This window comes from Durio zibethinus, chromosome 6 (assembly GCF_047325235.1).
Source record: "Durio zibethinus cultivar Kanyao isolate XHJ-2024 chromosome 6, ASM4732523v1, whole genome shotgun sequence".
In the NCBI taxonomy this organism is placed as follows: Eukaryota; Viridiplantae; Streptophyta; class Magnoliopsida; order Malvales; family Malvaceae; genus Durio; species Durio zibethinus.
The window spans coordinates 6,633,648-6,705,736 of NC_143167.1; the positions used below are offsets into that span (position 1 = coordinate 6,633,648).

The 72,089-nt window shown below is 28.3% G+C and overlaps 1 protein-coding gene and 1 long non-coding RNA gene across 3 annotated transcripts; both read left to right on the top strand.

Annotated features, from left to right (window-relative positions):
• Nucleotides 1–204: 204 nt before the first annotated feature.
• LOC111286652 (uncharacterized) lies at nucleotides 205–6,366 on the top strand. 2 transcript variants are annotated; one of them, XR_016342766.1, is made up of 3 exons: nucleotides 205–600; nucleotides 2,642–3,492; nucleotides 6,003–6,366. It is a non-coding gene; the product is annotated as an uncharacterized LOC111286652 (long non-coding RNA). The 2 variants fall into 2 exon arrangements; XR_016342765.1 differs by having other exon boundaries at nucleotides 212–600; nucleotides 2,814–3,492.
• Nucleotides 6,367–10,439: 4,073 nt separating this feature from the next.
• LOC111285395 (LOB domain-containing protein 1) lies at nucleotides 10,440–12,249 on the top strand. Its single transcript, XM_022874823.2, has 2 exons — nucleotides 10,440–10,787; nucleotides 11,767–12,249. The coding sequence occupies exons 1-2, from the start codon at nucleotides 10,503–10,505 to the stop codon at nucleotides 12,112–12,114; spliced, it is 633 nt and encodes a 210-aa protein (XP_022730558.1). The 5' UTR covers nucleotides 10,440–10,502; the 3' UTR covers nucleotides 12,115–12,249.
• Nucleotides 12,250–72,089: the final 59,840 nt, after the last annotated feature.

Genomic DNA, 72,089 nt, shown 5'->3' on the forward strand with positions numbered 1-72,089 from the left:
AAAAATTCAATATTTAAAATATGTATCTAACTTGAATATAAAATCACACAAAATTCAGTATTTAGCAAAATAACATTACTTTTAGCATGCTCAAAAATAAAAAGCCTGCTATATGAGAAACTCAAAAAATAACATGTAAGACAAAAAAAATGACGAGCCCAAGTTTAATATAAACCATAAAAACTCAATATTTAATAAATATGGATAACGTTACTCTCGTGACCTCTACGGATGTCGGCGGTCTTGACTTCAAAACCGCCCTCCCTGGCCATGCTTACCCCTAGCCATGCATGCTCGAAGAGCTGGCTTGCCCGAACCAAAATAGGAAACAGAGAGAGGATTCCTGACTTGGGTTGGAGGCCAATGAGATTGGGGAGTTTTCTTTGCTTGATTTACTCTTGGGAGCACTGGAGGTGGGTTTGTGGAGCAGTAGAATTAAGGAGTGTAGGCCATTAGAAAGGTGGGGATAGGGATAGCAAGGGTTTTTGTTTGGCTTCCAAAGCTACTGGTGTTTTCGCACGGGCAAAAATGGCTGCTGAGTTGTCGGTTGGATATTCCGTGGTTCATGTTCTGAATGATATCTACTCTGTGGTAACTAAGGTAAAAACTTCTTTAGTTCTTTATGTTCCTTTGATTGTTTGTTTGGTTATTTTGTTCGCCTTTTCGATCTTCAGTTCACATCCTTTAGAGCAATTGCTTTCCAACTATATATGATAATGTATTGAGTCTGAACATTGTTCTCTGTGGTTACTCCATTCTATGTTCGTAAACATACATTTGCAACATTGTTCTGTGACCATTTATTCGGTGGTTCAGTTTCCCTTTTCATTTCTAGAAGTTCTGATCGTGCTTAAGAATAATGTGCTTGTTGTTGTCGTTCGTCCTCGTCATCGTCGTATTCCTACGCATTGTGTAACATGTGCTAATAATTTATACAGGCCTTCTGCATATGCAAGCATATAAGAGTATGCAGTTAAAACCAGGAGGGAAAGAGAGAAAGAGGGAGAAAAATTAGGAAACTAAACTTTACTCGAGTTTTATTTTTTTTATATTAGTATATAATATAGATATCTGAAGAACAGTCTGATCACTGTGAATTCATGGTGTGAGTTCAAATCCCAGGGTTTTTATTTGAGAAATTCCCTTGTTCTCAGCCAATGTTGACAAATCAAATGAAATCCATTGGTGTACACGAAAAAAGAAATCAATGACTTTAAGCTAAAATTTTCATGAATCTTTTCAGAAAAAGTTAGTTGCATATGGCTACTCTTGATGAGTTGTGCACAGGTTAAGGAAATTAGGAGTATGAGATCTTGGAAGTGGGTTTTATTTTGGGTGGAAGACTTCAATCGATTGGCGAAAGAATTGAGTTTAGCTACTGTTACTACCAATAAAAATTTTCTCTTTCATGTTTATGTTACCTTCTTCCTCTTTCTGCTTCTTTCATGAGGGGGAATAATTTCATCATTTGAAGCTGGATTAGTTTGTCATAATTATAAATATCTTTTAGATTATTCACTTTCTAGTGCTGACTGCTAACTAATTGGGTTAACTCTCTAAAGCTGATATTCATGAGCAATATTGAGTTATTAGTTCCTTATATATATGAAAAATCTTGTTATGTATGTCCTTGACTGCATGTTTATATGAGGTTAATCAAAGGATCATTAGTCATATGTGCTGAAATAGATGATAGAAGGATGGACATTTAGAAAATTTCATCAACATATTATGTATGCTTTCAATTATTTTTAATTAGATTGAGTAGCAGATGATTTGAATCACCAGATACAATTGTCCTGCAGTCCTGCCTTCATGTCAAATTTGTTTTTTTTGTGCCAAATCTGTAATCGGACAACTAAATATGCCATCCAGAATTTTAGATCTTGTCTGATTGATCCTTTGCTATTCTTCAATATTGAAGTGTGCATTGTGCATATTTTAATGCCTAAGAGATAACCTTCTGATTTGTAGCTTGATGTTAATTTGAGATATAGGTTAGGAATGTAAATGGCATTGTCAAGAAGCATCATCTTCATTTTAGCTTAAATTTCCTGTTGCCTCCAATCTCTTTTTTAGCCTTCTTCCTTTCTCAGAATGCCAGTATGATAATGAATTTAAATCATGAAATCTGAATCTATGGAGTATGATAAAAATGATTTTCTTTATTTTGAACCCGTTACGGTTGAAAGTGTTCGTAATGTTATTGATTTGGAACTACTCCGTGGCATCTTTATCTAGTTGGAGCTCAAACACTCATGAAGCTGGCTCCTCCTATCCTGCATTATTTGTTTGTTGGACAAGCCTTTATGTTTTGCACATGTAGTCATCTAGGGCACATTTCTGGGTTTAGTAGCTGCAGCAGAAGTTCAATGCCATCCTTAAGGAGTTAAGGATTGAGCAACCAAAAATAGTATGTAGAAAAGAATAAATAAGATGCTCTTGCCATTGCAATAGGCATAAGCTACTCAGATATATTGATTAAAAGCTTGTAGTAGAATGCTACTGAGGTTTACCCAAAACAACCTCAACTGATTAGCAAGTATTCCTCTAATGCTATTCAATTGATGGAGATGCTTCTGATTCACGTGGTAATGTGGTTTTATTTATTTCATTCTTTCTTTCTTTTGGGGAGGGGCAGGGGTAGGGTGATGTAACACATTAAGCAGGCTGAAGTCCATTTTGGTGATCTCATGTATGTCGCTCTTTCTTGCTTAAAGCAAATCGTTCTGTTTCTCATGCTGTACCTTTTGTGTCCATTGCTGTTGGGTGGATTGGTGAAATACGCTGCTGCACTTGTTATGGCTGGTCAGCCGCTGATCCACTCATCTAAGTTTCAGAAAGGAGGCCATGACACAACATGTCAGTCAGGAAAGCTGCCCTTCCTTTTGGAGCACTGCCAAGGCTGCAATGTGTTTCTGGGTCCTGAAATGAACTGCTGAGGCCATGGTATCAATTTTTGGGTTTGCTATGGTGCTTGCCAATGCTCAAATTGCTGCTAGGCAGAAGCCATACCACTGCCCAAGAATGCATTTCTTGGCTAAATGCTTTGACAAATCCCTATCTTCGAATTATTGCAAAGGCTTTCTAATGGATAGGATTCCTGATTTTTCTGACATCTGGGATTGCTGGCTTTCTCAAGCTAAAAGGCTTTCCAGTGGAATGGACATTGAAGATTCATCAACAATGGCCACTTTCCTTTGACTTGGTCGGTAGTGGGCAGATCAAGTTGATGATAATGGCAAGCTCTGATCATGCACTTCATCAGATTGATTGCCAACAATTAAAGAGAATGGCTCTTACTCACAAGGTTCCTTTGATGAAAAAGGTGAACAATGTAGCTTTGGCCAGTGCAGAGGTAAGTAGCAGCTTGAAGTCATACACGATTGACATGTTTGCTCTTCAGGAATTCTTAATGAGGAGCTCAATGCAGCGGGGGAACAAAAGCTTGTTATGTGCCACTTCCTCTCCATGGATTGCTAGGTATTTCTGGTAAGCAATTTATATTTTCCACCCCCTTTTGATGTTTCTTGAACGTGTTTTCATTAGCCCTGCCAAAGAATTTGTTACTGAAAATTTCGTTTCTCACCTTCTTGCTCTTTAATCATTTCTTCTCTAGTGTGAGCTGACATGACAAATTTTGGAATGTAATCTAGGTAATGTTAAGCACTAAGAAATGTAACAAACAATCAAATTACTATGAAACATAATGTGTTGTGATTATCAGGTGGTTGTACAATTTGCAGAATGTTTTCAGTAACCGCCCGATTGCTCTCTTTAAGATAACTGTCTCTGAGGCCTTGCTGAGAAAATAGGCTCTGATTTTACGTTTAATTGATCTGTTTCTTTTGTTCCCCACGTCTAGCCATTTATTTTTTGAAGTTTTATAGGCTTTCTGTAACAAACAGATAGGATATGTTAGAAATGCCCGTAGCAACAAACTACTTTTATAAAGCATGAATGTTTTCAAAGACCTTGTACATCTACTGAGAGTTTTATAAAGGAGTCACTCTTTCGCTCTAAATGAAGAATGTTCATGCTTTATCAAGAGTGCTTTATTGCTTCTTTTTCAAAATAAAGATGTATCACAATTTAGATTTAGGCTAACAGAAAATATTTATCTGCAATTTTATGGAGAATAAAAGAGTCCATACTTCAGGCCAAAAAGGGTGAAGTATAGTTGCATCCATGGTTTTTGTTTGAAAATAATTCATCATTCTAAGCTATTATTTTCTAGTTTCATTTCCCCTTTTAGGAGCTCTTTAAATGCGCAATTATCTTGGTTAATTTCATTTCCATGGCAATTTATTATCAATCAGCAACCCTTGCATTAACATAGTGAATTGCATGCAGGATTGGTATTTAGTATTCACCATTTACAGTGAATAATTCTATATTCTTTCCCCTAAGTCTGCTTGTTGTGATTCAATGCTATGGCTATTGAAGTAGTTGCAGAATTAAAATGTAATCCTGGGTGAAAAGTTCGAACTTTCCATGACAACCTAAACAAATAGCTAAATGAAGACTCCCCCCCACCCCAGTTGATTCTCTTGCTTATAGATGCATCGCTGTCTTATTTTTATAGAAAGCAGTCAAGTCGAACCTAACTCATTTAGCAAAATCAAGACTTTCTAGAGACTAGGACGTGACAATTATTGACCTTAGGCTGTTGAATAGTCTTATAACTGTGTAAAGTTCACCATAAACGTCAATGATCATCATATATTCACAAATTGGAAAAGGACCATGTTCTTCTTGACTACATGCCTCCAGCAACCTGAGCAAAGGATCTAGAAATTGTTGAATTTTATAGGAAATTTATGGAGTTTTATCTCTGTTGTGCTTGTTATCAACCCTGAGTTCACATTGGGAATACAATGATGTCATCATCATTATAAGAATGCAAAGTCTTTTCCCCTTAATTTGGTTTAAAGACCATGGAATTTAATTTGTAGCTTGATCAATTAACTTTTCTAGGACTGGAAATTCCTTGAATAACAATCCTTGGATTTCAACCTGTACTTTAGCTCAATTGGTTCATATAACCATCTTTAGAGATGACATTCAGCAGGTTTGAAATTCAAATTCTAGCACTTACAACCCCTTTCTTTATTCGTAGTTTCCTTTGTAAAAAAAAAAAATCCTTGGACTTCAGGTCAAATGGATAAAAATGTTGAGTGGAATTAGTCTATGTCAGTTGGTAAAAATTTTCAGCTAATTATAAGTAGAAAAATGTTTTATGGAAACAAGATTCAGCAGGGATAACAGAGTAAATCAATAAAAATCATATTAAGTTGTGTATAATTATTATCCTATGATAGAGGGAAGGAACAAGCAATCTACTTTTAGAGTAATTGGAAGTCATTTTCGGAATTTGAAGGCAGTTAAGGTCATAAGTAGGTTGGTTTTTGTCTTCTACCATGGGACATAATCTATGACCTTCCATTTTAAAAAAATTGGTCATAAAAGGATAAGATTGCAAAAGTCTAAGCTCTATAATTTTATATAATGCCCGTCACTAGGGGGTTAGACTTCTCAACTATTTGAGCATACAAAGACACCTACCTAATCTAAAGGATGTGTGAACAACGCACCGAACTGCTTTACTGTTTACTCTTGTGTTCCTACACTCCAAATTCCCTCAACTTGTTCCCCCATTCAATGTTCTCATCTACTCAAATCAGAGTGTTTACATATCTGTGCTTCATATGAACGTTCTTTTTACGGTTGATACAGCTGCGTGAACTGTTAATAGAGTATTTTTCCAGCAGGCCTCTTTAGAGCAGTGTGGCTCTTGACTCTTCATTGATTTGCAGACTAAAGGCATGAAAGAGATTCAAAGTATTGTGTTCTTTTTCTGACATTTTTAAAGTTTAATTAGTAGGAGAACTATTCGTACTTCTAGACCACGGGTTCAAAGTATTTCATTATTATTTTTACTATGAATAATCAATAATCTATGTATCAGTCTTCCACTGACACCGTGTCCGCTGAAATTGCAGTCCCCGAGCCATTGAAATTGAAAAAGGAGCAAAGAATTTTGAGGACATGGAGGTTGCATTTAGCTGTAGTCAAGTGTTTTCAGTGATTGCTAGCGGTCTGAGTGGGAAAACTGGCTGCAACCAAGGACCCTGCTGCCCTAAAACCGTGTGGGCCTTTATCTTTTTAATAAGCTGAATGAACAGCCAAATGCAAAATTCTATACATCTCGTAACCTTTGACAATACTTTCAGTCATGTGCAATGTTATGTCTGACTCATTATACAGATACGTGTATTCGTCATGTTTGTTATGATTTTTTATATAAATTTTGAGAATCATATGCAAAGTGAAAGGGCCGAAACGTGTCAGACATTTAGAATCGAACCATTCGTCTAAGATACAAGTCATGTGAAAAGTCTTATATTAGGTATTATATTCTTTTTTTCAGCATTTTAGTTCAGCTTCCACTAGTTTTTGTTGGTCATGCACGAGATGAATGCACCATTTATTCGGTGCACAAAGCTTAGGTTTATCATCAATGTGGAAAGGAAATGAAAGCTGCGCGCAGCTGGTCAAGTCTAAAAGAACAATGTTGTGTCTTGATCTTGGTCTTAGTTGCATTAATAATTACCCGAGAATGGGGGCACCCCTTCTGAGCCACACGCATTGCCTTACCCTAACCGTTTGATCACGCCTGGCTCGTACACTTTTTGCAATTATTAAGAGCGGAAGGGGCTGCCTTCTTCTAATCATGCATGAACTGGCTTATGGTCTAAACAAAGTACCAATGCCGTATAGCTCAAGTGCACTTAGTTACAAGGTATTAGATTTATCCCCATACGACCATTCCACATTCGATTACGATGTCGTTTTGGTTAAACCCTTCAAATGATATCTCTCTTATCATGTCAAACTTTTACATGTACCAAAAAAGACAATTTGCAGCCGTAAGTTTTGTACGGATCAAAAGATCCCGCAAAGGGAACAAAAAAATATATGGGACACAGCTAGGGTTTAAACTTCAAAACTCAATAACTTATGATATTTTTTACAGATATGAGATTATGTCATTTGTCAACGATTGTATGATTTACTGATAGAATATTAGATTTGTAATTATTAAAATTAAAAATCAATTTTTAATAATTTTAAATATAAAAAAAAAATTATGTCATCTAGATGCCTCATTCAATATGGTCAATATCTACATTTGAACACAAGACCTTGTAATATATACGTCTTTATATCGCCTTCTCCTGCTTTGGTAAAACAGAAAACTAAAGTTTAACATTAAGGCAACACAATCTCAATGCCAACCAAGTAGGTAGACAAGAGACCCACAAAAGAAATATGGTTAAGTGCATTTAATTTTGTTTGTTTATCAAAACATCTTTGTCGCTTTTCGGCAGGATGGATTTAATTTTAGAAGAAACTGTTTGTGTTTACACTTTACTTTGCCTTCTCTCATCAATTTGAACACTACTTACATAAAAATGGCTAAAATTTAATTTGTTCTTAAAGAGTAAACCCAAAAGGAAAGCTGGCTTGAGTTTTTTTTTTTGTTGTTGCTTTTCTTTTAGCCTAAGGTCCACACGCAAAAGACTCATTTGAGACACCAGTGGGAGTAGTGGAGCTGGAATTAATTGCCAAGAATATTGGCAAATGCTAACCACTTCTCCACTGCAAAGTTGAAAGCTTAATTTAAAATTTTTTCCTTTTGCTTTTCTTCTTTCAGGTTGAAATTTTTGGTCACTTAGGATTATTATTTAAATTATAAAGTAATCAGTGATTTCGTTTTTTTCAAAATGATTAAACATATAATTTAACTACTAAGATTAGAGATGTCATTGTCCTTAATGGCAGCTTAATACTTGTTATTGAAAGTTCTTTAACTCATATGTATATAAACCTGTACTAGATTAGACCTGATGAAATCAAACTTGGCTAACCTTCTAAAATTTTTGTTTAAGATTCAGTTTGATCAAGTTCATTAACTCTTTAAGACTTGATTTTTTTAAATATATTAAAATATCAAAAAAATTATTTTTATGTTTTAATATTTTTAATATATTTTAGAATTAAAATTAAATAAAAATCATTTTTATTTATATTTGACTACATTGGGTCGAGCTACCTATTTAACCCTTATATACGGCTATGTGCACATCAAACCAACTAATTTTTACTAATTTTTTTCTTCTTTTTTCTTTAATTGCCTTAATTTTATCTTGCTCACATATACGTTTAAGCATATATATATATATATATAAATATATATGGATAAAATATGAAAAATTTATTCAGGTGATAGAAGTTGTTAGGAATATAATCTTTATTATAAACAAATATCATACAATTATTGATAAAATATGAATTTTTGGAAATGTGAGATATATTTAGTTTGCCCGGCCCATAGATATGAATTGGATTTATGTGAAAATTTTGTAAGAATTAAGTTCTTATTCGTGGGGGAAAAAAAAAAGGAAGGAAAAAAAATATAGTGTCATTCTCATTCTCATTAAGTGGGCAGGTGATTAAGTGGTTGATAAGGGGTTAAAAGGATAGCCTTGTCGTGGAGGTGGCAGCAGCAAGCCCAATAACTCGCCATGGGAACCACCGCTCTCAACAGATTTTCAATTACTCTCAACGTGGCCTTTTGGCTAAGGCTGTGCCATTAAGAAGTAGTTATCAGTGGACCACTTAGAGTTTTGGGTTTATCTTAACGATAAGATTTTGAAGTATATTTTTTTGAAAAGAATACTAATGAAAATGATTAAAAAAAAGTGAATTCATTAGTATAGGTTTGACATTTGTAGTTTTGTTTTTGTTTTTATGTTTGAAATTATAAAAAATTAAACATTAATTATTAAAATTAAAAATTCAGTAAACTTTCAACAATATTTGTAATTTTTAATTCTACCTAAAAACGTTGTAGTCTAATAGTATGTTTGAATTCTTTCTCATTCTCATAAATGTCAAGTAAAAAAAATTAAAAAAAAACAATAAAATAAAAGTAATTAAGATAATGACTTAATTATTCATTTTTGTTTATGAATAATTTACAGCATATGGTGATTAATTACAAAATAAGACTTTTCCATCACATGGTTTGAAATTAATGAATGATTTGAGTCCAAGAAAGTTGGAGAGAGAGAGAGAAAGAGTTAGAAGAAACATTTACTTTCTAGAAAACCATTTTAGTACTCCTCTAAAAGTTAGGCAGTTGGTATAGAATTCTACAAAGAAAATTACAAAACTTTCATTGAGATAATAATTGGGAAGGGCTAGAAGAGAAAGGAGGATATATAGGAAAGAATACGTTTTAGAAATTAAGTTCCCTTTAAAAGAAAAATTAATGTGAAAGGAATGATGCTACGCATTAATAATGATATAAGCTAGTGAAATTATCACCTTTTTTTTTTTTTTTTTTTTTTCTCATTTTAGGTCTATAGTTGGTATATTTGTTCTTTAATTAGTGTATATAGAATGGATTAACTTACACTAATGTAAAATTTTTTAATAATTAATTTCAATAAATTCAAAATATGAAATTAAACTATTTTTTTTTTCTTTTAATTTATATACATATATCAAATTATTGATTCTTAAAATTTATTCTAATATATATTAAAATAATATTAAAATATATTTATTAATTACATAATGTTCAAACTTCAAACCCAATGACCACTCGGATAGTGAGTTATCTTCGGATTTCTGAGTTTTTTTTTTTTTTTTTGGTTATATATAAAGAGTCCATGATAATTAAATTAAATCAACTAGTTTTAATTAATTATTGATGGGTTCTTTGGTCAAATTAAATCAACTAATTTTAATAAATAATAGTAACCTCGATTGAAACGGATCCAAACATGAAAAACATTGCGGATAAAATCGATATCCCGACAGATGAACAAGTCTTCTAGTAACTATTTAAGTTTTTAGATCTTACTATATATAATGCAAAGATGATAAATTCGTTATACACTACAAAAGCCAAGTTGTGGGAAAAATAACATTTATTTTTTTAGATATTTTATGTTATTAATTACATTCATATCGATAGTCTTAGTCCATTGGCCACGTTTAGTGGCTACAAAAGTTTTCCTCAAGTATATCAAAGGGGGATTTTTCTTGGCAAGAAAAAAGAAAAAAAATTATTTACTAGTGAAATGGATAAGGGTAGTTAGTAGATTTGAAAATTCGTATTACTGTATTATATAAAATATTATATTTATATCATATTTTATATGAAAATGTAAAATTATAAATCTAACAGAAATAAAGAATTTTTTATTTTTATTTGGCACGGAGAAAACACAGCAAAGCAGCCAGCCAGCCAGCAATATTCAAAAAAGATTTTGAACAATGATGTCATGTTTCGTACAACATGACCTCACTGTTTAGTTTCATTTCTACTATAAATAATAACCTTTCTATGCAAAAAAAAACCCCGCCACAACATCATCATCCCCTAACTCCTCTTTTAATTCCGATTCTTTCCTAAGAGCCTAAAACCCATGTTTAAGATGGAATATAGTGAAGCAACTCCTGCTACTATATCTTCTCCTCAATCCCTTTCTCCTAATAACTCTTCAAATTCGTCGTCTTCTCCTCCTCCTCCTCCTACTAGTAATACTCCAACTCCACCGGCTGTTATTAGCCCTTGTGCTGCTTGCAAGATTTTGAGGAGAAGGTGTGCTGATAAATGTGTGTTGGCACCTTATTTCCCTCCTACTGAACCAGCCAAATTTACCATTGCTCATCGCGTGTTTGGTGCTAGCAACATAATCAAGTTCTTGCAGGTAGTTTATTTCGTTTGGGGTTAATCTTGATGTCCCCTCACTATTCCTTTGTTATGTCTACACTACTAGTTAAGAGATTTCTCAGAGAGAGAGAGCGAGAAATGGCTACTTTTTCACTAGTGTGAAATGGTAAAAGGGTGCCTTTGGGTTGATCCGTTGACAAATGTGGCAAAAAGATATATACTAATGAAAAAAGTCATTTAGTGCCTAGTGGTTATCATTTTTGGGGTGCATTTTCAAGAACATTGTTAAATTAATATTCCTTGAGAGAGTTGGAGGGCTTTTCTCTTTTAATAACCTGCCTCATCTACATCTACAATTTTGTTTGGTTTCAAAACTTAGATGATATTGGTTTAACTTTATTATTGTTTGTTCTCCAAGTCAGAATTAAGTTCAATAGTAAGGGGATATCTTCACCCACCAAAACAATTTTCAAGAGTCTTTCTTGGAGGGACTTGTGTCGTAGGCTGCAGGCTAAGCTAAAAGAATAAGATAATTAAGTCTAAAAACAATACACAGCTCTCACATTTTTCTAACTTTAAGTCTGTGTTTTACTTCGAACAGCAATTTGAAATGCAAGTTACATGAGGTTTGTTTACACAGGTAGAGAAAGTGCATGTGGAAACGACCCTACTTTCTGCATAAAATGTTGACACTTCCAAACATCCCCTCTCTGACTATGTCAAGAATATTTACTTGACTTCTCCAATACATTACGTTTTCCATATGGAAATGAGGAAATTTATTGTTCCCAAATCTAATTTCCTGTAACTTGAGTGGAATTAGGTTCTCTTGACTAGTAATAGTATTTCACTTTTTCTAGATAGTCATTATTAGACTGTATTAAGGCCTATTCAGTTGTTTACTTTTGGGCATAGTTAACAGATTGATTTGATTTAGTTGTTATGGTGTAGTTGTAGACTCCTATTTTAGTCAATGTCAGAGATGCTAAATGAGTGGTTCTTCCGGTTTTTTTCAGGAACTTCCAGAGTCACAAAGGGCTGATGCGGTAAGCAGCATGGTTTACGAGGCAAGTGCAAGAATCCGTGATCCGGTTTATGGCTGTGCAGGGGCAATTTGCCAGCTGCAAAAGCAAGTTAATGAGCTTCAAGCACAATTAGCCAAAGCTCAAGCCGAAGTAGTCAACATGCAGTTGCAGCAAGCAAACCTTGTAGCCTTACTTTGCATGGAGGTGGCACAGTCTCCTCAACCAAACTCCCAGCAATCAGTCGACACTTTCATCAGCAGCCCGCAAAGCCACCAGAGCAACCCAAGCTTCATGGAAGACAACAACTTAGGGTCATTATGGGAGCCTCTGTGGACATGATAAATGCTTAAGCATAGCTGCTTAATTTGAGAAATTAAGGTCCCATATATGAAACTCCCCTAACTCTAAGCCAATGGCTCCAAAGAAGGAGATCAGTCGAAGGACGTTAATAAATTTAACTTAGTAGTAGGTTATAATGTGAAGATATATGGGGGAAAATGTAAGTTTAAGATCTAATCACTTTGTTAAAGCTAATACGAAGTAGATAGGTCTTTTTCCTCCATGTAATTTGGCATGTAATTTGGAGAGAAAGAAAAATATGTACTCCAATTTTTCTAAAGTTTTTATTTCTGTGCTTGTTATTGGAATTTTAACAACTTTTAGGTCACCTAATATGATTACTTAAATTTGATGTCTCATTTAATTCCTTGTCAAACTAGCTTTTGACCATCTCTTTCCTTTGGTTAATTTTCACTATACCATTTAAGATTATTTTTTTTGCTAATTTTAACATCACTTAATTGTTATTAATAATTTTTAATATTTTTATACTTAAAGTTATCCGGAATTGAATATTCTTTGTGAAACCAGCTTTAGGACACGTATTCACTTTTACTTTTATTCGCTTAGATTGATCAAATTCATGATAATATAAGCTTCTAAAATCATTAGTGCATTTTTCTAAATGATATGGCCATTAAATTGCCAAGACTAATTATTTTCTAATACAATGTGCAAATTGATTACAACATTTAATAGAGAACAATAGCCACCTTCCGTTATCATGTGTTTTTTTTTCAATATTATTTTTCTAAGTTTGACTAAGTTGGATGACTATTTTACCTTTTGGAAGGATCAAGAATTCAAGATTTAAGAGTCCATCTATCTTCAGCACCACAATTTTTCTTTACTTATATTCTGCGTTACCCACTCCTCTTCCTCCTTCCCTTTACTGGATGTGCATGTCATAACTCATAAACTATATATATTGATCAATACAAGTCCTTTTTCTGTAAGTGGAAAATGATATAACGACAGGAGACCAAAGAATGGAATTGTCATGATCCATATGTCCTCATTAGATCTCTCCACGAACCCAGTGTTGAACATAATTTTCTAAGTTTAATTCAGTCAAATATGTCATTTTATTAATAAAAAAATATTTTAAAATATGTTTAAAATATTAAAATTTTAATATATTCTATTTTTAATATGAACATTAGGTTCACAAAAGTCAAAATTTTTTACAATTATAAATGAATATTATAGAATATTAACATAGATACCAATCTTTATAGTATGATAAAGGATAGTGTGGTAATTACTACTAGGCTAGGCTATAGATGCTTTAGTTCAAGAGTAGAGTAAAAATTAAGTCCGAAAGTTTTGGCATCTTCCCCAAATAATAAGTTGTTTCTTCAAATATAAACATGGCTGCAAGACTGGCAGCTAGTACATATATAACTTCAAAACCGTACCGTATAAAGTCATTATTAATTGAGATTAATTCCGCGTTTTAATCATGATTAGATGTCTCCAATTAATCTCTTTCAAACTTTTTAACTTTCATGGAGAAAATGGATATTGGAACCTTTGAAAGAGAGATTAGTACTCTACTCTTGTTTGGAACATCCATTCTCCGGTGCAAAAGAAGGAAATAAACAGCACACGTGCCGATGTTTGATCTTTGATTAACTTTTGTTTCAAAATTAATGATGTTTGCTTTTGGGTTTTTGTCTGTGCTCCCCCTTACCTTAAACGCGGTTTTGGAAGGATAATTGATTAGATCACGGTGCTTCCCACGTGAATTGATATTGAGCAAAGGCTACAACACATTTGTCATTTGTCGGTAACAAGGTTTTTGGAGAGAAGAGGGCAAAAATTCTTCATCCTTTACCCAACATGCCATTATTTTCCATGCTTGGAACGGGAAACATATTGTGTTCCTTTTGACTAAAAAGTGTGTGTGTAGCTCCCTTCTTTTTGTTTTGTCAAGATGGAGTTTCAAAAATGTCAAAGTTAATCCAATGAAACCAACAGTTTCCATATGTACTACAAATGTTATGACAACATGCAACTCTTCAAAATGACTAGTCATTTTGTCATTGTATGCTGATTGAATTGCAACTAACCTAAGAAGATTACAAATGAAAAAAAAAAAAAAAAACAATTGCATGTTGAATCTCTTATATTTATAAGATCATTGGATCTTGTTAGACAATTTTGACAAACAAGTTCTGGTCAAAATTATTTGATTCGATCAAATTCATCATGCGTACTAAAATTGTGTATAGCTTCTACAAAAATGAAAACGAAAACCATTTGTACAAGCCAGTTTGAAAATTATTTTAATGTCCATATAAATATGTTTCCAAAACAATATCATATGCAGTTTGTAATAATCACGTGATATAATTATGAGATTAATTATAGGATCAGTACTCCTATACTAAAGGGGCACTTGACCACTGCATCAAAACCAGTGGTCCAAAGTCATAGATGAAATCTTCTTGTTGTTGTTGGTAATGAGTTATTAGTTTAGTTCAATGGGATAATGCCACATGGATTACCGTGACATTTGATGGAGTCATCGTTTTCTCAATTCTTGGTGAACCGCCCAGCAAGAGCAGCAGCATGTTGCCACTTAGCCTTGCTATATACGACGAAAAATTGGGTAGTTATGGGCGTGTGAGCCCTGCTTACTGGCTATTCCAGGAATTTAAAAGTGCATACCAAAAAGGACATTTCAATTTCATCGGCAGTAAAGTTTTTAAGGCTATTTTCTAACTGGGCTCCAATCTTTAGGTTGAACGAAACCTTTATGTTGGATTAACTTTTGAAAAGCAACTACTTTTATTGGTCTAATTTTCATTAGTTTGGGCGATTACTTTTTAATATTTGATTCAAAACCCCTAATTGATTGAAAACTTAGGTTTTAATTTAGAATTTTCGAATCTTACAAATTATGACTGTCTCTTTAATATGAAAATAAAGTAAGCATAAAGTTTGGATACAATTTAATTTGGTGGCGATTAACTAAAAGTTTGTTTGGTTGATGCTTTTGTTTTTTTTTTTTTAATTAATTTTTGTTTTCAGTTCATTTTTTATTTTGTTTTTTTTTTCATTTTCTATTTAAAAATAAAAAAATTACAACTTTAACTCCAAAACCTTCATTTTAATAATTTAATTAATAGACCGACTCTTTGTCCTATTTTTTCCTTTCACATTGAAATAAAATATAACACGCAGAATATCCTCTTTAGTATTAAAACCTTCCAATTAAAAAAAGTTGTCAATATACAAACTTTCTGCCTTTCTTAAATGATTAATTAACGACAATTTAGAGTAAAAGACTATACATGTTGTCGTCACGATTCGATGCCTGCCCAAATGATTCAGATCATGTGCTTTGTTAATTTGTTCATTCTCTTCTCTGAAATGATAGTCGTGGAGCTCCCTTACCCATTCCATTCGATCCATCACATTCATAAAAATGACAGCCACGTGCCAAAGTTTGGTAGGATCCACTTATTTCATCTTTTATCTTAAAGCAAAATTTGTCACGATTTATCTTGCATCTCTACTAATTACAAAATCTTTATTTGAATTTAGCGTTACGGGTTAAATGATATGAACTCAATTAATAAATTAATAAAAAAATCATCATCTAATAATAAAAAAAAATTAATACGAGTATGTTAATCTTTTTCTTTTCTTGAAAATATGATTTAAGAATCAATTCGTTTTAAACTAAAAGGGTCTATTTTTATTTTTTATTTTAAAAATGTTTTATATGCTCATATTACGATAAAGAACCATTTCTTAGTGGATGTAGATAGATTTACATAATTGATTGTAGTGGCATTGGGTTAAGCATAGTTTACGGCTACGTGTCAACTAATCTAACTGATTCAAAAAGATAAAATAAGATACAGGACAAAAGCCAGGTTTGACTTAGGAAAAGAATATATACAAGACGATAAAATAAGACGTTGTTTTCGAAAGCACATCGTCGGAACGAGAGATTATTTATTAGATAACCATACATAAACTCAATTAATTAATTGATGTATCATTAAAATTCATCATATTAAATTCAATTAATTAATATAATTTTTTTTAGAAATAATAGTTAACAAATTTAAATTTTAAATTTCAATACATATAAATTTTTTTTTTTATTTTCAAGTTACAACGTTTTTTATACCAAAAAAATTTGTCATATCAACATATATTGATCTATCTTTTAATGTAATAAAATTGTTTTTAATAATCTGTGAACCAATGTATATCTACAATTTAATAATTTTTTATAAATAGATCCTAATATGATAATAAAGGAAAGGAGGTCATATATTGAAATTTAAAATTTAAAATTATTAAATATCATTTTATAAAAATGATTACATAAATTAATTTAACAAAATTTTGGATTCATAATATAATAAATTTTGATATCATACTGTTACTTCATCGGTTGAGGGTTGGGTTTATAATTGAAAAAGAATGATTTATTTTAAATATTTTATTGATAAGTATTTTAATAAATATCTTTTAAGATTGTCATTTTTAGAATTTTTTTAATGTATTAAATTTATTATATTAATTAATATAAAAATAAATAATGTGTTAACAAACATTAAAGAGAATCCTAGAAAATCCTAGTACATTTACAGCAAAACTTTTTATTTAATATATTTTTGAGTAAATTATATAAAATTACCTTATAGTTTTAAAATCCAAAAGTTTTCAAGAAATTTAAATCAAAATCCACTAAAAACACCCTTGCTGATAAGTTGTTACGATTGTTACGTAGATCTATAGTTGTTTTGTGGGTTTACTAGAGTGGATAATTTATGGTGGATTTGAGCTTTATAAATTTTTATAGTGGCTATTAGGTTTGTTTTCAGTTTCTTCAAATTTATTTGCTCTGTTGATGGTTGTCATTGGAAATTAGTGTGGTTGTCGAATGAAAATTTCGCTAACCCAAACTCAAATCCTGCACATAATGAATAAATCATACACAATATTTTATAAATTTAAATCCAAAAATAAAAAATATGAATAACTTAATTCTCAGAATCTAAGTAACCAAGGAAAAAAAAATAATTTTTGATAAATTAAAATAATACATAAACAATTTAACACATCTTAACCTAAATTCTTCACGTAATAAAAAAACTCATGCATGATACTTAATAAATCCAAACTCAAAAATTAAACTCAAATTTAAATTAGCAAAAAATCAAAAAGTAAAAATTTAACAAACCTATAATCGAAATATCCAATCATATAGATAACACATAAAAAATAAAAAAAAGGTTTCTTTTTCGGATGCTTTGAATCGGTAGTTAGAAAGTTAATAGAGAGAATTAAATATATAAAAAAAAAGTTGTTGGAGAAGAAGAAAGGAAAAAATTAAAAATAATAAAAAAAATCATGATTTTTGACAAAAAAAATCGTTAAATGTCATATTTTAAACTTTAAAAATCTCTTTAATTTACTTTAAATCATAAAATGATTTTATGTAATTTATTTTTTTTGGGTGAAAACACTCGTAAAATACAATACTACATGCATAGTAATGATTAAGATACCGGCAAAACTTTTGGCTATGATTCTGCTGTTGTAACTTTTGTTTGCTTGCATTTCATTGGCGTTTGTTGCTTTAAGATTTGGGTGTGGAATTTTTCAAGCAAATAGATTATGGCGCAGTCTTTTGAACATCACTTGCTGGTTTGTTTCTCACTGTAATCGATACGAATCATGATCGCAATTAATTTGTTGTGTTGACCATTTAGTGTTCTTATTCGGTTAGCTTTTAAATCTCGTGCGGCTCATCATCGATTGGCCCTTTATTTATGAAACATTTCCCTGAAGTTGGCATCACAAAAATATAAAGTAGTTCGCAACACAACGCGTAAAATTATTTACCATTCATCCACATATTGGACCCACACCGCGCATATATACAACTTTTAACGCGGAAAATTTAATCATTTGGTCCATTTGCTTATCATTTTCACGATTTTTTTTTTTTTTTTTATGTAAAAGAAGACGCGTAATAAAAAATTATAAATATTAAAGTTAAAAATTGTTCATTATTATTTTTTTAAAAATCGTTTCATTAATCAAATAAATTAATAAATTAAAAATTGAATCCATTTTAAGAGTTTTTTTGTTGTATCTTTATTTGGTAAGAAAAAAATTCCAAGAGATTGAGATATTACAATGAAAAATATAAATTTTCGCGTATTATATTTTGAATTCATATTAAATTAAGAAATTACGAGGTCAATTATAAAAAAGGAAAGAAAATATGAGGCCTGACAGAAAAATAAATAAATTAAAATGCTAAACAATATGTGTAAACATATATAAACAATTGGAAGTGAGTCTTCAAAAATGGCTAAACTTAACTTTAAAATTGTTGAATTGTGACATTTCAAGATAAAAAGTCATGCTTGGTATGCCAAGACTTTCACACTACAACATTATATATATATATATATATATAAACTTAATTAAAATTATTACAGAACAAGATGTAAATGTCATTTTTTTTTAGTAATTAATCTAGCAAACTTATCATTATGAAGGATTTGTATATATATTGTTCCCCTCCCCTGCTTTCTAGGGTAATAAAATGTTAGTTATCCGCAAAAAAATTACAATATAATAGTTTTTCATACATGTTCAAGGAGATTTTTTGGCTTCGTTTTTAATATTAACTTATATATCATTGAGTACAGAAGCTTCTACTGTCGCATTCAAGAAAAGAGTGCTGTTGGAAAACCAGTTGTTTACCGTTCTCTGCCTTAATTTGCTTGAAAGGACAATGCTGTTCTGGAAGGGCTTGGGGCCCGATGGGTATATTTCATTGACCTTCCAAATTGGCTATAATAAACTTTTTTAGTTGGATTTTAAAACCTAAGAGCTGTAAATTTGAAAAGAAAACTCATGAAGCTAGCAATTCATTTTGGAAAATAAAGAACAGCAGCAGAAAATTTCAACAAACCAGGTTGATTTTGCACTGAAAATCTTTCATGCAATCATAACCTAATTTATTTATTATTTAACTCCAAAACGGATAAGATTAAATAATAATTTGGTTGATAATCTAATAATAAATCTCACTGCCTTTTGCGATGCTTTATTATATGAACTGCTTTGTTATTGATTTGGCATATCACTTCGGCATGCTTCGTCTTCGAATACGACGAACGAGCAATCAAGATTCAAGAGTCAACTAATTAGGCAGTTTCAAACCTGCAAATTAATGATAAAAATAACACTAATCAACCCCAATGTTGAAAATTTGAAATTACATAAAAATAATATATATCTATTTGATTTTTCAATTTTTTGGCCAATATTCGATTTTTCAATTGAATTATTTCTTTTATCCATACATATTCTGTTTGAAAATTTCAACAATAATCTCACTTTGAAAAAAATGAAAGAAAGTCCTGGAAATTTTAAATAATTAGACTAAAGCGGTCATAGTGTAAAATTAGACCGTGGCTTTAATTTTCAAGCTTTGATTAGTCTTGAATTAATTAAATAATTAATATATATATATATTATTTAATTTTTATAAATGATATTTGTAACCGTCTAAATAATTCTTAAATTTTTTCTATAATGTTTTGTTGTATAAATTTTTTGTAGATGTCTGATAATTTTTGTTATATGTTGGTGACTGTGATTAGTGATTGATTTTGTTAATACAAAATGTTGTTAATTATTGGATTTTATTATATTTTTGAGATTTTATCATCTATGATCTTTTTGCATACCTATTAAATAATACAGAAACCTTGGTTTAAAAAAAAAAAAAAAACAGTGGAAGCCAATAAAACCTACACGTTTTAGAGCTTTTCCTTGATTTTCCTGATTTTCCGACGTTGTTCTAACATATACACCACCGGAACAAAAGTTTGGTCACAAACTCTGCAATATATAACCTAATTAAGGGTCTGAGAATCTAAAAAATAGGGATGAACTAGTCTAAGCAAATGCTTCCACGTGCTGATAACATAAAATCGAAATGTTAGGTGATCGGAGTTAGAAATCCTACACAAATGGACAGGAAAATTTGTTGAACTGACTCTGTAAATTTGATGTAATCCAATGAATTGGACAAGACTTTTATCTTTGAAAAACATGCATGGTTAGCTGACTCCTAGCGGTTTCTTTCTCCAACCAGCAGCAGGTTGGAAACTAGGGTCAGAGGTGGCGGTCTCTGCCAATCAGATAGATAGCTTTCCCGACTATAGAAAAAGAAATTTAACTAACTATACATATATATATATATATTTATTTATATATATTTTAAGTATATATCCTTTCAAAAGGTGATGTTGAAGATGTGTTAATGGCGTTTTCGATAAATGCATCCTTTGAAAACGCTATTACCATATTTTAATTGTTTTTTTTTTTTTAATTTTGTTTAAATGAATTATATGTTTCCAATCTTAATTTGGAAACTTGGTTTTTTATTGTGTTATTGATATTATTGGTGGTTTAGAATATGATATATTCCACATTAGATAAAAAGATTTAATTATTAATGAATAAAATCAATTTTTGTATTAATTTTATTCATCTTTTAAATAATTATGTTTGAATAAAAATAATTATCATATGACAAATAGTCATAATTATTTGAATATAAATAGATTATTATTAATAAAAGTCATGATTATACAGAAGATTATAACTATCTGAATAGAAATTTATATCTGTTCATTCATTATAAATAAATCTTTTAGTATAACCATTTTCATTGCTTTTGATTGAAAAGTTTGAAGTTTTGTTGTATTCTAAAAGTATAATTAGCTTTAAGAAAGTGTTCTTTATACCTCAAAGCCAAAATTCTTTTATGTTATTTCTCTTTTCTTTTTTATTTTTTCTAATAATTTAAAGTCAATTATGAAAAATTTATATTTAGCATGAGAAAGATACAAGGAAAAGAAAATGGCATGATTTGAAGAACAATATTAGAGAAGATTCAAGGTGTCAAAGAATTAATGTTTCTATACAGCAAAATGTTAATTTTCATAAAGACCTTCATTAGAGATATATATTTTATTTTTTGCATAATTAATAGTAAAAAGATTGACTTAATGAGATAAACATGTTAACAATTTATTTTATTAGTGTGTAAAGTCAAAACACAATATGCAAAATATTGATTACATTGCATAAGTTTATGCATATACTGAAATTGACTTCATAATTAGGTTTAATGAATTGTATTATATTTATTTGAAAAATCGATGCTTATAAAGACTAGGATGGGAAATAACCTGAAAACATAAAAAAGAAAGATATGAATTGATTTACGACCAAAAACATTATCACTTGTTATCAGGTAACAAATTAAATTAGGTTCTAATGGAAAGACTGATTGTTTAATTGTTATGTCTTAGTTATATATAGAACAGGCAAATTATCTCATAGTTTCTATGAAAACAATCAGAAATGGGTAAAAGAATTTACTATGAGAAATTATATGCAAGTAAAGAATATATACAAAAAATAAGATTTGCCTACAAGCTTAGTTTTATTATTAAATCATGGCACCAAAATTGAGATAATAAGTTAAGTTATTTGTATGATTCTATCGTTGTTTGTCATTTATAAATTAAATGTTAATATATATTTAAAATTTATTATTGGTTCAAATTTTGACTAGTGTTTAATTTTCATGAAAACCAATTAAAATTAAATTGATATATGTGCACAAGTATTATTAAAATATGGTGTTTCATGGATTAATTAGTGGGTAATAAACCAAATAATGATTATTATCAGAAACATGGGCAGTGTGATATGTATTTTGTCTACTGGGTGTATTACACTAGAAGTGATTTTACAAAATAAAATTTTATTGTGAATAATCAAAAAGTGAAAATCATAAAAAGCCGTCAAAGAGTTAATCAATGGTTACAAAAAAAAGCATTGTTGTTTTTCGTATATATGATGTTGATTAAATGAAAAGGCATGCCATTAAAAAAAATATTGAAGCATTTGTCGATTACTAGCATTTTGAATGATGCTCATCAATGTCTAATTGGGCATGTTTATAAATTAGAAAAGAATATGCAAATTCAATGTTCCAAAGGCACTAATACGTGCATGTGTTTAATTTCATTTTGTGATGGCATGGAGAATATTGGTACAGTTTGCCATATATTATGAAAATGAACTGAATGAGATGAAATTTTCTTTCTTATACATATAAGAAAGATATGGACTATGGAGATAGAATGTCATCATCCAATTGATACATTATTAGTTAAAGAAAATGAAGGTATTTTTGCTTCTTGTACAAAAAAATGGCCTTTTGTAGGTTGTTAAAATAAAAAGTGAATAAGTTTTCGAGGTTTTTAATAGTTTCATGAAAGTGGCAAGGATGTGGTTAATTATATACCATATTAGCATATAAGCTTAGATAATAATATTAGTTTGTAAAAGGCATAAGCCTTAGAGTTAGCCAATCAATGATTTAATCAACGAAAATCCATCACGAATTTTTGCATGAAATATGAGTAGACCTCATATTATAATTATTGTTTATATTATTTTATAAAAATGATTCTTTGGATTCATGTTTCATGACTTACATTGATATGATAATCTAAATATGAATATATTGGTCACAAAATGATTGTGAAAGTATTTGAAATTGGAGTTAAATGTACTATGGACTCTTATTGTATATAGACATATTGGTCCTATGAGTAAAATTTGAATTTATTATATATCCGAAAATGTTTTGACCAATTTAAAGTGGTAAATAATAGGGATATATCAACTACATAATGGTGAAGAAATAAAGTTCTCATAAAAGTTTGAAATCAAGTTTAGAGGTTTCAATAATCATGAACTTGGAATTGGCCATTGGACAATTACTATATGCATTAAAAACTCATGATAACATTTAAGATAGTTGGTTTTATTAAAAGCCATCATTATCAATGAGATAACTTTAATAGCCAAATCTACACGATTTGTAGGCATGAGGTGGATTATTATGGTTGGCTTAGAAGAGCCATAAGCCAATATTGATACCACAATCTTGATCATTTTGTGATAATTTTTTGTTATGTATATGGTCTAATTCATGGATTGTACAAATGATTTATCATCTATAGTTTTATATAGTAAAAATTTCAAAGTATGTTTACTTTGAAAGCCATGAGTGATTCAAAGATCTCGTGAATTTGAAAACTTTTATAATAGCAAAAAGAATGCTATTTGATCCATTTGCGTGATGAAAATGGTTTTGTTCAGGGTAATAAAAAATTATTAACAGTGTCCATGATGAAATAGATTCATATAAATATTTATGAATTGATATAAAAGTCTTAAAAGGAGACTATAAAAGCATGATTATATTTGAAATCTGCTTATTAATGCAAACTCTTATAATAAGTTAAACTATAAAAGTTTTGAAACTTTTATTGAAATATTAAGATATTAGTTAATTATTTTTCACTAATGGTGGATTTGGAGGCCTCTTACTTAAAAAAAAATCACCAAATAGTGAAAAGATAAATGAAATTGCAACTTGATTAAGTATATATGATATCTTGGTAATTGAATGATATATTCTTTAATAAAAGAATACATACTTACACAAGGTGGGGGTGATAAGAATAAAAGAAAATAAAAATTACCACCATAGTATTGTAAGATTTTAGTATAATTTTATGAGCAAATTATATAAGCTAATAAGTTTAACATTTATTAAAGTAAAGTCATAAAAAGGTCTTTAAAAATTTTAAGAGGACTAAAATCGTCTGGTTTATTCATTGAGTTTATCTAATTGTACTAGAAGTATAATTGTATTAAATGTATAAAAGTATAGAAATAGAATGGTTGAAAATAATAAATATAAAATTGTTGTCACAACCAAAACCAATTATTTCTTAAAATGATAAGAATGAGGCAACAATGTCTAGACCATATAAATGATATGCAAAATGAAAAGTTTGGACATATTAGTTTAAAGTGATTATATTGGAGATTTAATCTTAAGTGGGGGTAATTACCATAAAAGAAAATTAAATTTCAAAATATTTGGTTAGTAGTACTACAAGTAGAATGGATTTAAACCCTTACTATTAGACATCAATAATAGAAACCTAACTTTGAATTAGTAACCTTTAATTCTAAAGTTTAATGGGTAAGAACAAGTTATTGTTATGTGCGTGTTAAACACTAGTAAAATTCATTCAAATTTTAGAAACTAGTGTGATTCATTGCATGGGAAGGATAAGCTTTTATACTCTTAATAAAGTTTTAAATGTCTAAAGCAATAGAGACATAATGAAAACTCTTCTTATATAAATAAAGAAGTGGTGCCACTTCAACAAGAAGAATTATGGTCTTTCTTGTAAATGTTTATGAATAGGATAAGCACATGACCATAATAGTGCTAAAAACAGTTATAAACCTTTGACAGAAGAATAAATAAGTATTATGTGTGTTATATCTTCAATTCTAACACTAAGAGTTGAGGTTTAATCTATGGACACTATCAACTTCATTATAATTCTAAGATATATATGCTAATTAAAGGTTTAAATCTAGAGATACTTTATTGTATTCATAATATTTATTGAAAGTGAAAGGTAATTATTATTCATAAAGGTCATGATTATACAGAAGGTCATAATCATATTAATAGAAGTTTATGTTATTTCATTTATTATAAATAAAATTTTCAATATAACCATTTTTACTACTTTTGATTGAATAGTTTGAGGTTTTGTTGTATCATAAAGGCTTAATTGCCTTTAAAAAAGTGTTTTTCACTTCTCAAGGCCAAAATTATTTTTTATTATTTCTCTTCTTTTATTTATTTTTTTCTAACAGATGCTAGACAATCGTGTATCAATCCTTGGTAGAATATTGTTATGATTGCTTAATTTCTAAAAGAAAAAGATAGTGAAGATGAAAACGAGTACTTGGAAATTGAATTTTACAAACAAAAAGTACATGCATTTAAGCCAATGAAGCTTAAGAAGAGCTTATAACAATTTCAAGTTCATATCTATAAGATTATATTATGATTATATTCTTTTTTAATATGAAAAATTCATAATTTGAAAATAAAAGATTATATCATAAATGTATAATTTTGAATTTCAAACTCATTAGATTTACCTTATAAGAATAACTGCATAAATCATTCATTATAGTTATAATTTTCACTTATACATGTAATTGTATAAAAAATGCATTGAATTGGATTGAAACTTGTAAGACAGTTAGATTATAGCTTGAACTTAGAAAATAATTAATTACAAAACTTTACCAACTCAATAATTAATTAAGAGATCAATTAAGTATCAATCAAATCAGAGTATCAATCTAGTTTGAATTTCAATTTGGAAAAAAAATATTCATTTGGTTAGATGAAACCATGGGGTTATTGTTTCAAATCCATTAACAAATCAAAGATCCAACCATTTTTTCACTAATTTTTTTTTTTATTTGAGTTTGTCAGAATTTGAATCTTAACCATTAAAACTATTAATCTAATACTCTATCAATAAGTCATGCTGGATTTTTTTTATGATTATTCAAATATTTAAAACCATACTTAAAATGATACGATACTAGTGTTTAATTATATATTTATAATAATGTAATAATTTATTTATATTAAAATTGTCAAAGTTTGAAGTATGATTAATAAAATTAAAAACTTAATACTTTACTGTATTTCCTACGAGTACTACAGACATTGAATTTTACTTGGATTCTTTGGACTAGGCTCTGATTTTTAATTTTGTTTAATTTTATTAATAAAAAAAATAAAAAGGAGACAATTTAGGTATGGTGTCGTCCATGGCACCAATCTATCCTAACTAACCTTGAGCCCTAACCACCATGATAATCAACTACTCCTATCTTGCACCATACCCTTCCTTCTCCACTCCACCTATGGCCATCCCTGGCAGTGTGGATCACATTAGACAAGTGGGAGAAAACCTTTATTTGGGCCTTATAAATAGAGCTCTTAAGGAGCAAAAAAAAAAAAAAAAGAATCCTTTGTCGAAAATGCTACCTAGAAAAATCTTGTTAAAAAAAAAAACCAGAAAACTTTGCCAAAAAAAAAAAAACCAAAAAGCCACTGTAAAAAAATTTTTTTACAACTAAAAAAAAATCCCAAGCCATAAAAAAAACCAAATAAATAAAAAAGTCCCCTGAGAACATGGAACCCAGTTGTAGACACCTACCTTTCGAATTGGTTTTTCTCAATGAGCTTCAGAAAAGATAATAAAAATAATAATAAGTAAAAACAGAGTTCTAGTCCTAATGAAACTCTAAGATTAGGAGGTTAAATTTTAAAATTGTGATAAAATGCTTTTTTTTTTTCAAAATGAGGATAAACAATAGGGGCATTTTGATTTTTAAATCCTATACATAACCCCTATATAAACCTCCAATGATCACAGAGGGGGATGACAATCAGAGTAGGAAACACATTAGGAACAAATAGAAAAGAAAGATCAGCAAATCTTAACAAATCTCGATAAATCCTTTTACTGAATTTCCATATCCTTACATATTGTCACTAACCCAGCCAACATAGACACTCATAAAAACCAAACAGCCACCTAGTCAAGCCACACCAACTCATTAAACCTAGAAAGTTTGAAACACAAAATACAGCATATTCAAGCATCATTAGCAAATATAATTTGTAGCTGCCAAATACACAAAAAGAAAGAGGTAGCAACCACTGGTAACCTAAATTGACAATTGGCAATAAAAAATCCAGCAAACAAGGGTACAATCGGTAATCACATTCCATCTATAACACACAAAAATAAGACCCAACATCAGATTACGCAGCAAAATTTAAAGGGGAACCAAAAAGAAAGAAAGTAAATCAAAAGCAAAATCCCATCAAGAAAAAAAACTAGTTTTACTTTGCCTAAAACCCTTGAAGATATCATAGCAACTGGACCTTACTCCACCATACCCCATCATCCATCTACCATCAAAATTCACCCATTGCTAGTAAAGCACATCAGTAAAAATCTAATAACAGACAGGGTAAAGTAAAAAACTAAGGGAAAGTTAAAAACCAGGAAACCTTTTTGGGTTTCAAGTAAGTACTCTTACCATAGGTTTTTGGGGACTTCCAAGTTATCGATGAGGTAGCCTAGAAAATGAGAAAGAACATGTTGTGGAACAATGGCCAAAAGAGTAACATCAAGGGAGATTCGAGCATTTGAGTCCGCATTCTCTAAAACCCGTTCTATGGAATTGGATACGTTTTCATGGTAAACTAACTGCACCACATGAAAGAGGAGGCCAAAACAATTTTTTGAGTGAAATTTAGGCTTGAACGGTCATCAGTAATTATGGTTGACGGTAACCAGAGGCGGTAGCGACGGTGGCATTTCACTGAAACCTAGAAACTTGTAAAGTTTCCAACCAATTTTCATCTCTTCTTAGAGAGAAAGAGATCGAGAAGAAATTATAGAGAAAGAAAAAACTTGTAAAATAGAGAAAAAAGTTTAAAAGAAGGCTCTTATAGCTTCGATCAAGCGATGCCATCTTAACTAAAGAAAATGGGTTCCTTTTGACCTGTTTCAAGGATTTATGTGTCAAATACTGGGGGACCCAATTCGGTTGCTTGACCTGATCCTCTGTCCCAATCCAGCTCCGTGCCATTTAAGCTACAAGTCGAGCTATAATGAGTTTTTAAAGCCAAGCTGTGAATTCTTTTAGGTATTCTTTTTTCATTTTTGTTATTTTGCTCTTTATTTATCAATTATTTTTTTTAATGAATAAAAAAGGGTAAATAAATAAAGGAAAATTTTTTGAAAAATATTTTAAGGAAAAGTTAAAAGTATCAATTTTTCTTAAACATAAAACTTTCAAAAAATATTCTTTTGAGGAAAAGTTAAGAGTATCAATTTTCTTTAAAAATAATTTTTTTAAAGAATGAATTTCTGAAGAAACTTTTTTAAAGGAAAGTATCAATTTTTCATGAAAAGAAAAATTTTAAAAAAATATTTTTTTGAGGAAAGTTGAAAGTTTTTCTTATAAATAAAAATTTTGAAAGATGCTTTTGAGGAAAGGTTGAAAGTGTCAATTGTCCTTGAATAAATGCATGAGCTAAAAAAAAAGCAATTGTTGGAATAAGTTGAAGTATTGCTTTTTTTTTTCCTTTTTTGAAAATTTTTAATGTTAAACAGTCTGATAACGGAGCCTCTGCAAGAGAAATAGTAGTTTTCTTATACACTCTTGAGGTGAGAGAAGTTTTTTAATTTTTTTTGTCAAAAATATTGGAGTCAATTAAAAATAGTTTTCAATAATTAACTACTTGACAAAAATTTTTAAGGCTTAATGGATAACACGAAATCGAGCTAGTTCCATCTTTCGATGGGCATTGTGGGGTTGCTATAACATTCCTCATATGTAACCGTACTTTCAAACTTAGTTCTATTTTCGCAGACATTGAATCTACCTTTTAAGGATATCTAAATCAAACTTAAGATTTTTCTTTAAAAATGGACAGATTCAGTTAGGTGGCCAATCGTACCTAAATAAAAAAGATTGGTGGTGACTCTTCAAGTCAATGTCTCGCGATAGATCCATGGATCTAAACATTATGACAGTCTGATGACTCAATTGGGGAAAAATCGAGAGTTAAGCTAGCAAATAAATTCATGTTATCCAAAAAGCCTAATAGAATTGAATTCTTTGTAAGGATTTTTTTTTCTTTCTTTTCCATTCATTTTATTTATTTATATTGCTAACTATGTCATTCATATGCATATGCATATAACATAAGCTCTATACTCGAGCTCTGTCCCTCTGAGAGGGAGTAAAGTACTTATGCTTTTGTAAGGTTTTAATGCTTCCGTAGTAGATAGTGAAATACTCTCACTCAAATTGAACATTTTTTACTTGCAACCTGTAATGGGTGATGATTGGAGTACCTTACTAGTTTGTGATGGATAATGATGTAAGGAGCAATTTGAGAACCTTTAGGCTATCAACCTTAAACCACATATAGTGAGCATAAAGAACCTAACCTATAGTTAGAGCCTTACCTTCCCCTTTCATAGAAAAATCTAACAGCTAAGTTACATTTTTATAATGATTAATTTTTCTTGAGTGGAAATTAACTGTTGTTGTCATGTTGTATGAATTGTCATGATAAGATGAATGTTAGTTGAATTTTTTTCTTTCATCTATTTTTTTTTCATTTAAAGTAAGATAACATTAGGCTGCATATATTTTTGGCATTTATTTCGCATATGTTAACTTGAAATCATATTAAGATTATTTTTATAGTCCCTTTTTCATGACATGAGCATGTAGTAATGCAAACATTTTAATTTGTGGTAACCAAAGGTTCAAGGATAGCTCAACCATTGACAAATTCAAGTCAACTTGCATGTCATCCGTATAATACTCGATCGTGAGCAAGGCATATGGAAAAAGGACAAAGTACCTATATAGACAAGATCGAAAAAGCTTAAGGGGAGATAAAAAAAAGAGTTAGCAACGATGATGGAGATGTTAGAGAAATTAGATAAAGGTAAATAGTAAAAGAGACCTCAAATTTAAATAAGAAATAAGATATTGTGGATCCTCTACACCTTTCTAGGTTTGGCCCAAATCAAGGTCAATCTCTTCAAAATACAAAAGCTCCACGGATGCCATTTTTTAGGGCATATCCTGAAGTGCCATTTCATAGCTACACTAACCTTACCTTTGAGGCAAAGGCATATGATCCAATTAAGGTTCCTAGTTTTGATTATCTTAAAAAGGAAAATAGATTGAAGGTGAAGACTTTTAAAGTAATGGAAGACTCATGCATGCAAAAAATAAACCTTTTGAAAGAGAAAGTGCAAGCTATCGAAGGAATAAATTATTTTGGCTCTATAGATGTAGTTGAACTATGCTTAGTTCTAGATGTGGTAATCCCACCAAAATTTAAAGTCCCTAAATTTAAAAAATATGATTGGAATAAATGTCCAGTAACTCATGTTACTATGTGTTACCGTAAAATGGCCGTCCATGCTCATGATGAAAAACTGTTGATGCATGTATTTTAAGATAATCTTACTGACTCAGCCGCAAGGTGGTATGTCCAGTTAAACTGAACTCGTATCCATTGCTAGAATGATTTGGCAAAGGCATTGATCATCCAATACCAACACATTATAGACTTAGCTTCAGATCATCTATCTCTATAAAGTATAGAAAAAAAAACATTCTGAATGCTTCAAAGAGTATGAACAAAGGTGGAGAGATGTGCTACTCAAGTTCAAGCACCTCTCACTGAAAAAAAATAACAGTTTTATTTGTAAGTACTTTGAAGCCTCTATATTATGAGAAAATGATTGAAAATGCCACCAAGAATTTTACTGATATGGTGATATCTAGGGAAATGATAGAGAATGTCATTACGAGTGGCAAGTTTAAAGAAAGAGAGATCTTCAATACAAAGAAGGGTGAGATGTCTAAAAAAAAAAGAAAGTGAAGCTCAAGCTGTAAGTTTTGAAGGATAGCAGTTCAAAAGTTATGCCCCTTACCCACAGCCAGTATATCCTACCATTATCTAGCCATTAATCATGTTGCACCAGTCTCTTACCATCCCATTTTACAACCAGTTTTTCGATCAACTTTTCAAACATTTACATATGGGCCTGGTCCTATTATTGTACCAACTTCAATGCCTAATAACCAAGCTGGTAGTTTGAGGAGATCTCGAAATAATTAAGAAAGGGCCTACATTGATCCTATCCCTATAACTTACACAATTATTCCCAAAACTGGTTAAAAATAACTTAGTATCTCCTAGTCTTCTAGAACCATTAAAGCCATCTTATCCCCAATGGTATGATGCTAATGCCACGTGTGATTATCATAATGAGAATGGGGGTCATTCTATAGAAACTCACCTTGCTTTCAAGTACAAGGTGCAAAGTTTGATCCATAAAGGCTTGGTAAGCTTTGTTGAATATGAAAAATCAGATGGCAGCAAAAACCTTTCACTTGATCACATAGAGGCATAGTCTTGAAGAAGGACAAGAATGTTGATACTGGCTAAAAGTTGCTTAGATTTTTTTTAGAGTAATGCTAAGATTTTTTTTATGTAATAAGATTTCATTTTTTTTATCATTTTAAATAAAATGCAAGTTAATGTATTTCATTACATTTTCTCTTTCATTATTTTTTATTACTTTCCATATCTATTTTATTCCCATTCTCAAATTCCAAATGGTGAATGTTTGGATAATTATAAATAGTAATTCTGAGATTTAATTTTAAAAACTCATTCATATTGATCTGTGAAAATTATTTGGGTAAAAAAAGCAATTTGTGAATAGATATCATTCATGGAAAATAGGCATATCTTGGAGGCATCTAATTAGTTTGTCTTTGTTTGAAATATGGTCTTTAAAGAAGGCATTCACATTTGAGATGAAAAATGGTAATCTTTCTTTTACTATTCATAAAAATGAAATCATACATTGCTACCCATTTTGAGCCTGCTATGATTTTTTTTCTAAAAAACCCAAACCAAAGATGACTTTTTATACTAAAAGGTAAATTTTGGAAAAAACCTACTTGGAAAAAAAATTAAGGATCATAAAAGGTTTCAAAGATAAAGAGTGAAAAAAAGAAGGACCTCTTATACAAAAAAAACAAAAAAAAATGAATGCCACAAATAATTTAGGGCAAAATAGTAAGAATCATTTTGTGAAGAATAAGATGAATGAAAAAGGAAAAAGTAGGCAAAATAATGTGGAATGAGGCAAAATGCCAAGTTGCATTGCATGATAGGAGATGATCCTTTGGTTTGAACCCTCTAGACACCTGTCTTAAACCTATTTTAAACCTATTTTATTCATTTCTTTCATAACCCCTCACCATAGCCTACATTACAAACTTTAAAAGTCCATTTTGATCGAATGTGAATACTTGAATTGAATGATCATATGTTGAACTTAAGCATGCTTATGATGGAGCAATGGAATTGCACTATGTTTTTATATTTTAGAGATTGGTGTTTAGGGATATACTAATAATAGATGAAGTGAAAAAAATGAAAAAATGAAAAAACAAAAATTGAAAATAAAAAATAAAAAAAAGTGAAAAAAATGAAAAAAGAGAAAAAAAGAACACTTAAATTGAAAACCCGAAAGGGTGATTTGGGTTAAAAAAAATTGAGCTAAAAATTAGGATAGTTCAACATATGAAAGGTCAATGTCATTTGAAGATTCTTTGAAACTGGGGTAAAATGTGAGAGCTCAAAATGAATTTGAAAATTAATGGAATGAGTTTTTGAAAAAGAATTATGGATTAATGTTAGCAGTTGTTTGAATAATCATTATTTAAATATTATTATACCATTCAAACACTTACCCTAGTGACATGCTTTGAATTTGTTCCTTGACCTATTTTTTTTGTACCAGACTTGTTCTTGTATTGATTCCATTTTCTTTCAATTTACTTTACCTTCACTCATTTTTGCATCCCCTGAATAAATCAAGAAAATATATGATTGCATTGTGCTTATCATGAATTGAAATGATAATCAATGAATGTTAATATTCATAAAAGATTCATGCATTCCTTTGAAAAGAAATCCAAGATGATGGGGTAAAAAAATGAAAATAAAAAAGATGAAAAAAAGCTAAAAAGTTGATTTAAAAAGGTAAATATGATACCCAAGTGGTGAATATGGTGATGGATTAACCAATATAATATGTGACTTATGACCAAATGCTGGAAGTAACATGGATCAGTTAGCGAAATTGGTGAATTGATTTGAAAATGTTACTATTGGGAAGTCTAAAAGGAAATATGAGATGGTAGAGTCTTGAGAACCTTATTACCACAATCAACTAAAATGTCATGGTGCTGATTTTAGTGACATTTGCATTACATTGCATTTGCATCATGGCTTAATCATGCATTTGCATCATGTAGTGAACATGTGACTTATGGTTTAGGGTATGGCATTTACATTGTTGTGAGAATCTGTTGCATTTGCATCATTAAGAAAGCTTTTGCATCATTATCATACAAAATTTTGACTTTGGTAAGGGAATTTTGAACTTTGAAACTTAAAAAAAATTTTCATGATGAGATTTTTGATGAGGAAAACATCCTAATTTTTTTAAAGTTGTGAAACTTTTTCAATGATAAGGATGATTTTTAAAACCTCTAAGAATAATCTCTAATAATTCAAATGAGAATATTTGAGTTTTAAAAATTTTTTGATGTGAATACCCAAAGTTTTTGAATCAGAATCCTGAAAATTTTGGATGAAATTTTAAAATTTTTGAATGAGAACCTTTGAAATTCTAGTTGTGAATCGCTAGAAGTTTTTCAAATGCGAATTCAAAAATTTTGTGAATCTCTAATTTGAAAGTTTGGCGAATTTCCATTTCTTGCAAATATGAAAATCTTACAAATCTCCAATTTTTGCAAATCTGAAACTTTTATGAATCTCCAATTCTTGCGAATCTAAAATTCTTACGAATTTTTGAATCCTGCGAATCTTTGAATTGCAAACCTTTGAATTCCAAATTTGTGATTTTTTTTAACTCAATTACGAATCTTTGAGTTTCAACTTGCATTGTGAATTTTTTATTATTAAATTTTTGAATGCTTCAAATCGTGAACCTTTGAAGTTACGAAATTTCGTAATTGTTGTGAAGTCAGACTTCAATTCCATCCAAGTCATTTTATTTTGGATTTTGGCCTATGCCAGATTTTTCTTTGGCTTAGTACAAGTTATTTATTTCAGACTTCGATTTAGTCCAGGTTATTTTGTTTTGGATTTTGACTTTTGTCAAATCTCTCTTCAGCTTAGTCCAAGTTATTTATTTTAGACTTCAGTTCAATTCAAGTCATTTTGTTTTGGATTTTGACTACTATCAAATCCTTTTTCGACTTAGTCCAAGTTATTTGTTTCAGACTTCGATCCATCTAAGTCATTTTGTTTTGAATTTTGACCTATGCTAGATCCTTCTTCGACTTAGTCCAAGTTATTCATTTTAGACTTCGATTTAATGCAGGTAATTTTGTTTTGGATTTCAACTTTTGTCAAATCCTTTTTCGGCTTAGTCCAAGTTATTTATTTTAGACTTTGGTTCAATCTAGGTTATTTTGTTTTGGATTTTGAATTTTGTCAAATCCTTCTTTAGCTTAGTCTAAGTTATTTGTTTTAGACTTCGGTCCATCCAGGTCATTTTATTTTGAATTTTAACCTATGCCAGATCTTTATTCGACTTAGTTCAAGTTATTCATTTCATACTTCGGTTTAGTTCAGGTCATTTTGTTTTGGATTTTGACTTTTGTCAAATCCTTCTTCGACTTAGTCTAAGTTATTCATTCTAAACTTCGGTTCAGTCCAAGTCATTTTGTTTTGGATTCTGATTTCTGTCAAATCCTTCTTCGGCTTAGTCTAAGTTACTTATTTCAGACTTTGATCCATCTAGGTCTTTTTTTTTTTTGGATTTCAACCTATGCCAGATCTTTTTTTGGCTTAGTCCAGGTTATTCATTTCAGATTTTAGTTTAGTCCAGGTCATTTTTTTTTAGATTTTGACTTTTGTCAAATCCTTCTTCGACTTAATCCAAATTATTCATTTCATACTTTGGTTCAATCCATGCCATTTTGTTTTAGATTTTGACTTCTGTCAAATCTTTCTTTGGCTTAGTCTAAGTTATTTGTTTTAGACTTTAGTCTATCCAGGTCGTTTTGTTTTGGATTTTCACCTATGCCAGATCCTTCTTCGATTTAGTCTAGGTCATTTTGTTTTGGATTTTGACTTTTGTCAAATCTTTCTTCGGCTTAGTCCAAGTTATTCATTTCAGACTTCGGTCCAGTTTAAGTCATTTTGTTTTGGATTTCAACTTCTGTCAAACCCTTCTTCGATTTAGTTTAAGTTATTTGTTTTAGACTTTGGTTTAGTCCAGGTCATTTTGTTTTGGATTTTGGCTTATGTTAGATACTTCTTTGACTTAGTCTAGGTTATTCATTTCAAACTTCAGTTAAGTTCATGTCATTTTGTTTTGGATTTCAGCTTATGTCAGATCCTTCATTGGCTTAGTCTAAGTTGTTCATTTCAGATTTTAATTCGATCCAGGTCATCACTTTTTTGGATTTTAGCTTGCATCAAATCCTTTTTTGACTTAGTCCAAGTCGTTCATCTTGAATTTTGATCCAATCCAAATATTTTATCTTTAGACTTCACATTAGTCTTGCTTGTTTTTTTTTTTTTGAATAAGATCGTGATAGGTGTCTACATCTTTGCATAATTTCTATTTCACAAAAAATATGCAAAGAGGGGCAACTATAGACACCCACCTTTTGAATCAATTTTTCTCGGTGAGCTTCAAATAAGATAATATAAAAATAATAATAAATAAAAATAGAGTTCTAGTCCTAATGAAACTTTAAGATTGAGAGGTTAAATTTTAAAATTATGATAAAATGATTTCTTTTTTCAAAATGACGATAAACAGCTAGGGGGTTTTGATTTTTGAATCCTACACATAACCCCTATATAAACTTCTAATGATCACAAAAGGGGATGGCAATCAGAGCAGGAAACACATTAGGAATGAATAAAAAAGAAAGATCAGCAAATCCTAACAAATCTCAGTAAATCCTTTTACCGAATTTCCATGCCCTTTACCTATTGTCACCAACCCAGCCAACATAAGCACTCTAAAAAACCAAACAGCCACCTAGTCAAGCCATACCAACTCATTGAATCTAGAGAGTTTGAAACACAAAATACAGCACATTCAAGAATCATTAGCAAATATAATTTGCAGCTGCCAAATACACAAAAAGAAAAAGGTAGCAACCACTGGTAACCCAAATCGACAATTGGCAATCAAAAATCCAGTAAACAGGGGAATAATTGGCAATCACAATCCATCTGTAACACACCAAAGTAAGACTTAACATGATATTACGTAGTAAAATTCAAAGGAGAACCAAAAGGAAAGAAAGCAAATCAAAAGCAAAATCCCATGAAAGAAAAAACTAGTTTTACTTTGCCTAAGACCCTTGAAGATATCATAGCAACCGAACTTTACTCCACCATACCACCATCATCTATCTCCCACCAAGATTCACCCATTGCTAGTAAAGCGTATCAGCGAAAATCCAATAATAGATAGGGTAAAGTCAGAAACTAAGGGAAAGTTAGAAATAAGGAAACCTTTTTAGGTTTTGATTAAGTACTCTTACTAGGGGTTTTTAGGGCTTTCAAGTTGTCGACGAGGTAGCCTAGGAAAGGAAGAAGAACATGTTGTGGAACAATGGCCAAAAGAACAACATCAGAGATTCAAGCATTTCAGTTTGCATTCTTCAAAACCCGATATATGGAATTAGAGACATTTTTGGGGTAAACTAACTCCACCACATGAAAGAGAAGGCCAAAACAATTTTTTGAATGAAATTTAGGCTTGAATGGTCATCGGTAACTATTGTCAACGGCAACCAGAGGTGGTAGCGATGGGGGCATTTCACTATGACCTGAAAACTTATGGAGTTTCCAACCAACCTTCTTCCCTTCTTAGAAAGAGAAAGAGAGAGATTGAGTAAAAATTATAGAGAGAGACAAAACTTGTAAATGGAGAAAAAAGTTTAAACGAAGGCTCTTATAGCTTCGATCAAACAGTGTCATCTTAACTAAAGAAAATGGGTTCCCTTTTACCTGTTTCAAAGATTCGTGTGTTAAATATTGGGCACACCCAACCCGATTGCTTGACCCGATCCTCTGTCTCAGTCTAGCTCCATGCCATTTGAGCTACAAGTTAAGCTATAATAAGTTTTCGAAATCGAGTTGTGAATTGTTTTGAGTATTCTTTTTTCATTTTTGTTAGTTTGCTCATTGTTTATCAATTATTTTTTTAATGAATAAAAAAGGATAAATAAATAAAGAAAAATATTTCAAAAAATATTTTTTAAAAAAGTTGAAAGTATCAATTTTTCTTGAACATAAAATTTTCAAAAGATATTCTTTTGAGAAAAAGTTGAAAGTATTAATTTTTTTTTGAAAATAAAATTTTTTAAATAATGAATTTCTCAAGAAACTTTTTTTAAGGAAAGTATCAATTTTTGTTGAAAATGAAAATTTCAAAAAAATATTTTTTTGAGGAAAAGTTGAAAGTATCAATTTTCCTTGAATAAATGCATGAACTAAAAAAAAAAAAGAAGAGCGATTTTTGGAATAAGTTGAAGTATTACTTTTTTTTCCTTTTTTGAAATTTTTTTAATGTTAAACAATCCAACGACGGAACCTCTGTAAGAGAAACAATAATTTTATTGCACACTCTTAAGGTGAGAGAATTTTCTTAATTTTTTACCAAAAGTATTAGAGTCAATTAAGAATAATTTTTAACAATTATTGCAAAATTTTTAAGGCTTAATGGATAATACAAAATTGAGCTAGTACCATCTTTTGATGAGCGTTGTGGGAGTGCTATAACATTTCTTACATGTAACTGTACTTTCAAACTTAGTTCTGTCTTTGTAGACATTGAAACTACCTTTTAAAGATATTTAAGTCAAACTGAAGATTTCTCTTTAAAAAAGAACAGATGTAGTTAGGTGGCAAATCGCACTTAAATAAAAAAATTGGTAGCGATTCCTCAAGTCAATATCTTACGATAGGTCCATGGATCTAGACGTTATGACACCAGTGCCATCAAACCAAAAAAAAAAAAAACAAAAAACATAAAAAAAAAAGTTTGATTGAAGGTTTGAAGGACAGATTTACGGGGATTAAGGTAGTTTCAAGAGGAAAGAAAACTTAAATAGGGATGAGGAAGGTTAAAGGATCATTTTGGTGTTTTTTGGTTGGATCCATAAACCTATAACTTAATCGACTTTGGGGAGAGGTGGTTGGCTTCTAGGTTTTTGTTTGAGAAAAAAATAGAGGTTTTTTTTTTTTTTTTTTTTGAAGCAAAAGAACAAATGAAGTTAAAAATTTTTTTGTATGCCAACCCACGACCTAATCCGTGATCCTTATAGCCTAGCTCGACAACCTATTTCTTTCAACTAGCCTTCAATCAGTTTAGCTGAATCGCTTGCGTGAACTGCTACCACCAGATCCAATTGAACTAGCATTGATTGAACTGTTGACCAGTTTGATTCAAGTAATTTATTTCTTTGAAATTTTTTTTATATATATTATTTATGTCATTTTGAGTTTTATTATTGTTAGTTATGTATGTTTAAAACTTTTAAATTTGTTAAAATAAATATTTGTTGTTTTTATAATAATAATTAATAAAAATGAAAGCAAAATATATAAATAAATGAAAATAAATAATGAGTAATAAAGTTTAAAAATTTTGGATAGTTTTATTAGAAATTAAAATAAACTTTGTAAAATAATAAAATAAAAATAAATAGATAATAATAATAACAATAATAAAAAAAATGAAAATGATTTCAAAATTTTTGATTTTTTTAAATTTGAAAAAATAAAAAAGAAGAACAACAAAATAAATAAATAAATAAAAGAATAAAAAATATATAAAAATGTGATAATAAAAATAGAATACTAAAAAAGATTTTTTTCTTTGCCTAGATGATGGAAAGAAGAAAATCATGTTTTAAAAGAATAATAATAAATAATTCTACCTGGATATTGAAAAATTATTCAATTATAAGAATAAAAACAAATAAGTAATAAGTAATTAATAATAATAATAAATTTTTTATTAAAAAAATAGATGAAAAATTTGAACTAATTTTCAAAAATTATAAAAAGCGAGCTTGCTTTGAAAGTCTACCTAAATATTGAGAATTTTAAGATATGTTTATTTTTTTTTTAATTTCGAAACCTTAAAAATCCAAAATTTGAAACCCTAAAAAATCAAATATCGAAACCCTAAAAAAGAAATCCTAAAATCCTAAAACTACAGTCCAAAACTTTAAACCTTAAAACTCGAACCCTAAACCTTAAATATTCGAAATCCCAAACCCTAAATTTTGAAACTCTTAAAACCTTAAACCATAAACCTTAAAAAACCTAAATTTCGAAACCCTAAAGCCTAAAATCTTAAAATCATAAACCCTAAAATCTAAAACTCTAAAACTATAAACCCTGAAACCTCAAAATCTCAAAACCAAAACCCTAAAACCTTAAAATCTTAAAATGAGACCCTAAATCCTTAAAAATCATCCAAGACCCTAAATTTGATATGCAATCTCGAATCATCACCCGAAAATCATTCAAACTTTAAAATCTTGACCTAAGCTTTACTCAAAACTATTCCAAAATTCTAAGAATATGTGTGAAAAGCTCATGTGAAGTAATTTGTTCTCGAATACCACTTGGAAGATGAAATATTTATGAAATTTTATTTCATTAAGTTTTTCATACAAGTCCTTAACCTGCAAAATAATATGATTAAATTAAGAAAAATAAAATGGGATCTTAAATATAAATAGTCACATCTAAACTTTGCCTAGATGTTCGGAAGTTAGGGTGGTCTCGTTATATTTAAGAACCTGATTTCAAAATTACAATTCATCATCTTTCATAGCATCCATTGGCATACATGTATCTATTCAATATTGTTTGTATTCATTTCACATGTTTGCACCTTTAATTATTGTTTGCTAACTAATTATATGATCATTGATTTTTTCACACAAGAATTTTTTTTTAAATGTCATTTAAAAATGTGGAATAATAAAATAAAACAAAAATAACATTTTGAAGAAAATAATTCTTGGTACTCTGCCTAGATGTTAGAAAGTCACCCATAATTATCTTCTACAAAGAGTGTTATTTTTATTTTAAAAAATGTCATGATAAATCTTAAGCAAAAAGAGTTTTTTGAATTTAGCTTAAATATTAGAGAATTTTAAATAATTCTTTAACTTAAAAGATTTCTTTGATATTCTTAAATAATGAGTTTTAATAAAATTACTTTCTTTTTCAAACATAAAATGAAAGAAATTATTATTAAATTTCAAATCGAAACAATTTTATCTAACATAAAAAATAATGCATGATTAATTAGTACCAATTTATGAATGCTGTAGGAGTATTAATCCTTTCCCATACGTAATCGACTCTCGAACTTAATTTTACTTTTCATTAATCGAAAATTATATTTTTGATAAACTTTAAACCCGTTTTTATAGTTTTATTAAAAAGATAAACTTTTGGATGACTAATCATACCCTAATAGAAAAATTGATGAGGACTCATCCTTTTTTTTTCCATTTAAAAAGTTTTTATTTAGCGGTCCCAAGACTGTTATGACAAGTTCGATTTTGTTGATTGACTCTAAGTTTTAAAATGAATTCTTTGCGCTCTCTCCTAATAATTGATGTCAATTTATTTTTAGATTCACGTTTCAAAACTCAATAGATAATTATTTAATTAAATTAAAAAATAATTATATGTTTAAATTTATACCATACCTTTTAAAAAAAATAAAATTATACCATACTTAATAATATATGGATAGTTTATCTATATATATATATATATATGTATGTATCTTTAAGGAGTAAGTGTATTTTAGTTCATCTATATTTGACCGAATGACCCAAAAAAAGAACCCTCTTTGCCTTTCTTGAATTGCCGATGGGCTCTTCTTGGGCTAGACTCTCTTAGGCTGAAAATCAAGAACTCGGGCTTTAGCCTTTTCTCTTACGGGCCGAAAACTTTTGCAGGAAAATGATAATGTAAGTAGAGCTCATAAAGCCTTCGGGAGCTATTGGTTTGGTATCATACGCAGCATTTCATTTACATTATTAGCGTTATTTTAATTGTCATCTTATTTCTTAGAATCCAAGGCTTTTTGGGTTCAAATTTTATAATATGAATTTGATTATTTAATTATATTTTAATTTATTAATTTATTATTTAATGAATGTAATTTAATTATGATATAATAATTAATTATTAAATTAATTATATGAATATAATATTTGATTATAATTATAAATTCTCAAAACTTTTCAAATAAAATTGTCATTTTTTTAAGTTAATAAAGTTGTCATCTTATTTGCTAAGTATATTATATATATATCTATAATTTATAGTGTATTTCTCTATCTATATTTATATTTATAAAAACGTTAATATGAATTTTTTTTGAGTTGGCGAAAAAACCATAGATGGCTTTGTTTAAAATTCTATAATAATGGATAAAAATAATACTAGACATGGATTATATTAAAATGTTCATAGACAAAATTTTAATTAAAGTATAAGGGTAAAAATAAAGTACTACTTTTTCTAAGTAATGAATCATTAGTTGTTTAAAAAAAACCATATGCAATCTGGCTTTGAAGTTCTATATTAATGGATTAAAACAAAGTAAGATAAATAAGAAATAAAAAAATTGTAAATATATCGGCTTTGAATACAATATAAGCAAGCAAATCAAGTTAAAGCTAACAAATCTTGATGCGGTTTAAAATTCTATATTAATGGATTACAACAAATCAACATGTGTGATAATATTGTAGGGTTTAAACATGAGCAAATCAATTGAAAAGTAAAAGCATCATATCATATTTCTCGTAACAGTTTTGAAGCTGCTAGATAAATTTTAAAATATGAAGAGTCGCCACAAATATTTTTTTATTAAATGTAATTGATCACCTATTAAAATTTATATTTTTAATAAACTCTTAAAATTAATTAAAACTTTATTAAAAAAAGATAATTTTTGGATCTGTGAAACAATTTAGATTTAAGAGTTGATTACATGTGAAGAAAAATTAGTATCATTGTAACGTTCGTTTAAAATGGTATCAATTAATCATATATTATCCTTTAAATTTTGACAAAAATGGTCTTATGTTTGGTGTTTAAAAATAATTTTTTTAATTTTCTTTATTCATCTTAATTTTGGTTTTTTCTTAATTAATTAATTTTATTATTATTCCTTTTTATTCAAGAAAAATAAATTAAAAACCTTTTATCGAAAGAATTCTTAAAATGTTTCAGTATATTAGTAATATTAAAATAACTTTTTTTCACATAGAGATTTCTTAGATATTGCTACTCAAAAAACTTTAGAATTTTATCTTTGGAGGTTCGTATTCATTTTTAAAAAAGACAAGGATATACATGTAATGCAAATGGCAAAATAATAATATTTCATTTTTATTTATCCCTTTTTTAGAAAATTTTGTTTATTAATTTGTTTATTTTATTTTTTTAGAGGAAAAGGAAATTTTTATTGCATTGAAAATTTTTTATAAATACTTTAATACGTTGGTGGTATTTAGAAAAATCATTTTACCTAGATATTTTTTAGGGATCATTACTTGGAATACTTTAGAATATTATAATCGAATAAAAAAATTATTTCTCTCATTTTTTATTTTTTCAAATACTGATTATTGCAAAAATATTAAAAAAATATTCATTTTTTTAATCATTTTTATATTTATCTTGTTATCATTTTATTCATTTTTTTTAAAACTTTTATATTGAATTTTTTTTCTAAATAGTACATTACTATTTAAGGACTCGCTATTCAGATATTCTTAATATCTCATCATCAGAGATTTTTTATTCTTATTATCATTTTTTATTATTTATTGTTTTTTTATGTTTTTATTAATTTACTAATTTTTAAACATCAACCTTCTTATTTATAAAAATATATATTTATTCTAGGTTTTTAAAACATTGTCATGCGTTAATAAATAATTTAAATAGCTTGAAAAGTAACAAAAAAAATAAAGAAAATTACCAAAGTCCAGCTAGTCAACGCTAATTAACGATTCAAAATCGATTTAATTCAATTCAATAAGGTTTAGGGTAGAACCAATTTGGAATGGTTTTTATCGGTTTAAGTCACGTTAGACTGGTTCATTGATGGTTTAGCTAGATCGATTTAGGGCTAGATCAGCTGTCGCCTTAGGAAAGGTCAAACACATGAACCATGGGTCAGGTCGGATACGTTAATTAGGTTTGCTGGTATATATTTTTTTTAATTATACAAACTATTTTTTTTTCAATCTTCCTTTCTCGCTTCTTCTTAAAAAAACACACACACACAAAATTCTTAAAAAAAAACAACATAGGCCACTTAAAACCCAAAAGTCAGTGGCTTACCACCAATTGTCATCGTCGCACACCGTTGTCGATTGTCGTAAGCTGATACCTCATCCTTTCCAAAATCTTACCAAATCTTCTTCTCGATTCTCTTTTTATGGATCTAAGCTTTGTTTTCCCAAAAAAAGTACCCTTAACATTACAAATCTAAAATTTTAAATTGAAACTATATATTGCCGTTTACCCTCTTTTTGTCGTCGCTCTTTCTTAAATTTTAGTATGTTGATGCCCTCTTCCTCTCATTTCTTTTCATCATTCGGATCTCCTAAAAGTCTCATCGTGGTCGCTGAGCTCCTTTATACCGTTGCTACTCGTGTCACCAATGCTGGCCTTCTTTCTTAAATTTCCTTTGTCCTCAATTCTTTAGGTCCCTATTACTTTAAAACATCCCAAAACCAAACCACAATGACCCAAAACTGAAACTGAAATTCCTAACTTCCTTTTTTTGTGTTTTGGTTCCTCATCTCAGTGAGGACTATGGTTTTTATCACTATTTTTTGTGTTATTTTTTTTATTGTTGGTAGTGCATTTTTTTTGTGTCCTAGTGAGGTTAGTATGGCAATGTGGGGTTGTTTGGTGTCAAATGGAGGTAAGGTGTCTAGTAATAGGGTGGTGGTGCCTTTGGATTTTAGTGGTGTAGTCTTGGTGAGTGTTGGTGGGTCGATGATGTACTATAAGGAGACAGTTTACTCAGGGGTTGTTTCGAACGAATGGGTTGAGTATTGATCTTTTTTAGTATAGGGTCTCTGCAAGTGGAGGTGTTGGTGCTTCTATTAGGTGGAGGTAGTTTTGTTAAATGGTGGTGGTGGTGGTGGTGGTTTAGGGTAGGCTAGTGATTGGCAATGGTTCGATTCTGAAGTTTTAGGTAGCCATAGAATTGGGGATTTTTTTGTTCTTCCCTATGTGAAAATTGGCCTCCTTCTTTTATGTAAAAAAATTCATCCTTCTTATAGGATTCAACTCCTAAAAAATAGAACCTGGGAATTGAGTTTTCTTGGACTCTTGTTGTAGTAGCCATTATTGCATTTTTTAAAAGTGTAACATGAGGTCTCATTAACTTGTGGAAACTTTCATCAATTGGTGTTAGAACCCAATGATGTAAAATTGAAAGTGAAAATTTCATAACTTAAAATTTCAGCAAAAAATTTGATGAAATTAATATTTGAATATTGGGATATCACCACCGAGTGATTTTGAAAAAGCTCGGATATCACTATTAAGGATTGTTTATGGAACTCCCTTTAAGAAAATGTAATTTATACATGAATATGAATACTTGAATATTACTACTAAGTGAATGCAGATGACTTCAGACTTTATGATTGAAAGGATATCAAACATTACTATTGAGAAAACTTTGCAAATTTCTTTAGATATCGTTGCTGAAAAATTTTGAAGAAAACTTGATCACAATATTTTTCTTAACTGGTGCCAATTTTATTGAGTTTAAAATATGGGTGCTAGTTAAACTGAGCTTATCTGACCTCGATGTCAGTTAAATTAAGTTTAAATCTCATTTAGGTGCTAGCAAAATTGGACTTAAAATCTCAAATGTGCCAGCTAAATTAGGTTTAAATATCATCTGGGTGCCATCTAAACTATGCTTAATCTTTTTTTTTTCAAAAAACTTGACTTGTTATCATATCTCTTATTTTAGTCATTTTTTCAACAACCCTTCCTTTTTGCAAATTCTGTTTTTACTCTTTGAAAATTTTTATCACTTTTACCTTGCCTTTCATCAAATTATTTTTTTCTTTTCCCATAATATATATTTTTGTCTTTTTTTGCTTTTTTTTTCTCTTTTATCTTATTTTCTTTTATTTTTTTTTCAAACTCTTTCCTTTTATTCTTTCTTGGTAGACTCTTCTTTTCTTGTTTTTCAAACTAGAAAATTATTTTCTTTTTGGTTCTTTTCTTTAGCAGACTTTTTCATTTTTTCTTTTTAAAACTTTTTTTTAAAAGACTTCCTACTTTTTTGCTTCTTTTTCTTTTTCTTTATCTTTATCTTTATATTTTTTAACTAAAAATATTTTTATTTCCTTTCTTTTTCTTCTAATATTTACAAACTTGATAAACATAATCATGATATAAATATCTATTTTTGTTAAATGATGCAAATGCAAATATTTATGTGAATACAAAAATGCAATTACTTGATGCAAATACATGTGACTTTTTCATAATGTAAATGTTTTTGTTTTTTTCATGTAAATGTTTATACAAATACCTTTTTTATAATGTAGATGCAATGATGCAAATGTAAATATCTATATTGTGCTATAGATGCCACTGATGTAAGTGTGAATGTTTTTCTCATGATGCAAATACAAATGATGCAAATGCAAATGTCTTTCTTATGATGTAGATGTGAATACAAATGTCTTTCTCATAATGTAAATGCAAGTGATACGAGTGCAAATGATTTTTTTTTTTTGCATTATGCAGATCAAATATCTTTTTCCATATGTAAATGTGCACGAACGTTTTCTTAAGTTGCAAATATGAAGGCTTTTTTTTTTATTTTTGTTTCATTTTTCATTTAAAAGATCTTTGTTCAAATTTTTAATATTTACTTTTCACTAAAAAATGGTCTGATTATTCTATACATTATGCTCGACTAATCTCCAAACTTTTCAAAAGTAATCACAAAATTGCCCCACATAAATATTTTCATAATCAATGAAAAAAACTAAAAGCACAACTTTTGAAATTGATGATTATTATTTGGAATGCTTGTGTATGGGATGATTGACAATTCAATTCTTTTCATTAGTGCACAAATCTCAAGGAAAACTAGTTAAGGTTTGCAAGGATTACTCTTGAGGTCACGCAAAAGATAAGTTTTCTAAAACACTTTTCTTGAAAACCAAGCATGGCTTAACATGATACTTTAATGTGCGTTAAAACTAGCCATTATTTTTTGAAAAAGATTTGGGAAGAAAAAAAGGCTAGGTCTTTTATTTTCACTCTTTGATGAAATGCAAAGTCTTTAATGGGTATTGATCTTTCAAAAGATTTTACTTAGTGACTTTTCACTCTGGATAGAATCTTGAAACTTTAAAATTCTTTTAGGGCCTCAAGAATGGCTTAGCTCTAAACTGCTCTTTTTGGATTTTCATCTTAGAGTTATATTTTCTAACAATGAGAAACTTGGTAAAATCTTACCATTTAATAATAGATATACACAAAATTTCAAGGACATACCTTTTCAATTCAAGTGTCTATATTTGATCCAATATGAACTTTTAGGGTATGTAATGTAGGCTAAGGTTCAGGGTTCTAAAAGAATGAATAAATAGGTTCAAAATATATTATTGAGAGTAATTAGGCTAATGATCTTACAGAGTATTCTTTGGATGAAAAGCTATGTGTCTTTCTTTCTTTGCTATTTCTTTTTGGAAACATTTAACTTAAAATTTAGCATTCTACTTTTTTGAATTTTATCTTTTTTTTTTTTTACTTAGGATTCTAATTAAAGCTTCATTTACTTTTTGTCCCGAATTCCATATCTAAAGTGTATGTTAAATGTTCACAATATCAAACACTTTTTTGGAAGTCGGGCTCTATTGCTTCTATTTAGCTCCCTTGTGTAAAAGATGATACTTGGTTGGAGTTCATTTGGAATGAAAAATTTAATAAACCTAAATGGGTAGCAAGTGGATAATTTTTCTACATGCGAAGGATAGAAAAAGATGGTCATTCATTATTTCAAACACGATCACTTAGATTGAAAAGGAAAATATTGAAAAATAAGGTAAAAATACTTCTTTTTTTCTTTTTTTTGGTTTTTTTTTTTTCTCTTTTAAGGTTTTATTTTTTTTTTTTGTGCATGATATAACCATCAATCAAAAAAATTATTTTTGTGTGACTGATGCCCCATCTTATTTTGCACTTAAGATTCTTGTAAAAATGAAAATCAAGTTGTATAAGATGTTACAAATTTGATCACACAGTTTACAAAAAAGCTCTTTTTGTTTCCAAATTGTTTGGCATTTTCTCGTAAAATTAGAGAAAATGGTATTAAGGCATGAAACAAATTGTCTTAGACAAAAATTTTTTTTGCTTCTTTTAGTCAATGTGCCTTAAGACGTGAAACAAAAGCTGCTTGAGAGAAAAAGTTCTGACATATTTTGTGTCTATGGTCATCGAAAGAATTTGGATGGTTCAATCATATCGGCAAAATTTTGACATATATTAAATTACTAATTAAAAATTTGAAAGGGTATCCTACCTGATTTTTGAATTTCAAAATTAATTTTCAAAATTAATCTCTTTTGTTCATTGCCCATATAGAAGCCTGGCTTTTGGTTACCATGAAATTTAGTTCCCGAGTCTCAGACTCATGCCCATCAAAATAATGGATTAGAAAGCGTTTGGCAAAAAGAATAATTTTTGAATTAAATTCATTCGAATAATGATTACCAATTGTTTAAAGACTTGTTAGATAATTTTTGGCCTTATTCTCATAATCTAAAAATCAAATTATGTGAGGCTTTTATTCCAAACAATTTTTTTGCAAACAAAAATTTATTACACTATTTTCTTAAAAATTTACTTACATAATATCATAATATAATGTTAAGCACATAGAAAATTCAAACTAAGCAAAAAAGACCTATTTTATTAATGTCAAGATTTAAATTTGGTGCATAAAAAATGGACATGTCCTTAATAAGCAAAAGTTAATCTTTCAAAACCCTACAATGTATTAAAAATTAAAATTAAATAAAACACGCATATGATGTGTGAACACAAATCGATGTGCTTGTAGGGTACGCAATCCTTGCAAAAGATTTCAAGTTAAACTTTGAACCACAACATCACAAACTTGGTTTTACAATGTCATATTATTGAAGACCTTCTATTTCAACATTGAGTTTGCTACAATACCTTATTAAAGATTCCTTACATTACAATATTAAGATTTTCAAAAAAAGTGCCTTATGTGCTTGTACTGTTTGTAAGTACTTTTTAAAAAATTTACCAAGCATTGGCTACACTGCCCTAGATATACTTCTCCCTTTACTTTCTTAGCATTATGAGCTATGTCCTTTGCTTTAAAGCTGATTTCTCTTATTTGTTCCACCAAATGAGTGGCTTGAGATTCTTTTAGTAGACAATGACATTTCCAGTGTTGGGCTTCCTCTATTTTAAGCTCAAATTGATCTCATTTTTAAAAAAATTTGATTAGCTTCATATTGATGACATATTTGTTGTTTTAAGTCATCAACAAGGCTTTATAATATTTTTTTTCCTTCATATATCGAATAAGTTTCTTTTGCTTAGATAGTAACTTAGACTAAGTTTTGTATATTCTTTCTGATTTGTTTAAGATTAGTGGTTATTTACATAATAGATTTATGTATATTTTTAAACATATTTTCTTATTCTCTTTCAAGCTTTCAATTTTTTTTTTCATTTTCTTCAATTTTAAACTTTCATTTCTCAACCTCATGTTGAAGTCTCTTTCTTTCAAGCTCCCATGTTTCTTTTTTTTCTTTCAATTTAAGTTTCATAACATTCACATTTTCAAGAATCCTTTCATAAAGGGTTTTTTCTTGCAGGCATGATTTTTTATCTATAGAAATAACACTGCTTTAGACACGTTACTTTCTCTATACTAGATATTTAAGTGTTACCTTGTCTTTTTATCCTCCACAATCTACTTTCTAGGTTTGCTTCCACTCCTTGATAATTTATTTCATTTTTTTAAGAATCTTGTTCATCAAAAGAGAATTTCAATTCTAAAAAAATATGAGTCATTTGAAAAAATTGTTCTAACCTTAATTATTTATGAATCATAGTTGAAGCATAGCTTATGCCTCCCAACGGTCTTATGAGTGGAACTTATGGCATATTACCACATTCGTAAAATATGGCTTATTGTAGCATCAATAGAGCTTTCCATATAATCTAAGCATTGATAAGATTTTTCAAACCAATAATCATTCTTCCTTGGGCTTTGATTTTGGCCATCCAACATTGTAAAACTCTTTAATGGGCTTCATCTTCTTACTATAAATGGGGTGAAATTTACTTATAGGATGCTAAAGATGACTTTTTGCCCAAATATAAAGTTATTGTGCACACTTTATGTAGCGTTCTCCTTTTCATCAATAGTGATTCAATAATCTAAAAGTTTTTTCGAGTATGGATGGAACATGATTGATTTTATTATCCATTTACTCAAGGAAGTGTATTACTGATACCTCAATGTGCCTCAAAAACTTTGGGAAAATGACTAAACCATAAATTGCCAAAGTTATCATTCTTATACCATGTTCACACTCTTAGTGTTTGACCATGTAATTGCACAAGATTTCCTATGAGATGCACTAGTTTTTATCTCTTGTTTGGATATATGAGCTCACATCTTGAGTGGACACTTTTATTATATGGATAAATTTCTTTCAGGATTTAAGTTTTTGACCTTATCAATAGATCTTATTTGGATTAGAAATGTGCAACCATAACAAAGTAGAATATTTTTCAATTGTCGGAGTTGTATCAATCTGATTGAACATGAAACCTCTATAAGTAAGGTCTTAAAACTAAACCAAAGCTCTTATCAACTGATCTTTCATAGGCACTTAAAAAAGTGAAGTAATATGACCATATTTTTTTCTCAAAAGCCATTTTCTTAGGTTTTGCTACACGACACTAAATCTCGACTAGCTCGGAGATATCATTTTGTTAAAGCCCTAATATGATTTGTTTAGGCAAAGTTTCCTTTCTAATTTTTTTTTAGACAATCTCTCATTCTTTTTGAATTTTTAATGATTAAATTATCACCTCATTGACATTTTCGTATATGTTAGGCTCCGAAGTTAAAGACAACACGATGGTGTTTCAAAGCAAAACCAAAAGTCTCTTGACTAATATTGGGATGTTGGCGAACACATCCTATATACTGATGTTTATGTTGATGCATGATCTGAAACAAAAGGAAAACAAAATAAATAAGGGTAATAATCAAGTTAAAATAAACATTATCATGTATCCTAGTTTAGGGTATAATCTGTAAAAAAATGGTATGTTCTATCTAAGTTTGGCTTCTTAAAGTTTACTATATGCAAGGCTCAAAGTTGACAGAGGCTAAAAGGTTTCTAAATTGCTCTTCACTATCGTCCATGTTGGACTAGCAAGGCACCCCAGTCTCACCCATGATAGGTTACAAGAGGAAATTGTTTAACCTGAGTGGAAGTGTTTAGGTTGTCATTGCAGAAGTTAACATCTCACAAAAGTATAGGTACTTTATTTTTTCCTACGAGGGATGGAGCTCAGATATAAAACTCATGCATGAAGTGCAACGTGTCATTGTGTGTGCAAATACCCCTTATTTTATTGAGAATAATATTTACAAAAAAGTGAAGAATGAGCAAAAGGCATAGTTAAAATAACATGCAAGTGATTTTTTCTTTTTCTTTTTCGTTTTTGATTTTTTGATTTTTTGATTTTTTGATTTTGAATTTTGAATTTTGAATTTTGAATTCTTTTATTATTATTATTTTTTGTTATGAAAAAACAAAATCAAGAAAATTAGAGTTAAACACCAATTAAAATTATTTAATCAAAATTGAGAATAACACATAATTAATTTTTAGCCTAACATTTGAAAAAATTGTGTCCCTAGTAAAATCACCAAGCTATCGTAACGGTTTTGGGGTCTATAGATGAATTTTAAAATATGAGGAGTAATCACCAATCTTTATTGGTTAGGTGTAATTAACGACCTATTAAAACTCACATTTTAATAAAATCTTAAAATTAATTAAAACTTTATTAAAAGGATAATTTTTTGGTTTGCAAAATAGTTTGGATTCGGAAGTCAGTTATGTATAGGGAATAATTAGCACATTCACAATGCTCATTTAAAATAGTACCAATTAATCATATGCTATCCTTTAAATTTTGAAAAAAGGGTCTTAAGTTCAGTGATTAAAAATAATTTCCTTGACTTTTTTATTTATCTTAATTTTGGTTTTTTCTTTTTTAATTATTTTATTAAAAAAAAAGAACCTTTTTATCAAAAGAATTCTTAAGATTTTTTAATTCATTGATATCATTAAAGGAATTTTTCCTCAATAAGAGATTTTTTAGGTATTACTACTTGAAATACTTTATAATCTCATCTTTGGATGCTCGTATTTATTTGCCAAAAAGGCGAGGATGTGCATGTAATGCAAATAGCAAAATATTAATATTTCATTTTTATTTATCCCTTTTTTAGAAAATTTTGTTTATTAATTTGTTTCTTTGATTTTTTTGAAGAAAAAGAGAATTTTATTGTATTAAAAATTTTTTTATAAATACTCCAATCACTGATAGTATTTTAAAAAAACTTCACACCTAGAGACTTTTTAAGCATCACTACTTGAAATACCTTAGAATCCCATCATTAGATAAAAAAAATCATTTCCCTTATTTTTTATTATTTCAAATATTGATTACTGCAAAAATATTAAGAAAATTCATTTTTTTATCATTTTTATATTTATCTTTTTATCATTTTATTCATTTTTCTATAAAAACCTTTATATTGAATTTTTTCTAAATACTTCATTACATTAATAGTGTTTTAGAAAAATATTCTCACATAAAAATGTTAAGGACTTGTTACTCGGATATCCTTAATATCTCATTATCGAAGATTTTCATTCATACTATCATTTTTTATTATTTATTATTTATTGTATTTTTATATTTTTATTAATTTACTAATTTTTAAATGTCAATTTTCCTATTTCTAAAAATATATATTTATTCTAGGTATTTAAAACATTAGCATGCATTAATAAATAATTTAAATAACTTAAAAAGTAACAAAAAAATTACCAAAAACAGGCTGGTTAACGCTGGTCAATGGTCCAAAAGCAATTCGGCCAATTCAATGAGGTTTAGGGCAGTTTTTGGGGTTTGGAATGATTTTTTTTGGTTCAAACTGGGTTGGACCTATTCACTAGATGTTCGACTAGACCGATTCAGGGTTGGCTTAGAAAGGTCAGGCTCACAAACCCTAAGTTGGGTAGGGTCATTGGGTAGGTTTGCTCATAATTTTTTAATAATAAATGCTACTTTTTTTTAAACTTCATTTCTCTCATTTTCTTAACAAAAAAAAAACACACAAGATTTTTAAAAAAGTAACACAAGCCACTTAAAACCTAGTAGCCAGCGACTTACCATCATCACCATCATTGTATGTCATTGTTGGTCATCATAGACTGGTTCCTTTTCTCTAAAATCTTATCGGATATTTTTATTGATTCTCTTTTCATGGATCTGAGCTGTGTTTTTCAAAAAAAAAAAAGCCCCATAGCATTGCAGTTCTAAAATTTTAAACCAAAACTATGAATTGTCGTTTACTTTTTTTTTTATATCATCATTAAATTCTAGGATGTTGTTACTCTTCATTTTTTTTTTGTTGTTCGGATCTCTTAAAAGTCTCTTCGTCACTACTAAACTCTTTTATGCTATCACTGCTTATGTCATCGATAGTGGCATCCTTTATTGTATTTCTTTTGTCTTCCCTTTTTTAAGTCTCTACTACTTTAAAACATCTTAAAACCAAATCATAATAACCCAAAATTAAAACTGAAATTCCCATATTTTTTTTTTATGACTGGGTTCCTTACCTAAGTGAAGATTGTGGTTTTATCATTATTTTTTGTGTTATTTTTTTTTGTTATTGTTGGTAGTGTATTTTTTTTTTGGTGTCCTAGTGAGGTTGATATGGTACTGTCGAGTTGTCTGGTGTCGAATGAAGGTTGGGTGTTTGATAATAAGGTGGTGATGCCTTTGGGTTTTGGTGGTTTAGTCTTGGTGAGTGTTGGTGGGCTGTTTTGGTCGAATGGGTTGAGTGCTAGTCTTCTTTGGTATAGGGTCTTAGTAAATGGAGGTGATGGTGGTTCTATTAGGTGAAGGTGGTTTTGTTAGGTGGTGGTGGTTTCGGGTAAGCTAGTGATTGACAATGGTTACGGTTCAAGAATTTTAGGTAGTTATAGAATTGGGGATTTTTTGGTTCTTTCCTCTGTGAAAATTGGCCTCTACACTTTGTGTCAAAAAATTCTCCCTTTTTGTGGGATTTAACTCATGGAAAAAAGTAACCTACTAATTGAGTTTTCTTGGACTTTTGTTGCAACAACCATTGTTGCATTTTTAGGAGGTGTAGCATGCTGTCTTATTGGGTTGTGGAAACTTTGATCAATTGGTGTTAGAACTCAATGAGGTAACATGGAAAGTGAAATTTCATAGCTTAAAATGGAGGCAACAATTTGAAGGGAAGGAAAAAATGGATTTGAGAAAGTTGGCCTCAAGCTTGTCTTTTTTTAAAAAATTAATTAAACAATTAATTAATTTTAAAATTTTCATAATTAAAGTAATTAAGTTTTAAAAAATAATAATAAAATTAGACCTTATGTTATAACATATAGATTTATAGACCTATCATTAGATATAGACTAAAGGAGTTGCCACCAATCTTTTTTGTTAAGGTGTGATTGGCCACCTGACAAAATCTATCTCATTTAAAGAGAAGTCTCAAGATTGATTTAGAGATTTTTAAATAGTAGATTCTAATTTATAGAACCAAATTTTAGGTTTAGAAGTGCGGTTAAGCCTAAGAAAGGTTATAGCACCCTTAGAGCACCTATCCAAATGATGATACCAATTTGATTTCAAGTTATCCAAGCCTTAAAACATATTTAAAATTTATCAAATAATTTAATATTAAACTTTTTTAAAATTACTCCAATATGTTGATAATAATTTAAAAATATTTTCTCAACTCAAGAGCATTTAATGAGACTATTTGTCATGTTTTGAAGAGACTTTATCATCAGATTCATTTACTATTGCTTATAGAAATAAATATCTATAAACAGAGTTTATAGTAAGAAATGTCATCCAATTTATTGGTAAGACTTTTAATTTTTTAAAAGAATTATCCTCTAATATGTTGGTAGGATTATATGAAAAAAAAAAAATATTATTTTATTAGTTTATTTTTTAAAACTTGATTTTTTTTTTTAATTACAAGGCTTTCAAATATGTTGCTAAAACCCTATTTAAAAAAAATGTGCCTTCTAATTTGTTGGCAAGGCTCTTTATTTTTATACCTTTTTTTTGAAATGTATAAAATTATAGGGTTCTCCAATATGTTGGTAAAATCTTATTTTTTAAAAAATTTGCCTTCCAATCTATTGGTATGACTTTTATTTAAGTATGTTAGTTTTTTTCTTTTTTGTAAAAATATATTTTTTAAATAAATAAATAAATAAAACATAATAAAAAAACAAATACCTTAAGTTGGCTTGAGAAACGGTTAGGCTGCTCGGCTCGATTCCAGGAACAAAAGGAAGAATGACTCAACACTCGGCTTAAGTGTGGCTCGACTCAGAGCAGGAAGAGGTGTGAGTTAAAAAATTGGGTTATGTGGGTACTAGGTTACTTATTTAAAAAACACACGGATTTTTGGGTTTTAAAAAGTTCAAAATGATGCCATTTCAGCTTAATATAAAAGACCCCAAAATTTATTTTTTCCTACAATTTCCTTACACTCTCTATAGTTCTTAAGCTTTTCTCTCTAAATCCCTTTTCGACATCGAGATTTGCAGAAAGCGTGCTAAAAAATTCTTCACCCCCATGAACTTTAATTGGATGTTGGGTTGCTAATTGGAAACTGAATATTTTGTTGAAAATTCATCGAGAAATTCAAGATTTAACTAGAAAAATCATACAAAAAGAAACCTGATTTACCTAGAATTTTTTAGGATCTTCCCAAAAGCCAAAAATTCTATTTTTCTCCTAACCAGTCTAAATTTTTTTTCATTAATTCTAGAAACTAAAAAAATCACCCTAAACAAATCCAATGTCTCTCAAACCGTTTTGTATATCTCTACTCTCTCTTTTGCTAAACAATTTTTGTTCTTCCCTTGCATGTGAATCTTACGCTTGATTTATACCTTTTCTAGTAGAAATTTTAGGAGTTTTAATAGATTCAATTAAGGCTTAAATCTTGGGATTCTATTATGATTCGATGGAGGTCAATGGTTGCATGATTTTAGTTTCCCATTTTCATCATATGAAATCCCAAAATCTTCTTGTCGAATTCACGTAAAGGATTTCTAACATAGTTGATTCTCCTTTTTTTCGATTATTAACAAAATAAATAATAATAATAATAATAATAATAATAATAAGTTTGGGCCTAAAGTCTGCATCCAATTAACAGTTATTGGGCCCACAACCTAGAGAAAATTGTAAAAGACCCAAACATGCAAGCCTCTAAGGCCCAATGATAGAAAAGATCTGAATCGAGAATTCAATCATACCTCGGATGAAAACGGGTGTCTACACCTTAAATTACATTGAATTTTCTAATTTGCAAAAGTTGGGTTTTAAAACTTGATAATGGATTTTGGTTTTTTCTTAAACCTTATGAGCCATTGTCAAATCAACCCAAACTAAATTGGATTGGGCCTTAGTCCATGCAAAATGAAAAAAAAAAAAATGACTACTCCATGACAAGCCCAAACGAATTCAATTCAATTGAAATACATAATTTGGCTCGAATCAAATCTAAAAACACCAAACGAACTCGAATCAATCCGAACAAAATGAGGTATCTATAATATTCTTTCAAATATTTTCTATTAGGTGCATATAGGATAATAGATATAATAGAATGATACTCATTTTATATTATGTTTGATTATATCTAAAGAAAATGGATAAAATTAGAAGAGCGGTTAATCATACTTTTTGGCATAGGTTGATTTAATCATTTCAAAGTGAAATTTTTATTTTTAATTCATGGAATTGAATATTTTTAATTCATAGGGATTGAATTTATGGCCTTGATATACAAAATTATGATAAGATAGAATAAAATAATATTATAAATAAGATTAGATTCAATAATCTCATCCTATCTTGTATTTGATTTGTGCAAGGATTATGATAAGAAAATTTTATTTATTGCTTAAATTTATCATTCCTAAAAAATTATATAATTTAAATTATTGATATAACTAGATTATGATTGGTGCTATGTACGAAATAATTTTACTTATTTCATGTATATATACATATATATTATTATTTTTTAAAATTATATTCAAAGTTTTAAAATTTATAACATATATAAATTTTAAATTTAATGAACTTGCCATAAAAAAAAAATTTTTTAAAAAGGAAAAAATGGCATGTCTTTACTTTACACCATCTTTATTTGCAATAATATTTATACACCTAAAATATATATCAAATAAAAATAAATTACATGTTTTTATTGAAAGAATAAAAACATACATATTATTGAATAATGAATTAAATAATAAAAAGTATAAGCATACTTAACTTTGTAATCTTATTTAAATTACTATACAAAATATGAAAAATGTTAAAAATATGTGTGAAAAAAGGAAAAATAATTTTAAAAAATTAATTTAATAAGAATAAACTTGTAATAGTAATAGAATATACCTTGAAAAACAATATCAACCAAAAAAATAAATTGTAATAGCAATAAAATATTATTTTATTTATATAAATGTGTATAAATACATAAATTAATATTATTTAATTTACATGTGTAAAGCATATATAAATTAAATATAGCAATTAAGTTACAACATATCTTGAATTGATTTATCACAAATTAGATAATTATAAAAAGATATAAATGTTACTTAAAAAATCAGTTTTTAAAAATAAAAAATATAGGAGTAATAGTTATTGCTACATACTATTTCCTTCATTTTGATTGTCTAATTTTCATTTAATATAAAGATAACAAAAATATGTTAAATAAAAATAAAAAAAAATTCATTTGTCCATAAAAAAAGCATGGTTCATGACTTATCATTTTTGTAGCACTTTGAGTAAAAGTATTCATAATTTAGGATTAATGCAAAAAAAAAAAAATCTAAATATGATATTTGATATAACTAAAGAAAACAATAAAGAGATGTTGTCAATCACAGCCTAGTTAAAAGCCATATTAAAGAAAAGATTTGGTAATTGTAAATTAATATACTTACTTATAAAAAGTTGATTTGTCACAAGATAAAAACAAAAAATATTTTAGAAAGCCAGGATATCCTTCTTTTAATGAGAAAATTATAGTAATTGTTTATAATTTCTCATTAGAAATGTGAGATTGTTAAAGGAATTTGTTTAGTTTTAAATTAATAGATGTTAGTGATTTGTTAATAAATTATAATTGATAAGATAAAATATAATTGTTTAATTTTAATTTAATAGATGTTTGTAATTTTAAATTGAGAGAGAATATCTTTTTATTTTAAATTATTAAAAAGAGAGCAAATTAGTTACTAGTATTCCTAATAAATTTTATCATTGACTTCAATAAGAGAAATAGTGATTTGTGAAATAATTTTATATGAATTTAAAGAATTTGATAAGTTTAAAATTTTAAACTTTAAAAATATTTAAAAATTGAATAATTGATTGACAAAAATGAACAATTAAAATTTAAAAATATCTTACATGTCATTAAAATAGGTTGTACATATGAGCATCGATGTAAGCATTTTTTTATTTGATTTTCGTAGTATCCCTTCTTATATTATATATGATATATGATTCAGGTTTTTTTTATAAAGAGAGCATATATTGAAAATAATTAATAGAAACAATAGAATGTATGAAAAAAATTAAGAAATATACTCCTATCACCCAATTGATAAAGTGGCACTAAAAAAGTGTATGAACTTTATTTGTGTCCTCTACCTTTCTTAAAAAATTAAACTTATAAGTAAATCAAACATCAAAACGATGCATAAAGAGATAATGGTATCAATAACGAAAATAAAGTTACAGTTGATTGTTATCAACATTCTAATGCATTCTACTTTTTTAACTTCATACAAAAAACTTATATCACTCATCCAACACCCCAAAAGAAAAAACAATAGTATTTACAAACATACATGCCTAATATAAGTTAAACATCATCAACAAATCCTATTTTTAATATTTTATCCGCCTCATCAAATATTCAAAATTTTAATGAGTTTAAGTGAATATTCCCCCTCTATATGTGATCCAACATCATTTGTAATTGATTGTCATCAAATATCATTAATTAATATAAAAGATGTAAAATTTAATGGCATCTTTAAAACTATCAAAATCCCATGAATGAATAATAACCATAGATTATCTTTTATGTGGCCAAGTGCCTCAACATTTATATCAAATCCTCTCTTATGTTTCATCTTTTTCTGATATCATATAAATAGCATGATGTCAACCTCAAAATATCTTGCCATAAACTTCAATGTCTCCAAAAACCTAAAAATAAAAGCTTAATTACCACAAACTTTTTTTCGATAAGGTTAATTATCATAAACTTTAGACATAAAAAAGACAATATCAAAGAATTTTATGTAAAAGAGAATTATATTTCTAGTGCTATACTTGTTTAACAATTTTGTGGTTGATGCAAATATTAGAATTTTAAGTTAAAATATAAGAACACCTAATAATATGAAAAAGCTCTTTTGCATTATATATTATATGATAAATTTAAAATCGTGGAAAGATAAGATGGAATTTTGGTATTTGATCTATATATATTTTTTCAAAATTGTTTTAAATTGCAATGTAGATTATATCTAAAATTTAAAATTGTCAACAAGAGATAGAGATGAAATTTTAATATTTAGATACATATATATTTTAATATAGTTTTAAATTTATATTTAAATTTTTTTAAAAATCTAATCTTTTATGATATTTTAAACGTAATGATCAGCATAATTTTAAACATTTTTTAATATAAAAGATTTTATCATTTATTTGAATTTGGAAAAGTGCAAAATTTTATGAATTTTCCTACTTGTCAATAGAAAAATTATCCACATAAATGTCTATAGCAGCACACCTTATCACATAATTTTGTATCTTGGAATAATATATATATATATATATATATATTATATGATTGATCTTCTATTTTAAATTTTGAAAGTTTTTGATAACTAAACAATATATATAAATTAATCTTCCAATTAAATTTTGGAATAATCTTTTAAATATATTTTTGATAAATAACCTAAAATTAGAAAATATCTTATATGTCATTATAAAGAGAAACTTTTGAGATTTTCTTATGTGTTAAAAGGAAAAGGTATTCACATAAGCATCCACATCAATATAGCTTATTTAGTAATTATATTTTGTAAGATAATACATATGATTTCAATTATTTTTTATCAAATATTCTTAATTCGAAAATAGGTTGTGAGAATTATTTTCTATATTCTACATAAAATGATCATAGGTGGGATGGTTGTTGTTAAATTACTATTCTTTGAAAATTTTTTTTCTTGTTCTAAGAAATTTTGAAAACTACACCAACAAAAAATACGACATTAATACGTCAATGAGCACAATTGATAGTTTTATCCTTGTTCTCTACTCTTTATTTCTTCCTTGAATTGTCATATTCTTATGATCCAATTATTTTTACCCATCCTAACCCATCTACCAACACATAAGAATTTTTTTTTAATGACATTGGATTGAGGGTCAGAATGGTTGAATAATGCTTAGAAATTCCACCAATTCGACAATCAATTCGATTTTTTAATTATTACAAACAAAATTACTTACAAATTTTAATAAATATATCAATAAATAAAATATATAATAAAATTATGATTTTATTATTTTTATTATTATTATAAAATATAATAAAATATTTATTTTTTATTATTGAACAGTAAAGTTTTAAACCAATTTTAATTGATTTTTAAACCATTTTGCTGACAAGCTTATTCGAATATAAACAAATTAAGTAGATTAATGTTCAATACTGACTCATTTATTAAATGAATCCTTAAATATCATTTGTTTAGCTTAATAAATAAACATAAACAAATAAAATTTTCATGAATTGTTTATTTATAATCATGTTATGATCATGTGGGTTAAAGTCTTTAGGTTACAAAAAAAAAAAAGTGTGACAAGTAATCATATATATATGTATAAAATTCAAAAATTTTGTAATAAATGTCAAATCATTTTACATAAATTTTAAATTTATATCTCCTAATTTTATTACATTAAACACAATAAACTTTTGGTTACCTATTTTTTAATGGATTTCTGACTTTTGATTTTTTTGATTTATGTTTTTAAAATTGTTATATGTTAAAATTTATTGAAACTTTTAGTTTTCTAATATTAATGTTTTTGACTATTGATTTTCTTATGATTTATGATTTTTCATCACATTAGACTTTTTGTTGTCTAACTTTTTAAATGGATTTTTGACTTTTGATTTTCTTTTATTTATGTTTTTTAAAACTATTTTTTTTTATTAAAATTTATTGTAACTTTTAGTTTTATAATATTAACTTTTTTACTATTGATTTGTTAAAATTTATTGAAATTTTTAGTTTTTACAAATTTATGACTTTTGATTTTCTTTTATTTATATTTTTTAAAATCATTATTTGTTAAAACCATTATATAAGTGTATTTCATGTTTGTATTTCATTTTCTTTCCCAATACTTGTTTGATGTAATACTAATCGTGAGATTTGTTTTTTATTGTGTTTATATTTTGTAATTTTATTATTTTTAATTCTGATTTATATTTTTTATTTGGCATTTCAATTCTATTTTGTAGCCAAATTGATGTATTTTCTAGTGTTTGCATTATTTTTTTTTTCATAATCCATGATTTTTTTTTATTTCATTTCTAATTTGCCTTTTAGCCAACTGAAATATGTCACAATAGATAAATTAACTTTTGAAAGAAATAATTGGAGGATTAAAATTCACATTTGTTGATTGTGGGATGTTTATAACTATAAAACTAAAGCACATAAATGATGTTGGTTGATGAAATGATATGAAAATAAGATTTATTTTTATTATATTTTTGTTTCTATTTTCATTTCTTTGAATTATTTTATCATTTTTTGCTATCTTTGTAGGGATTTTTATATTCATGCTATTCTTTAGAGTCGTAATGCATATTGATTGAAGAGTAAGATTCATGCAAGGGATTTATATTCTATAAATTTTTTTTGTAAAAAATAAAGATAATAATTGGGTAATTGATGAGAATGAGAGTATGATTCATTTTCATGCTAATATTGATATTAAAAAGATTCTTGATGAAGGAGCAAATATTCCATGATATATTTTTGAGTTCATAGCTTATGATCATTTTAATGAATGTTCAACTAAATGCTTAACATGTTACTTTTTTTATAATTTATTATGAAATTTTGAGTTTTTGTTTTCTTCTTAAGAATATTGTTTAATTTAACTTTTCATATTAGATATTATTAGTGTTGTTATTGCCATGGGTTTATCTCATTAACAAATTATTGATAATGAGTCCTTAAAATATATGGTGTTACGCTTTCAAGATTTAAGGTATTATTTTTGTTTTAATATTTTTTTTATATTTGCAATGTTATAAGAATGATGATTTATTTTATTGGAATTAAATTTTATTTAATCATTTTTTAGTGAAAGGTTTGCAACTGTTAGTTTGTGGAGCAAGTTTGTTTCTGAAATTGAAGAGAAACAGTTAGCTTTGGGAAATGAACCTCAAATTGTTATACTTATTTCTTTGATTGCTAAGAGTTTTCAAGATTAGTCAATGTATAAAAAATTATGAAATTAATCTCCAGTTATTATAGTTACGTATATGATTTTTAATAGTTTATCTAGCTTTGTTAATATTTAATAAATTTTTTTAGGTAAGACATCATTTTTTTCTTCAAAGTCAACTAAAATTTATATGGACAACATTATTTCTGAAATAATTCAATTTAAGTCAAGTTTAATATAAGTCCTTTGTACCATTTTATTATTTGATTTTGGTTTATTATTTTTATTTTTTTCAAAGTAGTTGGAGTTTTAAATTTTTTTAAAAAATTATTTTAGCAATATTCCAATAATTGAAAATTTGAACAACAATCATAAGTAATCAAGTTGATTTGATTCTTCTAAGGTAAAAAAACCAATTCGAGATGAAACAACTTTGTCAATCTATTACTAATAAGGTTACCAATTTGTAATATATCATATTGTTAATAATTGTAGTTTAATTTCTAGCGTGAAGGTGACACTTTTTATTTTAAATTCTTTTTTTTTGGTTGCTTTTCAATGTGAATCCTATTTGGTTATACTTTAATAGTTAGAATTCGAACATGTGATGGATGGTGATACGCATCTTGTGGTGGTACATGTAAGAAAAATGTTGTCCGTATAGATAGTTTTTTGTCATGTCCTAAATGCAACAAACTTGTTCAATATCCTCAACCAAGGTAATATATTGATTATGTACATTTAAAAAAATTTCACAATATCCTGATTGGTTGATATTGACATGGTTTTATAGATTTTATGTTTACATTGATGTTGAATATTTGAGTGGGTTTACAACTTTTCTTTTGTTTGATGACGTTTCTAACTTTTTGAAAGTCATTACTGATGAATTGGTGTCTTCTCAATCAAATGTAAAACATATTACATTTTTTTAATCTATTAAAATTTTCATGTTTCATCTTCTTAATCTCTTAAATTTTTTATGCTTATTTTTTTACTTCATTTGGTAAATCATTGTTTATCTTTTTTGAAGGAAAATACTAATGATTATGTCTTACTTTCTGCTTTAAGCAATCTAATTGGATCTAATTTTCTTTTTGAATTAAAAGCTGTACATTAAAAAGATTATGACAATTTTGAGTATTTTGTTGTTAGTGAAATAAGAAGACTTACAATTACATCTACCAATTTGGAAACATTTGTAAGTTAGTAAATATATTTATTTTAATATAATTTTATAGATAAAAGTTGTTGAAATGTTTGATCTTTGAGTGAAATGCTATATAGGAAACATGTGTTTCTAATTCGTTGATAGATGGTTCAATAATTAAGCATGTCAGTAAAGGAGAAATTTGTGAATGAACTACTTCTAATGGAATGGCAAATCCCCAATTACATGAGTTAATGTTGTTGAGCAAAGGGTCACGAAGAGGATGAGGTATGGATTTTTTTTATTACATATATATTTTTTAGAATTTATCATGTTTGCTTTTTGGGGGGTGGTAAATTACATAATTGGTCACTAAACTATTATGGTCTTTTTAAAATGATCACTAAAGCATTAAAATTTTCAATATAGTCACTAATTTTTGAATAAGTGTTTTTTTTTTATCATTATACCATTAAAATCATAATGTTTATGTAATATGGTTTAACTTATCAGAAATGGTTTACTTACATGGCAAACAAAAGACCAAATGTAATGACCAAGTTAAAAAATAATACACATAAAATTTAAGGATTTTACTTCAGAGAAAACAAATTTAGGTTTAAGGTTTTAGAAAGTGGGTTTTCTTTGAAGGCAGTAATAGAAGACAGTAATAGAAAGTAGGATTAGGCTATATTGCAATTTATAAACAAAATTAAGAATTTTGTGATTTAGGATAGCAATCAAAGGTTACGTTATCACGATTTAGAGAAAATTTAGGGTTTAGGTTATTTTGTTATTCTGTTTTAGGGTTTATGATTTCAGTTGATGTGTTAAAGTTTATTTTAGGTTTAGACAAGCAATGTATAGCATGAGGTGTCAAGTGGCAGGGGACCATATGTTTTCTTATGGTACAAATAGAACTTATTTATTTAAGTTTTTCTTTTTCTGACCATATATGAATCCACTAGTTTCGTTTATACTTATATATGAATGAACTAATTTTGTTTTATTTGTTATTATTGTTGTGGACACCTTTTTCTACCAAGTCAATTGTTATTGTGCATTGTGTCATGCTGAATGTGCTATGTAGTTATTATTTGTTTGTCGTATATTGGGGAGGCATGTGGAGCCATATTTGGGTTTAAATGCTTTTTGAGGCATGTGAAGGTTATTATTGTATTATATATATAACATTATGATATATTTTATTGAAAATTGAAATGTTTAAGCTAATAGGGTTTATGTCTAATCAAAATAATCCTCTAATTAAGAATTTGAACTTTGATAATTTTTTGAACCCTAACTCAGACTATTTCTCAACTGTTATTCATCATGATGATCAATTTTTATATACTCTTAATATGATTTATACTGAAAAAAGGTTGATTACTTTGATTTATGCCATATAAACACTATGTCAATAATTGAAATGAATGATATGATTGAGGTGTTAGGCTATATAGGTAATATGAGATGTTATTGAAAAATATTTTGGTGGCATTTAGTACTAATTTTGTTAGGCCTCTAAAACAGATGTTGATGTTATCAATATGGTTGTAAGTATGCCTAGAAATCATTACATCCATGTGAACTTAAAAGATGAGTTTATCATTGATAAACATAATATATATGTTAGTTCTGTTAAGAAAGTACAGGTAGATGTTGCTTTAAATATTGAAACTAAAATAAAAATAAAAGTAAGATGTAAAAGATGAAAGATGAAAATGATAATGATAGTCCTAACTCTAATTTTAATAAGAATGAGAATAATATGAAAGATGATGATGATAATGATCATTTTGAGGTCAATGCAGATTTGAGAATTGAGAGAGATATGGGTTTAGATGATAAAGATAGAGTTGGAGTAAATGATGGTTTAGGTGTTGGAGCAGGTGCAAATGAAAAGGAATATAAAAAATCAAATTCTTTGCACAATGAACATGATTCGAATTCAAAAGATGTCAATGGATAGCTAGAATTCAATAGTGAAATAGATATAAAAAATCCTAAGTTAGAAAAAGGTATGTTATTTGTTAATAAGAAGGTTTCTGAAAAAAGATTCATAAGACAGTATGGGAGGAATAATAGGTATAATGTCAAGTTTGAAAAGAATGATAAGAAGAGGGTTAAGGTGGTTTGTAATAAAGGTTGTCTGTGAAAACTGTAAGGGGCAAAATTCAATGCAAAAGACCAATTGGACCATCCTTAGCTAATCAAGACTTATGTTTCTAAAAATACATGTCTTAAGGTCATGAAAAATATAAACATGACTTCTAAATGGATGGGTCAACATTATGTTGACAAGTTTATTACTAATCCAAAAAACCTCTTGAGTTTTCTTGAACAAAATGTGATGATAGATTTTGTCATTAATGTGTTATTATCAAAATGTTTTAGAGCTAAGCAAAGAGTACTTGAAATTGTGTATGGATATCACAATAAACAATATACTAAGATTTATAAGTATTTGGAAGAGCTTAGGCAAAACAATAAAGGAACCATTACAATTTATTTTTTAGACTGTAAATTATTTAAGAGGATGTATGTTTGTTTACAAGCATGCAAAGATGGGTTCAAAGTTAGTTGTAGGTGTCTTAGTAGTTTTGATGGTTGCTTTTTAAAAGGGTATTATGATAGACATTTATTAATAGCTATTGACATTGATGGAAATAATTGCATCTATCCATTAGTTTATATAGCTGTTGAAAGTGAAATTATGACTTTTGGTATTGGTTCCTACTTCTGCTAAAAAATGACTATGAAATTTAAATTTTATCACTAAACTTTTATGTCAAACAAAAAAAAGGTTTGAACTTTATCCTTTTAATTTGTTATTAGTTTCTTCTAATATAAAATTAAGGTTATAGTATGTAACTATAGTTTATATTTTTGTTGTTTTGAAAGGGACTTATGGATGCATTTATGGATATTATGCCTAATGTTAAGCATAAAAATTATGTTAGGCATTTATACGCAAAATTTAAGTCAAACCCTGTAAACAATGAAAAAGCATTAAATGACTATTTGTGAAAGTTGCTAGAGTTATCTATTTGAAGGAGTTTAAAGATGCAATAAAGGAAATGAAAACCTTGTCAATTGATGTATACAAATGATTTGAGGGAAAATATCTAACTTAGTGGTCTCAGTCTCACTTCTCAACAATGGTTAAGTGTGACATATTTTTAAATAATTTAAGTATCTTTTAACTAGTTTATTTTGGATGCAAAGAATAAGCTTATTTTGACAATGATGGAGACTATTAGGATAAAAATAAATAATTGTCTTAATGAGTGTAGTTGTTGAAAAGTATTCAGGACCATTTTGTCTCAAAATACAAAAAAAGTTAGATCATATTGTGTTATAATTAAGTAGGTGCTAGCTAAAATATGTTAGTGGTTTAAGATACCAAGTATAGTGTGGGCCATCAAACCAGCACATGGTAGACCTTCATTTGCATACCTGTTCATGTAGAAAATAGAATCACACTAAGATTCTATGCATGCTGTTTCAACCATGTTATTGTCTATAAAAAGTCCTAAAAATTATGCCAATCCATACTACAATAAGACCACACAAGTCAATATATATTCTAATTTCATTTACCTTATCAAAGGTGCAAATCAATGGACAAGTGATAAAACCCTAAAACCAATACTGTCACTTATTCTAAAAAGGTCATGTGAAAAACCACATAAGAATAGGAGGAAGGAAACTAATGAAATATGTGAAAGTCAGTTGAAAATCAATAAGAGAGAAAGGAAACTCTATGTAGTAAATGTGAAAAACTAAGGCATAATGCAAGGGCATGCAAAAAAGAGATTGGTGGTAATAACAGGTTGAATGTAAATAGGGGATTTGTCAAACCAACAAGAAATATGTCAAAGTTACATGTAAGTGTTTTGTTTTATTGATTTATATTCACTAATGATAATAATAGACAAAATATAGTAACTTATTTTTATTATTTTTATTTTATAAGTGAAGAAAGCTATTAAGACTACTAAGTAAAATGTTAAGGATGCTACCATTGAAAAGGTAATATATAATACAAATGTTTGGGATCATTTAATCTAAACACTTACACTTTTATTGTATTTTTTTTGGTGTTTAACTAGCTCTAACCACATCTGAAAGATCTGGAGAGCGACCTCAGCCACCTTAAACTATAACAACTGAAAGATTTGAAAGGCATGTTCAGCCACTTCCAACTACTGTTAAATGGATACCTGATGTATGTAATTATTTTATTTACCTCAAACCCATCTTAAAAAACCCTTAATCATAAAAATTGAATCATTTTATTGCATTGATGTGTAAGGTTTTAGTTAAGTTTTTTAATTACAACAAAATTCTATCTCTGGACCAAGTGGAGTTTCTGAACCTATTAAAACTCTTACAAATATTGAAGCCAACCAAAAAGGAGTGCAAGTGTAGTAAAAGTACTTGATTAAGCATATTACTAAGAGAGAGCTGCTTCTAACCAATGTTCAACATAGCAAGAAAGGTACTAAAGGACCAGCAAAGCTAAAACCATGAAATGAAAAACCAACAACAATTTGCAGAGGAGTTTTGTTTTGTGCACATGATTGGGTTAGGGTATTTTACGGACATGACTTATTTAGGATATTGATCTAACAAAAATATCTTATTTTTGGTATGTTAGATTACTGAAAAGTTTTTTTTATAATGGTATAGATGTAAGGGTTTTTTTTGTATATAAAGATTTTCTTTTTTGTTTGTAAAGGTATACATGAAATGAGTGTATACATGTAAAGAGGGTACACATGTAAGGAGAATACAAATGTATTGATGTTTAAGAGTTTTTTTCAAGTCTAACATACTTATCAGAGCTACATTTGACTAGGATGGTGTAAATGTGTTATAATTATCAATATAGTAATGTTTTTGGATTTGTTACTAGTTTATCGATTTTTGATTTATCGACTTCTTTATTATCAATACAGGATATGTTTTTGGATCTATTATAATTATCAATATCTTATTTGTTGAAGTTATAGGTTTATTAAAGTCAGATTTAGGGTAAAACAATAGAGATCTATTACAATTACATATTGATACAACCAAATAATCTGAGTTCATAACATAATCTAATCCATTACATAGTATAGCTGCCATTTGATACAAAAATGATCACTTGATACAAAGATGTTCTAAAACCCATCCAATGTCTACTATCATTCATCAACACCAGATATAAATACACAACAAATACATACTCCTTCAATGCCATTATGAATAATGCACCTAAAACATTACCCTATAACCCATAATACATAATATTAAAAAGTAAACAACCTTAAACCATTATATTAGAGCTTAATCAAAGTGAAAATCAAACAACAGGCCAACAACAAAATCCATCGTACATGTTCTTTCCTTTGTTAGCTCTCAACAGTTTTCACTTTTTCTTAAAAGCCCAATAAGCACAACTCTTACACAATCACCAACTAGTGGATCATACCAGTTGGAGAAATGACATCCGTGTGAATACATATAATTTTTGCAACCCAAAAATCTTTTTTCGAGATTGTCATTTAACCAGGAGGTTTTCAATTCAGCTACTATTCCACGACAAAATGAAAGACTCATATTAGGGTTTTTTACTTTTAACCAGAGGAGAAGATTCAAAATAGAAGTAGAAAGAAAGGGGAATGAACATAAAAGATTAGGGAAAAAAATGAAGAATGGGGGAACAAATAAAAATAAGTTGTAATTTTATGTGTAACATGAAAAAAAAAAAAGGCCATGTCAGTAGAACGTTTATGATAAATTAAGCCATATCAGATAAATGTTATTGTTTAACGATACAATGAACCCAAAAAAACACTTATTCAAACATTAGTGACTATATTAAAAATTTTAATACTTTAATGACCAGTTTTAAAAAAATCGCAATAGTTTAGTGACCAATTATGTAATTTACATTTTTTTAAAGAAAAAAAAGATTGTTAATTTCTCAACTTTGGATGATTCCCTTACTTTCAATGATGTTGACTTTAATGATGGATAATTTTTTGTTTATTTCATTATATTTTAAAACATTTTACTCTATTTTTGTATGATTTCATTTGAATATTTTAGATGATTCTTTACATTTGATATTTTTTCTTTACATTTGACAATGCTTATTTGAATACTTAAATAATATATATGCTTAAATTTATGTGTATGTAAGTACAATATGTATAAATTTTCTAAATTCTAAAAGTTTCTCTTTAAAGAAATATATATTCATATTACTTTATTGTTTCTTTATATATTTTAAATTTATACACTATTTTAGTATTATTTTGTTATCTTGAATTCTTTATTTTGTTATTTTAATTATAATATTATCTTTTTTTATATTTAGTATAAAATATTCCTCATTTCAAGTATTTAATTTGAATTAATTTTGTTGGACAAAAATCAAATTTTATGATAAAAGAAATTTCCAAAACTTTAGGAAAAAAAAAAGCTCTTATTAAGTGACAATAAGGTATTAAAAAACTATTAATGATGATTTAAGGATATTGATAATGTTAAGAATATATATGTTAGACAATCAAAGTATTATAAAAAAAAGTTAACAAATAATGGTAAATAATCAAAAATCTATTGAGTATTATGTAATAAAATTAAGAAATTTAGGTTTATAATTTATGTAAAAATTTTTTTTAAGGTAACCAAAACATCATTCCATTTAACTTGATGTTTAGGTATAGTTGAAACATAAGTCAAAAGAAAATAAAAAATCAATAACATACATGTTAGATAAGTAAAAGTTTATAAAAAGTTAATAAATTAAGGTTGTAAGAAGTATAAATACAAAGAAAATCAAAAGTTAAAAACTAATAAATATTAGACTACCAAAAATCTATTGTATTTAATTTAAACAAAAGGAAAAAGTGATTTCTCACTATGAAAATGTTTATTATTTTATTATATTATTTAATTTAAATTATTTTTTAAAAAGGAGAAAAATTAATACACCTTAAATCCCAATTTATAATATAAAATAAATATTTAATTATCTTAAACATTAAAATCCATGTATATATGTCTTTTGAGAAAAGAAACCAAAATGTCATTACCTTATCCTTAACTCCTTATGATATAAATACAACTTACATTTTATATAAGGATGTTAATTGTTGTAACGATTTTGAGACCGCCAGACGTAAAAACGAGTTGTTTTAAAATTGAGAAAAATAAAAAAAGAGGGAGTCGCCACCAATCTTTATTAGGGTGTGATTGGCCACCCAAAAGTTTATCTTTTTAATAAAACTATAAAAACGGGTTGTTTAAAGTTTATCAAAAAGATATATTTCGGTCTACGAAAAATCAGGTTGGGTCCGGGAGTCGGTTACGCGTGGGGAAGGATTAGCACCCCCACAACGTCCATAAATTGGTACCATTCAACTATTCGCTATTTTCAATGTCGGATAAAAATGGTTTTAATTTGAAATTTAACATTAATTTCCTTTATTTAAAAAATATTTTTTTTTTGCTAAAATTTTATTTAGGAATATTGAGAAAATCTTTAAGTTAAAAATTATCTTAAAATTCTCCAACATATAGGCAGAATTTAAAGTAACCCTTTTCGCTTAAGATTTATCACAACAATCCTTAAAATGAAATAACACTCTTTACAAAAAATTGTTGATGACTCTCCAACATCTAGGCAGAGTACCATGAGTAAATTAAAGAGAGGATAATACAGACAATTATTGATGATAATACGATAATGTATGTATGCTAATAAATGTCATGTAAAATGAAATGCAATTTAAGAGTTGGATTCTTAAATATAATGAGACCACCCCGACTCTCCAACATCTAGGCAGAGCTTAGGTGCGACTGTTTATATTTAAGATCCCAATTTTATTATACTTTTTTTATTTATTAATCTTATTATTAATAAAATGCAATTTAAGAGTTGGATTCTTAAATATAATGAGACCACCCCGACTCTCCAACATCTAGGCAGAGCTTAGGTGCGACTGTTTATATTTAAAATCTCAATTTTATTATACTTTTTATTTATTAATCTTATTATTAATATGAATTATGAACTCGTGTGAAAAGACTTAATGAAGTAAAATTTCCTAAATACCCCATCATCTAGGCGACATTCGGGAACAAATTACTTCTAATAGAATTTTCACACGTGTCCTTAGGATTTTTCAGACTTTGGACTTCAAGGATTTTGGATTTCGAGCGGTTTTGAATTTAATGGATTTTGGATTTTTAAGGGTTTTAGAAACCTAGGATTAAGAAATAGCGCTTAAGGTTTCATTTTTTTAAGAAAATACGAACATCTCTAAAAATCCTCAACATCTAGACGGATTTTTGAAGCAAGTTCGATTTTAATAATTTTTGAAAATTAATTAAAAATTTCTTATGTTTATTTATTATTAACAATAATTCTCCAACATCTAGGCAGAATTACTGTTTTAGAAAAATATTTTTATTCCCTCCAACATCTAGGCAGGGAAAATTATTATTATTATTTTAAAGCATTTTAATATATTTTAATTATTATTTGTTTTTAATTTTATTATTATTAAAACGATTAAACATTTATTCTAACAAATTTATAAATTTATCATGCATAAATATAAAAATATATTTAAAATAACAAAAAAATAATAATAATAATAAAAAAAATTAGAAAATTAAAAAAAAAAAATTTTTTTTACCTAAACCGGACTAGTCAACGGTCCAGTCAACGTTGGTCCGGGAGGTCTGACCGGTTCGGCGGTTGGATCGGCGGTTCGGTTCGGTCTGGTTGGTTCGGCGGTTTAGTACCGGTTCGGTTTTGTCTGACGGTTCGGTCCGGTCTAGTCAGACCGGGCAGAACGGATGAAAGAAGCGGGTTCGAGTCTGGCGCGCGGACCCCGGGTCGGGTCACAGGTTGACGTGCGGATCTTTGGGCTTAAAACGATGTCATTTTGGGCCTTTAATGAAATGACGTCGTTTTGGTTTTGGCAGTTTATATAAAAGGCTCAATTTTTTTTTTGGTCAGTTTTTCATTTTTTCAAAAAAAAAAAAACTTTTTTTTTCTTCTTCTTCAGCAGATCGCCGGTCAGCTGTTGGTGCCACCGCCGTCCGTCGTCACCGCCGGTCTCCGGTGTTGAAAAATTCTAAAATTCTCCC

Coding starts and splice junctions, on each gene's coding strand:
- LOC111285395 (XM_022874823.2), top strand. CDS start 10,503: ATGTTTAAGATGGAATATAGTGAAGCAACTCCTGCTACTATATCTTCT. Junction 10,788..11,766: donor ACATAATCAAGTTCTTGCAG/GTAGTTTATTTC, acceptor GGTTTTTTTCAG/GAACTTCCAGAGTCACAAAG.